At 46.6% G+C, this 71,347-nt stretch overlaps 2 protein-coding genes across 4 annotated transcripts; one reads left to right on the top strand and one right to left on the bottom strand.

Moving 5' to 3' along the window:
• Positions 1–1,109: 1,109 nt before the first annotated feature.
• GUCA2A (guanylate cyclase activator 2A) lies at positions 1,110–36,006 on the top strand. Of its 3 annotated transcripts, none has more exons than XM_084822264.1 (5): positions 1,110–1,213; positions 21,889–22,032; positions 26,347–26,455; positions 30,109–30,292; positions 33,727–36,006. In XM_084822264.1, exons 3-5 carry the CDS (start codon positions 26,384–26,386, stop codon positions 33,789–33,791), a joined length of 321 nt encoding a protein of 106 aa, XP_084678390.1. In that variant the 5' UTR covers positions 1,110–1,213; positions 21,889–22,032; positions 26,347–26,383; the 3' UTR covers positions 33,792–36,006. The 3 variants fall into 3 exon arrangements, with proteins under 3 accessions (XP_084678390.1, XP_084678391.1, XP_084678392.1); XM_084822265.1 differs by having other exon boundaries at positions 21,889–22,027; XM_084822266.1 differs by lacking the exon at positions 21,889–22,032.
• Positions 36,007–44,716: 8,710 nt separating this feature from the next.
• LOC146335393 (guanylate cyclase activator 2B-like) lies at positions 44,717–53,037 on the bottom strand. Its single transcript, XM_084822267.1, has 3 exons — positions 52,819–53,037; positions 51,203–51,395; positions 44,717–47,005 (listed from the first exon to the last, which is right to left on the bottom strand). The coding sequence occupies exons 1-3, from the start codon at positions 52,894–52,896 to the stop codon at positions 46,941–46,943; spliced, it is 336 nt and encodes a 111-aa protein (XP_084678393.1). The 5' UTR covers positions 52,897–53,037; the 3' UTR covers positions 44,717–46,940.
• Positions 53,038–71,347: the final 18,310 nt, after the last annotated feature.

Here is a 71,347-nt window from a genome sequence, read left to right on the forward strand (position 1 = left end):
CTGGGGGAGGAGCATTCAGTCCAGTGCCAGTGATATAACCCGCATTTTTCCAGTGATGTTTCAATCGGAATTGCTCTGTTCTCTGATGTGTGCATTGCCTCCTTGAGAACTGTGCTGCTTAACATTTCAGTTAGGGGCTGTTGGTGCAGGTGTCTGGACTGCACCAGAGTCCGATTGGATTAAGCTTTTGCAGAGGAGCTGAGCCATGGCATTGCTAACAAGCCAAGCTCAAGCACGGGATTAATTTTTCATGCCTCCATGTGGCTCTACATGTAACCTGCTGACTATGTTGTACAAGGCCTGATTAATTATGAAAGGGAAGCTTATTCGGCTGCCTTTCTCATTTGCATTTAACACTGCAGATTTCACTTAGGGATAGTGATGTACAAATCCCCCACTGTCAGGTCCGGGGAGGGGGGGGGCGTGTCTGTGGAGGGGCAATCCAGGCCGCTCAGTCAGGGCCCCGCAGAAACCTCCAGAGCCCAGCCATGTCTTCTGGAGTTGGTAGAGCAGCTCTCCGGCTACATATAAGACGTGATACGCTAATGGCGGTTGCCATTAGCCTACTGCGGGGGGAAATACAGCCGTAAATGGCATATTGTATGCCATTTGCAGCCGTAAAGCACTGACTTTGACCTAAACTGTAGCTGTTTAAGGCAATACCTCTAATATTGCGCTTATTTAGCTTCCCCAGCTCCAAACTACGCATATTTAAATATGCACATTTTTTTAACTTCCTGTTTTACGTAGAAATCAAAGGTGCAAAAATGGCGGGCACTCACCAAATGGCGTTGCAGTGAGCCCGGGGAACTCGCGAGCTTGTGAGCGGCCTGAGCACTGGTCCGGAGGGGGCGAGCAGGGCACTGCTTCGGCAAATGCCCAGAGAAACTGAGCTAGGGTGAGTTCTTACATCCCTAAATTCTCCTGGGTTGGGTTTGGGGCTCTTGTGCTTACCTTACTTATGAGGTAAGCGTCTTACCTCATGAGTGTCCTGTCTGTCATTGTACAGTAATCTCCGTGGCAGCCTGTAGCCACTCAGCTTCCCACACTTCAGTTCAAGCCATCATGAGGAAGACGTCATGAGGCAGTTCCTCCCATGGGGCTTTTTCAGTTCAGGAAGTGCCGGTGGCCTGGGAGGCTGCAGAGCCATGGAAAAGTGCGTAATGGAGAGAGAAAACACACGCAGCACCTTCGGCCGCCTCGCAGTGATTAGGTAAGCTCAGAAACCAAAAGAAATTCAAAATGCTGCCTCAGAAAAGCGAAAGCCTCAACACGTTTGATGTTGTTGCTACATGCAGGAGCAGTGCAGTAAACAAAAAACCCCGAGGGAAAAAGAAAGAAGCTGTGCTACAACCCTTGCCAGGAGTGAGCCCTGCCTGTGAGAAAGTGTTGGAGAATTTCCCCTTCCCTGGGAGAAATTTGCTGAAATTGTCCCCCCAGGTTCTCTGCCCACAAATAGGCTGGGGGATTTTGAAAGGCCCTTTGCACACACCTCTAATCAGGGAAGGAAACAGGGTGGAGGAAGGAGAAGCCGTGGGGTTCCTGTCTACTTCTCTAATGAAGGAAAAAACAAGACTCTGGCACTTCACCTTCCCCACTTTCCCCCATTGTGGGAAGGAGGCAGGGTGGGGCAGGCTAAGCAGAAGCGGAATCGCCTGTGCATGGGGACAGCAGCCATTTTTCTGGCTGGGACCTGTTCCCCTGCTGCTGTCTCCCATCTGAGTTTGGAAATATCTGCAGGGGTTCTGCTTCTGGGGCATGGCAGCAGGGGCATCACCACTGTTACCTCCGATCAGAGATGGCAGTGACAGGGTGCCCTCCAAGAAGGCGATTCCCGCTCCAAGAGGAAACCCCAAAGACTTCGTGGGCTGGACTGGGGACTGCTTTAAATCTATTCCAACACTCAGCAATGCCACCATTCCCCGTTTCAACACAGAACCCAAGGTCAGGCAGCACAAGAGAACTCTCGTTCAGCTTGCTGTGTCCCTTCCAGCTCAGGTGGGCCCCACTCTGGGTATCTTGCACAAGAGCCTCCCCCCCCCCGCATCAAACCCTGGATGATCCAGCCCTATCTAAATGATTTATTATGGGAATCGAGGTCATAGCCGTTCAAATCATGTGTCTTGGTTCATTTCATTTCCCGCTTGTGTCAATACAGAGGCCGTTAAAAGTGGTGCAATTTGACACGTGCCATATGTTTAGGAATGGACTTTGGTTTTGTGATTCAGTTACTCTTGGGTGTGTTGGGTGAATTGGACTGGAACTGCATTTCTTGATACCCAACCCATTGTTTGTTTTGCATCATCTATTCCTGGATGGTCCCCAGTGTGTGCTTGCTACTCAGGCATGGGAGGGCTCTGAGATGGGCAATGTTGCCGAGTAAGAATCTGGGGGCAAAACCAGCAATCGGTCTCTAAGGAAAGAAGGGATCAGGGCAAGGGAGCTGGAGTTTCCATTACCCCCTGACCAGCAAATTTAGCAGGGATTATATTAGTTAAAAATAAATGGTCTAGCCATTACCCTCCCGCCAAAAACCTACCAAATTCCCCCCCCCCGTCTTTTTAACACCTGCTAAATGTGAAGGGTAGGGAGTAGTGGCAAACTCCAGCTCCGTTCCCACCCACACCCATACCCAATAAGCCAGCTCCTCATCTCTCCTTCCCACTCACCTCTTTTGCTGGAGGGATTCAGGCAGGGATGGACAGCCAGAAGTTAGAGGTGCTGTAGTTGTATTCAGCATTGCAGATCCTGCATTGAGTAGAGAAAGAAACTAGATGAACTGGCAAACAAGGAACTCGGTCAAACTGCAGCTTGATCCGGGTCTGTTTTAACTGACTTCAGTTAGAAGAAACCATGGTTCCTGGGTCTAGACATAACAAGAAACTGTGGTTTACTCAAAAGTGAAAGCAGACCATTTCAATTGCTTCTTCTCACATATGCAGGAAGAGGAGGGGAAAGCAAGTAAAAGAGACCATGGCTTGTGGTAGAGCTGAGCTGAAATTTCTCATAAGACATTTTTCTGAGAAAATTTCTGAGATTTTTCTTTTTCTCATCTCCCTAAAAAATGAAGTCCACTTTATTTATTTATTTATTTATTTCTATACCACCCAATAGCTGAAGCACTCTGGGCTCCTTAGCAGAATTTCCCCTGCCATTTATTCTCTGTCATTTTTTCTGGTGAATACCATTCCCCCCACCTCAGAGAAACCACTGGAGAATTGCTCAGTGGATGGATAGCCATTTGTTGGGGATGCTATAGTTGAATTCAGTATTGCAGATCTTGCATTGAGGAGAGAAAGGCCTTGATGGTCTCCAAGGTCCATTCCAACTCTATGATTCGATTGATTGATTGATTGATTGATTGATTGAATAATATTTATGAATTGCTTACATTTAAAAAATAATGTAAGTGATATACAACAATACACAATAAAACCACAATAAAATGCCATACAAAAATTTTCAAAGAGACAAGTATCATAACAGGGCAAAAACAAAGTTGCCTTTATGGGAAAGCTTGTTGAAACAAATACATTTTCAACAGAGACCGAAACCTAAAAGGTTCCACACCTAATTTGTACAGGGAGGGAGTTCCAGAGAGTGGGTGCCATAACACTAAAGGCCTTATTCTGAACCACAATGGACTAGGCATCTAATATCTTAGTCACCATCAGGGGAGTGTTGTATCCACACAGGCAAATCAAAAGTCAGGCAGCCTCTTGGATATTCTGGTGCTGAGTTGTTTAGGGCTTTATAGACAAGTATCTAAACCTTCCCCTTCATGGATCACTGCCTTGTTGTGGCGAAGGGGCTTGCGTAACTCAGTGAAGCCATAAGCTATGCCGTGCAGGGCCACCCAAGATGGACAGGTCATGGTGGAGAGTTCTGACAAAATGTGGTCCACTGGAGAAGGAAATGGCAACCCACTCCAGTATTCTTGCCAAGAAAACCCCATGGAATGTATCACAAGGCTAAAAGATATGATGCCGGTAGATGAGCCCCTCAGATCGGAAGGTGTCCAATATACTACTGGGGAAGAGCAGAGGGAATTTCCAAGTAGCGCCAGAAAGAGTGAAGCGGCTGGGCCAAAGCCGAAAGGACACTCAGCTGTGGATGTGTCTGGTGGTGAAAAGAAAGTCCGATGCTGTAAAGAACAATATTGTTTAGGAACCTGGAATGTCAGATCAATGAATCAAGGTAAGCTGGAGGTGCTCAAACATGAGATGGCAAGATTGAACATCGACATCTTGGGAATCAGCGAACTCAACTGGACAGGCATGGGTGAATTTAATTCAGGTGACCATCATATCTACTACTGTGGGCAAGAATCCCGTAGAAGAAATGGAGTAGCACTCATAGTCAACAAAAGGGTGGGAAAAGCAGTACTGGGGTACAATCTCAAAAACGACAGAATGATCTCAGTACGAATCCAAGGCAAACCATTCAACATCACAGCAATTCAAGTCTATGCCCCAACCACTGAGGCCAAAGAAGTTGAGGTTGATCGGGTCTATGAAGACCTACAATACCTTCTAGAACTAACACCAAAAAAAGATGTCCTCTTCATCATAGGGGATTGGAATGCTAAAGTAGGAAGTCAAGAAATCACCAGGATAACAGGCAGGCATGGCCTTGGTGTACAAAATGAAGCAGGACAAAGGCTAATAGAGTTTTGCCAAGAGAACACACTGATCATAGGAAACACTCTTTTCCAACAGCACAAGAGGCAACTCTACACATGGACATCACCAGATGGTCAATATCAAAATCAGATTGATTATGTCCTTTGCAGCCAAAGATGGAGAAGCTCCATACAGTCAGTAAAAACAAGACCTGGAGTTGACTATGGCTCAGATCATGAGCTGCTTCTTGCAAAATTTCGGCTTAAATTGAAGAACGTAGGGAAAACCACTAAACCATTCAGGTATGACCTAAATCATATCCCTTATGAATATACAGTGGAGGTGAAGAATAGATTTAAGGGCTCTATCTAGTGTATATAGGTGTTTCAGAGTGCTTTTTGCATATAAGTCTATGTGCCCATAGATATAAGGAATTAGACCTGATAGACAGAGTGCCTGAGGAACTATGGAAGAACTATTCTTCAGCACTCAGCTTTCCTTATAGTCCAGCTCTCATAGCCATACGCTGCTACTGGGAAAACCATAGCTTTGATTATATGAATCTTTGTCGGCAAGGTGATGTCTCTGCTTCTTACTATGCTGTCCAGGTTTGCCATAGCTTTCCTCTCAAGGAGCAAGCATCTTTTAATTTCATGGCTACAGTCACTGTCTGCAGTGATCTTGGAGCCCAAGAAAATAAAATCTGTCACTGCTTCCATTTCTTCCTCTTCTATATGCCAGGAGGTGATGGGGCCAGATGCCATAATCTTTGTTTTGTTAATGTTGAGTTTCAAACCAGCTTTTGCACTCTCCACTTTCACCCTCAACAAGAGGCTCTTTAGATCCTCTTTGCTTTCTGCCATTAGGGTGGTATTGTCTGTGTATCTGAGGTTGTTGATAATTCTCCCGGCAATCTTAATTCCGACCTGTGATTCATCCAACCCAGCATTTCTCATGATGTACTCTGCATATAAATTAAATAAGCAGGGCGACAATATACAGCCTTGTCGTACTCCTTTCCCAATTTTGAACCACTCGGTTGTTCCATGTCTGGTTCTTACTGTTGCTTCTTTTCCCTCGTACAGGTTTCTCAGGAGACAGGTAAGGTGGTCTGGTACCCCCATCTCTTTCAGAATTTGCCACAGTTTGTTGTGATCCACACAATCAAAGGCTTTAGCGTAGTCAGTGAAGCAGAAATAGACGTTTTTCTGGAATTCTCTTGCTTTCTCCATGATCCAGCGAATGTTGGCGATTTGATCTCTAGTTCCTCTGCCTCTTCGAAACCCAGCTTGTACTTCTGGTAGTTCTCGGTTCACATGCTGCTGAAGCCTAGCTTGTAGGATTTTGAGCATAACCTTGCTGGCATGTGAAATGAGTGCAATTGTACGGTAGTTTGGACAGTCTTTGGCATTACCCTTCTTTGGAATTGGAATGTAAACTGACCTTTTCCAGTCTTGTGGCCGCTGTTGAGTGTTCCAAATGTGTTGGCATATTGAGTGCAGCACTTTAACAGCATCATCTTTTAGGATTTAAAATAGCTCAGCTGGAATACTGTCATCTCCGCTAGCTTTGTTGTTACTAATGCTTCCTAAGGCCCACTTGACTTCACTCTCTAGGATGTCCGGCTCAAGCTCAGTGACTGCACTATCATGGCTATTAGGGACATTCAGATCTTTCCTGTATAGTTCTTCTGTGTATTCTTTCCACCTCTTCTTATTCTCATCTGCTTCTGTTAGGTCCCTGCCTTCTTTGTCCTTTATCATGCCCGTCTTTGCACAAAACGTTCCCTTGAGATCTCCGATTTTCTTGAAAAGATCTCTAGTCTTTCCCATTCTATTATTTTCCTCGATTTCTTTGCATTGTTCATTTAAGAAGGCCTTCTTGTCTCTCCTTGCTATTCTCTGGAACTCTGCATTCAGTTGGATATATCTTTCCCTTTCTCCCTTGCTTTTCGCTTCCATTCTTTCCTCAGCTACTTGTAAAGCCTCATCAGACAGCCACTTTGCTTTCTTGCATTTCTTTTTCTTTTTCTTTGGGATGGATTGAGTTGCTGCCTCCTGAACAATGTTACGGACCTCCACCCATAGTTCCTCAGGCACTCTGTCTATAAGATCTAATCCCTTAAATCTATGGGCACATAGACGTATATGCAAAAAGCACTCTGAAACACCTATATACACTAGATTTACGGTGCTATTTTGCATATAAGTCTATGGGCACAGGCTGCTGATCGCCGTGTTTTTTACATGGCGATCGGGACAGAGGTGGACGGGTCTGGGCAAGTTGTGGGCCACTTACCAAGCACGGGGGGGGGCTAGAGTGCAGCCTGGGGGGCTAGCAAGTGGGGGCAGGGGCTATGCAGGCACCCAGAGTACCCAGATGGGGAGGCGCCCATCCATCTCTAGTCCCATTGAAAGCACATCACAGGTTCCACGACAATGGAACCCATTCCCTAGGGAGGGGGGGCTCTCCTACACTGGAGGCATTCAATCGGAAGCTGGACAGCCATCTGTCAGGGATGCTTTGACTTGGATTCCTGCACTGAGGAGGGGGTTGGACTCGATGGTCTCATAGGCCTCCTCCAACCCTACTATTCTATGATTCTGTGATCTGCTCTCAAGGTTAGCAATGCATAGACCACAGTGCTCAGTCTATTCTTCTCCAGGAAAGGACATAGCTGCCAAACCAGCTGAAGCTGGGGCAAGGTACTCCTATCCACCGAAGACACCTGCACCTGTGTTGACAAGGCTGGAGCAAGGAGCACGCAAAAACCTGCTCCTTCAAGGGGAGTGCAGCCTGTCCAGAGCAGGTGACTGACTGAATTCCCAGACAGGAGGACCACTCACCCACAGAACCTCCACTTTGCCAGGATTCAGACTCAGTTTTATTGGTCCTCATCCAGCCCATCACTGCAGACACTGGTGATTCTATGAACTTGTAGGCAGGGGCATTGCTAAACATGTCAAAGATTTGTAGCCCAGGCCTTTAGGGCACAAATCTGCATAAAATGTGTGTATGCTAATTTATATCTGTGCATGCAAATTTAGAAATAATTACTAGGATTCATTTAAATTTCACAGGGGGTAAAGGCAGCAAATGAATTTCTCGTCCAAATCACTTCTAATAAAATAGAGTTTTCAAATAATTTGCATCCTCCCCCAGATCATCCAAAACCAATGGGGAAAAAGGTTCCCTCCCCCCAAGCTTAATTGCCATGAAGGGGAAGATTGGGGGGGGGAGCGGCAGCATATGGGAAGGGGACAGTTAACCATTCCCTCCACAGCTACAGTCCCCCTTGAAAACTGGCCCTTGCATGGCAATTAAACGGAGAAGAAACCTTCTTTTGGAACCAATAGACACTCAGGGTTCTGTGAAATACATCCAGAGCCCTGGGAAATTGATTCAGTGCCAAGGCGCCATGGTGCTCAGGCCTAACAATGCCCTGCTTGTAGGTAAGATTCCCCAGCAAGCTCAGCCTGGCTGGAACCTCTTTCCTGGCTAGATGCCGGCAGGATTGGTGGATGCTGCGCACGGACCTGGCAGGACACATAAGTTAAATCTAGCCAGGACTAGAAACAGGATGAGAAGAGAATGAGGTGAGACAGCCCAGGCCTTATCCTGACTCACCTATGTCCCCCTGCATCTTCAGAGAACACAACTGAGGCCTGATCCTGCCCAGGCCTATGGGCTGTCAATTCCTGCATTCACTGCACATGGGGGTGGGGGGATCACACCTGAGAGCCACAGCATCAATACTGACATGGCCCCCAATCACAAGCACAGTGGCCGCATTTTCAGGGTTTGTGGGGAAACATCCTCATGGGGCCCCATTACACCAGCAAAGAATGTCCGGCTGTCAAAGGCCTGGGCAGCAGCAGTTAGTGGGCAAAATCCTTCAGGACTAAAAATGGATATTCAGTACCATTAATGAACTGCTGTAACTATTTTGGTCTATCAGTTTAAACATTAGAAATTCTTCCAGGATATGACATCTCATCACCAACACCACCTGTTTTCTGTTCTTTTCTTTTCAACAATCAACCAGCATCCCACGGCCGCTCAGTTGGGGGGGGGGGGTGTCCCATCTTTTTGTCCCATCTTATCTGTTTATTTTTTGCCTCACTTTACACTTTTGCTATCTGTTGCTTGTTCACACAGCTTGGAGAGATCTTTTTTTAGAGTCCTTCTCAGTTCCTTTCGGATTTCACCATCCGGAATAATTTAGTCTCCTTCCCAAAGAGGTTTTGGAAAGCGTTCAAGGAAAGATCAGATGGACATCTGTCAAGGGTGCTCCAGACAGAGAGAATATCTGGTCAGGAGAGAGGATGAAATATTAGCCCTCTTTTGCTTCTGTTATTTCATGATAAAAAAAAGAAGATCTCTCCCTCACCACTTTGATTTCTCTTCACTCCCCATCCTGTATAGCAGTGGAGGGGGCATTTTTTTTTCTTTTTCTGCTGAGGCCAATACTCCCTCAGGTAATTTGTCAGGGACTGCATGCAAAGAGTGGGTAGATATGCAGTCAGCAGTGGGTGGGGCCAAAGCCAAAATTGGGTGGGGACAACCCCCCCCGTCTGACTCCTGCCACTCTATGTATTTTTCTAGCAACCCCTCCTCTCTCTCTTCTCTCTCTTCTCTCTCTTCTCTCTCCCTCCCTCCCTCCCTCCCTCTTCCTCCCAGTCCAGCAGGCTACCATGGGAGGAACAGATGACTCTTACCAGAGGTCTGAACTGATTGCTTGCAGAGGGCTTTTAACGTTAGACCAAGGAGCACATGAAATAAGGCCCAAGGTCACATGTGCCCCAAAGTTGTTCACCCCTGCTCTGTAGGGTCTAATGCAGACCCCTCTCCCTTCATAGTGTTCCAGTGAGGGGTTCTAGGGACAGTGCTAATTTGGAGGCTGGCAAGATTTGCAGCATTTACTTCATTTACAAATACGGAAACAGAGTATACGTAGAGGCAAAGAGCCACGCCTCTCACTGGTCACAGGTCTCCCTCTCTCTAATACACCCTGCAGACCACTGGTCTGAGACCTTACCCCTGCAGGTGAATTGTCCACTTATTTATGTATTGATTATCACACTTATATCCCACCTTTTTTCCCCTCTTCCAGGGAACGCAAGGCAGCTTGCATAGTCTTCCTTCTCTCATAAGAACATCAGAAGAGCCCTGCTGGCTCAGACCAAGGGTCCATCTAGTCCAGCATTCTGTTCACACAGCGGCCAACCAGCTGTCGACCAGGAACCCACAAGCAGGACACAAGCGCAACAGCACTCTTCCACCCATGTTCCCCAGCAACTGGTGTATTGCCTCTGATACTAGAGGCAACATATAGCCAACAGGACTAGTAGCCATTGATAGCCTTCTCCATGGATTTGTCTAACCCCCTTTTAAAGCCATCCAAATTGGTGACCATCACTACACCCTGTGGTAGCGAATTCCAGAGTTGGACTCTGTGCTGTGTGGAGTAGCCCTTCCTTTTATCTGTCCTGAATCTCCCACCAATCAGCTTCATGGAATGACCCTACTGGGTTCTAGTATTTTGAGAGACGGATATTATCTTCACAACAACCCTGTGAGGAAGGTTAGGCTGAGATGCAGTGACTGGCCCAAAGGCACCCAGTGAGCTTCATGGCCAAGTGAGGACTAGAACCTGGATAGCCCGACCCCCTGCCTAACACTAACCACTACCCCACACTGGCTCTCTTTTAAGACACCATCCATAGCCATTAATAAATATTTAATTTTTATTAATATTTTGCCCAATGTAAAAATTAAAATATATAATATTTTTAAAAACTTTTAAAATATGAAAAACTTTTGCCCAAACCCTGACCATTCATTCATGGTGATCAAGCCAGCCAAACTCACAACAGTCAGTTGGGTGGCTCACGTAAGCTTCCGTAAGAGAGCACTATCTGTAGTATCATCTCTGCAGGAATGTTAATGGTTATTGTTTCCACCTTTTAGCTAGTTCTTGTTGCACAAGTTTCTCCTCCTTTCCCTTCATCCAGGGTGGTGAGACCACAGCTGTCTACAGAGACTCAAGGGACTGGACTTTGGCAAGCTGGAACTCTGATGTCACTTTTTGACTCTTAAAGACGCCTCCTTGCATTTCTGATTGGTGAGTGTGGAGGTCCAGGTTGCCAAAGCTTGCCAAAGCCTCCAGATACAGGAACAGGGCCCTATTCATGGGGGGGGGGGTGCAAAAAAGATGGAAACCTGAGTGGGGAGTGGAGTCACATGCCAATGGCAAAGGCAGAGGGTGCTATGGTTCCCTGGCCAGTCTCCAGGAGACAGAGAGAGGCCTGTAGTGCTTGACTTACAGGAGAAAGGATGTGGGCCCCCTCGATGAAATCCACAAAAAAAAAACCCCTCAACCTGTCCCTATGCCCCCCCAACATTAAAAAAACACACACAACCCAGCTATGAGAGTCATCACAAAAGCTATGAGGGCCTTCTCCCTCTGTTCCTATATAATTTGAGTAGTGGGGACCTCCTCTTGACTAATAGCCTACTCATGAGTAAGGGCACATTCATGAGCAAGGCAAAGGGAGGCAGGAAGCAGGCATGGTTGGAAAGCTGCATATAAAGGGCAGAGGAAGAGGGATGTGAAAGATATCTGTAGCTTTCAGTGCCTGGGAGAGAACCAGGGACTGAAAAGCAGGACAACATTGTGAATAATATTTTCCTCGGATGGATCCACCTCCTTTCCAAATTACTGGGGTAATTTTCTTTGGCAGCCATATTGGCTTAATTTTGTTCTTGGCATATGCAAAACACATGCAAATTTAGCATTGCCTGGGCACCCCTGCCATTCCTGGCCATGCATTTGATGACTTTGGGTCATCACTGTCAGCTGCAGAGTTTGATTTCAAGCTCTCTGAGGCAGTGACCTTGTTTTGTTTCTTGGCATGTTGCTCCATTTGCCCATGATGGTGTATAAATAAGCCATGTGCTTCACAGGAACAACAAAAGCTCAGACGGGCTTCATTGAGAGTACTGATGTGAACATGCCTGGAATAGCTAGGCAAATGCCAGGGCCCACTGTAACTTGGCCTTTAGGATATTGTTGTTGTTCAGTCATTCAGTCGTGTCCGACTCTTCGTGACCCCATGGACCAGAGCACGCCAGGCCTTCCTGTCCTGCACTCTCTCCCGGAGCGTGCTCAAGTCCATATTCATTGCATCAGTGATGCTATCTAGCCATCTCATCCTCTGCCGTCCCCTTCTCCTTTTGCCTTCAGTCTTTCCCAGCATCAGGGTCTTTTCCAGGGAGTTTTCTCTTCGCATTAGGTGGCCAAAATATTTGAGCTTCAGCTTCAGTATCTGTCCTTCCAATGAGCGCTCAGGGTTGATTTCCTTTAGGACTGACTGATTTGACCTCCTTGCAGTCCAGGGGACTCGTAAGAGTCTTCTCCAGCACCACAGTTCGAAAGCATCAGACTAATAAAGCTTTTGATAGTTTCTGAGAAAATAATGAAGGGATCATTCAATTTGATAGAAGAGAAATTGCTTTTGAGAAGAAATCCAATGGTGAAGACATTTCGGAGATATTCTCCTGGGTTGGGGTTGGGTTTCTTGGGCTTATCTTACTTAGGAGTGAGCACAAGTGTCCTGTCTTTCATTGTACAACCATCTCTCTGGTGGCCTGTGGCCTCCTCAGCTTCCCACACTTCAGTTAAAGGCCAGTTTGAGGCACCAGCTAACACCTCCCTTGGGGCTTTTTCAGATCACGATGTGCAAGCAGCCTGGGAGGCTCGCTGGGATTAGCTAAGTTCAAAAAAACAACAAAAATGAACTATAAAATTAATATGTGTGTGTATAAATATAAATTTTAAAATCTATAAATTGATAAACTAAATGTGCTTCATTTTGTTTTGGAGTGCATCATCTGCATTGCATTGCCTGCATAATGTTGATTTGATCCTTTCCTGTCGCATTTCTCAGAGTCCACCTGAACAATCAATGAAACAGGGAGTGAGTTTTGTGGAGGGGCAGAATTTATTATGAGATATGACCCCCTGCTTCCCCGCCCCCCGCCCCAGCCTTCCATTTTGGGCATCTCTACCGGGCAGTGGAGTCTGGTGGCTCTGATGTGAGTGGGGCTGTGAATCTGCTCTAGGTTTCAGTCAGAACCAGTTGGACCTCAAAAGGAGCTCTCCAAGGTGCAAAGCAGAGCTCCTTTCGAGTTCTGACTGGTTCTGACTGAAACCAAGAGTGGATTCACCACCCCACGGATTGGAGCCACCAGCCTCAACTGCTACCAGGAACACAGCTGGGAAACGTCTGTTTTCCAGCCATATTACGCTCTGGTAAACACTGCTCTCTAACCAGGCAGCTCAGTGTTGAAACAATGGGAAGCCTGTTGTCTTTCTGTCACAAACACATAATGTTTATGGCCTTTCTTTATGGCTTATAAATCAAGCCTTCCAATATTGTGACTTTCAGTGCCCTTTAAAATATTACTCTGATGGCCATTCCCTAATTGGGTTTCATGCCATCCATCTTGAGAACATTCCTATTTACAACCAGACTACTAATGGTGCTTGTAACAAGGCCCATTTTTCTTCCAGCCATACATTGACAGGGGAGGGCTTTTGGATTCCAGTAAGAGTGAGGTTGCAAGCCAGGATTCACAGGGACCCAGCACCAACAATTCTGGTTAGCTGGGATGCTGGCAACTTCTTCCTCCCCCTCCTCAGAATTCTCTGTTCCTTCTGAGCTAGCTGTAATATATATTCACATCCTTCTGTGGGCCGATGATGGGGGGAAATTGCTTTTCTCAGCAACTATATATTGTTGTGAGTGAGCTATCCCTTTTGCAGTGCAAAGTATTTTTGGGTGGCCTGCTCTTGAATGGGCAGTTAAGGCCAAATAGTTTTACAAAAGACCTGCTTCTGGTTGAGATGAAAACTGCACAGCGGCCTGCATCTTTGGACTCTCCTCGGGGATGTGGCTATGGGGAATAGGGACGCTGGAGACATTTGAGATGGACTAAACTGAGCCTGGATTTCTAACAATCCATCCTGCGAAATCCACTGCAGAGTGACCCCCTCAGGCCACGCAGAATCTGTGGCCTTTCGGATGATTCATTTAGTTTACGCATATAAATTCGTACGAAAATATGTAAGTTTCTGCGGAGGAAACGTTGAATGGAATGGGGGACAATATGCTAAATGTTACATGCTGAGGTTAAGTATGGAAATACTTACATAGATACTTAAGGAATTATTTGCGTATTTTTCTGCATGCCGAAAAAAAATCGTATCCGTCTGTGGGCAAACAATGAAACAAAATGCGCCTGACAATCCACGAAACACAGATGGAGAGGATTTTACACAGTCTGTACATCCCTAATGGGGAATGTCATGATGGGTGCCTGCACTTTAAAATTTCCCACTACACTGGTTGCAAAATATAATATCTCAATAAAAAGGTACAACAGAAGGCATCCTTTCCACTGGCACCATCCTAAGGGTTTATGCATGTGAGTTATGCCACACTATGACTCGACTGCACACAACCTGCACAGCTATTAGTGATGGACAAACTCGATTTGGAATGAGCTTTTCCAGAGAAAAACAAAGGATTGCACAGCTCCATTGTCCCTAGCAAGCTTGCCCACAGTACACTGGAGTACCTAAAGGATGTATGCACAGTTCTAACTGAGCTGAGATTCTTGCTCATGACTACAACAACAACTGAAACCAAAAGGGAGATCTGCTCAATTTGTGTGCAATTTGCTTAGCTGCTCAGTAAAAGGTGCTCCAGAATCTCGTTTTGCATTCCAGGCTAGAGACGAAATTCTCAGGGAAATGATGGTCCACTCAGAGGTATTATGAGCTGGACCACTGCACTGCTAGCACTGATGAGCATTAGAGTCAAAGGATCAATGAGCGACTGTGGCTCAGTGGTGGAGCGCATGTCTTCCCTGCAGAAGGCGCTAGGCAGGTTCAGTCCCTGGCATCTCCAGTTAAAAGGATTAGTAAGTATCCGATGACGGCAAAGGCCTGTGCCTGACACCTTGGAGAGTCCGAGGATGCAAGTCTAGGCTAGAAGGACAAACGTCTGCCCTGGTGTATGAGGCAGCTTCCTGTGCTTCTAGAAAGAGAGCAAACAGACATGAACACAATAACTGCTCTCCTGGGAAGCCTATGGAACTCTACTTGTCATAAGAACTGGGGCTGCACACTGGTTTGGCCCAACCCCGACCTCTGAGTTGAAGTGGGGCACTTTGGGCCACTTCAGGCCATCTCCGAGGTGAAGCAGAGGGGGCCCAAAGAGGTCACTCTGAAGTGCATCAGAGTGCTTCCAAGCAATCCAGAAGCCCAGCTGCCACATCGCTGCCACTGCCCAGCCCCCAGCTCCTTACCTGAGTGCCCTGGACACGTGCCAGCAGCTGTCTTGTTGTTCTATTGTATTGCCCTTATTTCGCCGTAGTCTATGTAAATCTTTATGTAGAGTACCCATGCCCAAATAAGGAACGCAAATGGCGGCGCCCATGGGCACCGCCATTTGCATACGTGCTTTCCCCCCCCCAAAGTCAGCGGTGATAGGCTACGTAAAGATTTAAGTAGCCTATCACGGCTGACTTTGAAAATCTAGCCGTGATAGGCTATGTAAATCGTTACGTAGCCTATCACTTTTTTTTTTTTTTTACGGGGAAATGGCGGCGGTGGCAGCCGGTAGGAAGACCGGCCGCCGCCCCCGCCGAAACGCTGCTGAAAAGCTGCCGGGACCCGCCGCTGAGAGGGACATTCGACAGAGGTAAGTCCCATCCCGGTGGGGGGCGGGGGGGCGAAGAATTTCCCCACCAATTTTGGGGGGCCGAATGCATTGGCATTCGGCCTCCTGGAGATTCGTGGAGAAATTCTCCACCATCCCTAGTCTTGTGGTAGCAAATTCCATAGTTTAACTATGCACTGGGTGAAGAATCATAGAATCATAGAATAGTAGGGTTGGAAGGGGCCTACAAGGCCATTGAGTCTAACCCCTGCTCAATGCAGGAATCCAAGTCAGAGCATCCCCGACAGATGGCTGTCCAGTCTTATCTTGAATGCCTCCAGTGTGGGAGAGCCCAACACCTCCCTAGGGGATTGGTTCCATTGTCGTATTGCTCTAACAGTCAGGATGTTTTCCCTGATGTTCAGCCAGAATTTGGCTTCCTGTCACTTGAGCCCATTATTCTGTGTCCTGCACTCTGGGAAAGAAGCCTTTCTTTTATATGTCCTTGATCTCCCACTAATCAGCATCATGGGATGATCCTATTGGGTTCCAGCATTATGAGAGAGAGAGAAAAATGTCTCCCTTTCCACTTTCTCCACACCATGTATAATTTTGTCCTGAATAATAGTCCACTGTGTACTTCTCTCTTTCCCAAAGCCTGCACAAGTCCTGCAGTGTCTGCTTGAGAAGGTGACATAATAGACCCATCATTACCATCATGTTTTTTATTAATTTTATTTATTTATTATTTAATTTATTAATCGCCAATCTGGCTGGTCACCCAGCCACTCTGGGCAATGTACAATAAAACAATAAAATTCTACAATAAAAACATTTTCTAAAATACCCTAACCCACCCCAAATGCCTGCCTGAACAGCCACGTTTTTAATGCATGACGGAAGCTCATTAAAGAGGGGGCATGACGGAGTTCCCTAGGGAGGGAGTTCCACAGAGTGGGGGCCACTACAGAAAAGGCTCTCTCCCTTGTCCCCACCAGTCTAGCTGTCCTGGCTGTTGGGACAGAGAGAAGGCCATCCGAGGCTGATCTTGTTAAGCGGCCTGTCTGGTGCTGCTGGAGGTGCTCCTTAAGATAGGCTGGGCCGGAACCATATAGGGTTTTAAAGGTCAAAACCAACACCTTGAATTTGGCCCGGAAAACAACTGGTAACCAGTGCAACTCCTTCAGCACTGGAGTGATGTGATCTCGCCGGCGGCTGCCTTAATCAGGCGAGCCACCGCATTCTGTACCAGCTGCAGCTTCCGAACCGTCTTCAAGGGTAACCCCATGTAGAGCGCATTACAGTAGTCTAAACGAGAGGAGACCAGAGCATGTACTACCGATGGGAGCAGATGGTCGGGAAGGAAGGGGTGCAGCCGCCGTATCAGATGGAGTTGATACAGCGCTGTCCGGCTCACAGCTGACACCTGAGCCTCCATGGACAGCTGGGAGTCCAAAATGACCCCCAGGCTGCGGACCTGGTCTTTCAAGGGTAGCCATACCCCATTCAACACCAGGTCAACATCCCCCAGCCTCCTCTTGTCTCCCACCAAAAGTACCTCAGTCTTGTCAGGGTTCAGCTTATTCCTCCCCATCCAGCCACTCACCATCTCCAGACATTTGGACAGGGATTCTATGGCCAACCTTGGTGAAGATTTGAACGAGAGGTAGAGCTGCGTGTCATCCGCATATTGATGACAATGCACCCCAAACCTCCTGATGATAGCCCCCAGCGGCTTCACATAGATGTTAAATAGCATCGGGGAGAGGATGGAACCCTGTGGCACCCCACAAGTAAGTGGCCACGGGTCCAAAACCTCCTCTCCCAGTGCTACCCTCTGGTACCTGCCAGAGAGGAAGGACCGGAACCACCGCAATACGGTGTCTCCAATGCCCAACCCCTCCAGGCGGTCCAGGAGGATACCGTGGTCAATGGTATCAAAAGCCGCTGAGAGGTCGAGGAGAACAAGGAAGGAGCATTCACCCCTATCCAGAGCCCTCCTCATATCATCTACCAAGGCGACCAAGGCCGTTTCTGTCCCATGCCCAAGCCTGAAGCCCGACTGAAATGGGTCTAGATAATCAGTTTCTTCCAAGTGTGCCTTCAACTGCATCGCCACCACCCGCTCAATCACCTTGCCCAAAAATGACAGATTTGAGACTGGGCGAAAGTTGTTCAGAACTTGAGGATCCAAGGAGGGCTTCTTTAAGAGCAGTCTTATCACTGCCTCCTTGAGGGCTGATGGCATCACTCCCTCCTCAAGGGAGGCGTTCACCACCGCCCTGATCCCCTCACCCAGTCTCTCTCTGCAGCCCATAATGAGCCACGATGGGCAAGGATCAAGTAAGCAGGTGGTCAGCCTTACAGATGAAAGCACCTTGTCCACTTCATCAGGAGGAAGAAGCTGGAACCAATCCCACAAAACCGGTTTGCCACAGGCCGCCTCTTGCTCACTAACTGTATCCACAGCGTGCAGAGTAACACACACCTAATCTGATCAATTTTATCTGCAAAGTGCCTTGCCAAGGCCTCACAGGAGGCCTTAGAATGCTCCAGTGGTTCCGGAGCCACAGGACCGACCAGGCTCCGGACCACTTGGAACAGCCTCCTGGGACAGCACTCTGCAGACGCGATGGATGTTTTTTACCCACTATGGTCACTGGTCAACAGGTTTTGTAGCCTACCAAAAAACAACAAACTGCTTAATTAAAGAATAATAGAAACTTAGAATCAGAAGTGACCTGGATGGTCATATAGTCCAACCTTCTGCCGATGCAGGAAAACTGTAAACCACCTTGGTTTCATTGCAAGAGGGGAAAAGGTGGGATATAAATGTAATACATTTTTTTTTTTAAACTTGACCAAACTTAGGTACTGTGCATCTTGATTTAGGGTGGGGAGCCATTTGCTGGCTCACCTCAGTCAGCAAAATATCTGTGACTTCCCTTACCATCAAGACTTTCAAAACCCTAAACCAGGATTGGGAAACCTGCAGCCTTCCAGATGTTGTTGGACTACAACTCCCATGAATGCTGACCATTGGCCATGCTGGCTGGCACAGATGGGAATTGGTGTACAAAACTCCATAAACAGCTCAGGATACCACAAGGACTGCCTCTTTCAATAGGAAACTACCTAGGTATTAAGAACCTCATCTGAAGCCCTTGTGTGGGTTCATGTGTCATGTGTGGTGAGAAAGGGTGTGATCCAGAATGAGGCCTTTTCTGTTATGGTGCCCTGCCTCTGGAACTCACTCCCCAAGAAAACTCACCCAGTGCCATCTCTGTCTTCTTTTTAGCATTAGGTGAAGACTTCCTCTTTTTTTAATCTGGCCATAATTTTTTTTTTTTAGGATGCTTAGATTTTGAGTGGTGGGTCTCTCTTGCTTTTCAAGGTCTGTCTGCTGCAATTTCATTCTGTTGTATAACTTAAACCAATTGAAGTTTCATGAGTCGGCATGTACAGGACTGTGCTGTCACCGTGATCATTCATGACAGCACAGCAGCCATTGGTTATAATGCATCATCCTGGGGTGCAAGCCTATTCAGGTAGGCGGCCGCCTCCAAACTCAGAGGTGACTGACTGCCTATCCAATGCAGGGCAAGAGAAGCACAGAAGGGATCTGTGCTTCTCCTGCCCTGCATTTTCGGCTAGAGAGCCGATTGCGGCTGTCTGGCTGCAGGAGGGCGGAGAGGGAGAGGAGGCTGCTGTACGACACATTGGATGTGTTGTATAGGCATTTCCGCCCTCCCTGCCCCAGAATGCCTCCAGACACACCCCTCCTCGCCACTCCGTGTGCCTCTTGTGAGTGCGGAGCATGAGGTGTTCCGTGCTGCCTCAGAGGCAGTGTGGAAGCAGGGGGCGGTCGGTTCTCCGGGAACTGACCTTGAAGCGCGGGCTCTAATGTCGGTTCCCAGAAAACCAGATATCCTATGGCTGTCTAGCTGCTGTCTAGCAGCCATAGGACTGCTCCCCTAACGTTGCTAAGTTAATTAACACTATGACTGGAACAGGTAATCTTTGCCTTTTGTTCATACCCAAACAGAGAGAATGAAATTTCTTGATCGGCTACTCTGTTTACTCTTTATTACAGTCGTTTAGACCCATTCAAGTTAAAATACACAGACAGATATACAGTTATCAGGACACAGGCTACAAATTCTTCAGTTTAACTAATACAGTCAAACAAGTTGGCTCTTGTTCTCATGGAGATTACAAAGAAAGTAGCCACCTGTTCGGTGACATCTGGGATTTTATCCGAGAGCCAGTTGATTACCAGTCTTTCATCTGGATGGCTGGGAAGCTGGTCAGAAGAGGGTCAGTTACGTGGCAGCTCAAATCAGAGTAAAAATTACAATATAAATACATGTGTCAAAGTTTCAGGGACTCCTGCTTTGCATGGACACCATCTGTTTTGAAGTGGAATTCTCAGAAATCTGCCCTGGTGGTAGAACATTTCGTCTTGCGAGTATACATGCTCCACAAGATGTCTATTCCTAACAGATGTCAAATAAGAAAGTGAGGACAGAATCCCATGGGCCCTTGGAGAACAAGTTCTGTTAGCCAGAGAGTACAGATCCTGTAGATCAACTGATTCTTGATCTGTTCTAATTCATCAGATTCACATTCGAGTAGACTTGTCATTTTCAGGTCAGCAGAGTAGTGCTCCGAGAGAGTGAATTGTTCTCCTACTGGTTTTGAGTGTTGCTATTTCTGTGGTCAAATCAAAGAAATCTAGTAACTAGCAGTACAGTCCTATATGGGTATGCCCTGAATTAAGCTCCCCTGAATTAGAGCAATACAACAGTGGAACCAATGACCAAGGAGGTGGTGGGCTCCCCCACACTGGAGGCATTCAAGAATCAAGATGAAGCTGGACAGCCATCAGTCAGGGATGCTCTGACTTGGATTCCTGCACTGAGCAGGGGGTTGGACTCAATGGTCTTGTAGCCCCCTTCCAACCCTACTGTTCTATGATTCTATGAAGCTATGAATTAGTGCATGATCCTTCCCCAACCTTGTGCAGTCCAGATGTGTTAACTCCTATAATTCCCAGTCACACATCTGGATGGCACCTGGCTGGGGAATGCTAAAATAGCATATGGGCACAGTAAAGCCAAACTGAAATGTCTTTCAGTCCCACTGATTTCAACAGGTGAGATGTAAGCATGTTGTCGTTGTTATTTACGTTTCTATACTGCCCCATAGTCGAAGCTCTCTGGGCAGTTTACAGAAGCTGAAACATTAAAATACAACATGCGAAGTGTAAAAGCCATTTACATCAAAACACACAGACAATATACACAAAAACATACAACTGAAAACAGCTTTGACCCGTCAGTCATAACATAGGACACATCCAGGGCCGATTAAAACTCACCACCTGCTGCCAAACGCCTGGGAAAAGAGATAGGTCTTAACCTGGCACCAAAAAGATAACAACATTGGTGCCAGGTGGACCTCATCAGGGAGCTCCTTCTACAGATGGGGGGCCACCACCGAGAAGACCCACTCCCTCACTGCTGCCTTCTCAGCCTCCCTCAGAGGAGGCACCCAGAGGAGGACCTTAGATGCTGAATGTAGAGTATGCGTAGGTTCATTTTGGGAGAGGCATGTTGAGGTCCCAAGCTCTGCCGAGCTTGCTTGCTTGCTTTATTACATTTCTATATCACCCAATAGCCACAGCTCTCTTCTGTTGCAATCAATGAGATGCAAAAGCACTGCACTTTGGCTGAATTATGCCCTGTGTCAGACAATGATGACACAACATGCTAAATGACCATAAGAATGTAACAAGAGTCCTGCTGGATCAGACCAAAGTCCTATCCAGCCCAGCATCCTGTTTCCTACAGTGGCCAAACAGATGCCTCTGGGAAGCCCGGAAGGAGGACATGAGCACAATAGCCCTTGCCTGCTATTGTTCGCTAGTGGCTGGTATTAAGCATGTGCCATTGCGTTTAACGGAGTGGGGATGGATGGGTTGGTCAGTCTTGGTCTCACTGGGAATGTCGATCTTTTTAGGTCAAGCTTGTCCCGTCCCATTTCCACACAAGCTTGTAATTTTAAAAAAGAAAGAAATCCACACAGAAACTCAGAATTCGTTTGTGCATGTTTAAAATGCAGTTCACATCACTGAAATGCAGTGTTGTGCGCTCTTTTCCCTATGAGTTGCCTTTTTGTGTGCCTTTTTCTCCAACATGACCTGCCTTGGAAACCTTGCCAAAATGCAGATTTCAGAATGCAACTCTGAGCATCTCTACACCAGCCTAAAATCCCACATTTAAAACGGGGCTTTCTGCTTCTGTTTTAAATGCAGGATCACAACAGACTCCCTTTACACTCACTCCCCCCCACTTTTCCTCCTCCTTTCCCCACTTATCTGAGCCTTCCATATGTTTCATTATGCAGCCGCTAGATGGCGCTGTGGTCTAGTTCCTCTTATTGTGGGTTTTCCTTTTTCATGAGGGATCTCAAGCACTTTAATTTGATAGCTCATTATCTTCAATCTTTTTTTCTTTTTCTTTTTAAATGGAATAAAGGTCATTCCGTGCTGGAGATGCCCTGGAGGTTGACAACATCATCTAAAAGACCCGCAAACTTCCTTGAGTAACCAATCTCAACAGCAGGATAAAAGCCCTCTGTCTTGCCTTGCTGAAAGGCTCTGGAAGTGCACATTTGGTAAAGTGAGTTCTTAATGATATAGGGTGGGATACAAATGTAATAAATAAATAAATAAATAAATAAATAAATAAATAAGATCAGTTAAAAAATAAATAAAGACCTTCAACAGACTGGATTTCTCACCCATCCCTACAGACCTGGTGTACAACCACTTAGCAATGGGTCCACACCACACCAATGAAATGCCTGGGGTGGGATGGGGTGGGGGATGCAGCCACAGAAGTCTACCGTCTCGAACGTTTTCTTACATAGCACCTTCTGCGATGGCAGCCTTTTCCAACCAAAGTCCCTCCAGATGTTTTGGCCTACAACTTTCATCAGCCCTGACCAGCATGACCAATGGTCAGGGATGCTGGAATTTGTAGACCAGAACATCTGGAAGGGCCCAGGGTGGGGAAGTCTGTGTTAAGGTCTGGGGATACACTGCATTATTTTGTACTAGTCCCCACTTGTATATACTATAGTATATACCTGCTTGAGGAAGCCTGCTGTAATAGCCTTACCTTGCTTCCTATAGTGTGTACACAAGCAAGGGTGCAGGACTATAGTTTCCAAGAGCCAAGGTTTGTGGCAGTTAGGGGCTGGGACACAAGAAGGTTCCTCTTTCTGCTGATATATGCACCAGTCAGGCCTTGTTCCACATGATAAATGAGAACTATAAATTTGTTTTTAAACAGTTACTGTGTGAGTCAAAGTGACAACCAGACCTGTAAACAGGTGTGTCTGGAGCTCAGAAGAGAGAAAAGTTATCAGGCTCTCAGCACTTCTTATCTAAAGATCATTGTGTGTAAGAGGAATTCACTTCAGCTTTTGGGCAGAGGGACGGTGTCATTTCATATTGTTTGTAGAGTTTTTTTGTATTCTGTTTTTGTTCTATAGCTTTTAGAGTCACTAGGTACTATTCTATGGTGCCCATGTACTTGTGGGAGCTGCTGCGGGCACAATAGGGCTTTCACACTTCTAAAAATAACCTGAAACAAGTGGAAATGCTTCTTTCAGGAATGGGGCACATCAGAGGAGCTCACAGAATGGAGATCCACTGACTTGCCTTGCTCCAGAAATGGGGCCCTTATCCGGGAGCCCCCGCCAAAGGACGTGAGCCTTTTTCATAGGAAACCCACAGAAGTGCAAATAGTAATACAGTGTGAAATAGTAGATCTTGGGGCTATCCGATGAAATTGATTGGCAGGAGATTCAATTCTAGGAATCAAAATTGAGACTCTTAATATCATACTGTCCCTATATAAATCTATGGTGTGACCACACTTGGAATACTGTGTAGAGTTCTGGTCATCACTGCTCAAAAAGGATATTGTAGAGCTGGAAAAGGTGCAGAAAGGGCTAGCAAAATGATCAAGGGGCAACCCCACTATGAGAAAAGATCTTAACATCTGGGACTGCTTAGCATAGAAAAATGGTGAGTAAAGGCAGACATGATAGAAGTGTTTAAAGTGAAGCATCATGTGTATAAAGTGGATAGGGAGACGCTTTTTTTTCCCTAATACCAGAAGCTGATTGGTGAGAAATTCAGGACAGATCAAAGGAAGGGCTTCTTCACACAGCACATAGTTAAGCTATGGAATTTGCTACCACAAGACATAGTGATGGCCACCAATTTGGATGGCTTTAAAAGGGGATTGGGAAAATTCATGAAGGATAAGGCTATTGATGGCTACTAGTCTGATGGCTATATGCTACCTCCAGGATCAGAGGGTGCTGGATCAGACCTAAGAGGATGCTGTTGTTGTGCTATTGTGGGAACAGGATGCTGGATTAGATAGGCATTTGATGTTGATCAGGGGAGGGGGTCGGGGATGACCTGAGACCCTTCAGATGGTGTTGCACTCGATGAGCCCCATCCAGCATGGCCAATGGTCAGAGGTGATAGAGGCTGGAGTCCAACAACATCCAGAGGGCCACAGGTTTCCCACCCAGTCTTGATCCAGCAGGGCTCTTCTTATGTTCTTATATTCACACTCCAAAATACTTCACCACCTTGTGTAATGTTTTCCCCAAAGAATACTAGAGAAAAGCACACACAAATTTGCTACCATGAGACATTGTGATGGCCACCAACATGGAAGGCTTTAAAATGGGTTGGATACATTTGTGGAGGAGGAGAAGGCTATTGATGGCTCCTAATCATGGTGGTTATATAGAACTTCTATGTTCAGAGACCCTGAATAAGAGTAAGGGGTAGGATGGGCAGGGACAACAGCATGGAAGATCTGCTGGCCTTCTTGCCCTGCTTGTGGGCTTCCAAGAGGCATCTATGGTCATCTAATCTAGGAAACATTAGGTGGACCTTTGGTTTGACCCAGCAGGGATCTTCTTCTATTAATTAATTGCCCTGATAGAATAGAAACATTTGAAAGCAGTCCATGTAGCTAGAGAAGATCAGTAGGAGGATGCTGTTGTGTTCATCTCCTGCTTGTGGGCTTCCCAGAGGCATCTGGCTGGCCAGTGTGGGAAACATGGCAATGGACTAAATTGACCTTTGGCTTGTTCCAGCAGTGGTATTTCTATTGTATTGGGAATGCCTAAAGGATAGTTCTTTCTGAACTCACAGGAGACCATGTGACCTCACCCTCTCCAATAGGCATTTAGGAAGATCTCCCAGCTGGAGAAGAGTCCTGGGCAAGTGCATGGTTTAAAAAAGAAGATGAAGAAGAAGGCTCCCCCAAGAATTGCTTACACTTAGAAAAGATATGTGGAAACTGCCCCACCCAAAGGAGAAAATTCTCTGAAATTCTCTCCCCTCCCTGAGAAAGAGGCAGAAAAAAACTATGCCTCTTTCTCAGGAAGAGAAAAAGTTCCCGAAAATAGGGGGCAGGATTCAGCACAGCACTAAAATAAAGGCTCTTGTGACTGGTAAGGTGGCTGTTGGACTTCACCCAGATTCCAAAGGACAACAGGTTCAAAGGTGGGCTATTGTGTTGCACCATAAAAAATACAATTTAGGTTCCTTTCATAAGAAGCTGGTGTCTGCGCTACAGTGGAAGCTGGAAAACATCTCTGAAATTCTGTTACAAGAAGTGTGAGCAGTGTTTGTGCAGTAATTCTCAACAACCCAATGTGGAGTCAGTACACACCAGCTTCCCTGGCGTGAAATGACAGAGGTTTGAAATGGACCAACATGATGGGGGTAGGCTCGCCTGTTTTCATTTTCCTTGGCAGGTCAGTCCATGTAGTCCTGCAACCCTGCTTAATTATAGGGCTGTGTACCACTTCGGCCTGAATCCTGAGCTCCAAGTTGAAGCAGGGCACTTCGGGCCTCTTCGGGCCGCCTCCGAGGCAAGGCAGAGGGGACCTGAAGTGGCCCGGAGCAAAGCGGGTCACTCCGAAGCACTTCAGTGTGCTTTGGCGTGATCTGGAAGCCCAGCCACCATGCTGCTGCCACTGCTGCCGCAGCCCTCAGCTCCTTTCCTGGGTCCTAGGGATGCATGCCAGCAGCCGTCTTGATGTTCTGGAGGTGGGGCGAACCATTTTTTAAAATGGCAGCTCCCTGTATTTCTGGAAATACAGGAAATCACCATTTTAAGAAATGGCTCTCCCCATCCCTCAGAACAACATGACAGCTGCTGGCACGCATCCAGAGGGCCCAGGAGCTGATAGCGGTAGCAGCTCCCCTGGTGGCACCGGCAGTGGTGACTCCCTTGGTGGCCACCAGTGGTAGCAGCAAATCCCGCCAGCAGTGGTTCCCCTGGCAGCAGCAGCAGCTCCTGCAGCAGCGGCTCCTGCAGCGGCACCCCCCCCCCCGGAATAAGGGCCCAGATAAGGATCTGGGAGCTGGGTGGCATGTTGGGGGGGCCGAAGCGGGATTTGGATGTCCAAATCCGGTTTCAGCTTCATAGGCCAAAGTGAGTTGGGGGGCCCCCAAATCAGCCCGAGCCAGATCAGGCCTGACTCAGAATCCCCGAAGCGGCCTCCGAGTTGGATTGGGGGGTCCATGCACAGCCCTACTTAATTAAGCAGGAGTTGGTCAGCAGCCAGCAGGGTTAGGCCTTGAGTGATTTCTCTGCCCTTGGGGTGTTGGACTCGTCTATCAACCACCTGCCATCTGTCTCATCCCAGCTGGGATATAGCGAGTGACAGCCATAAACTGAAGCAGCCTTCTGCCAAGCCATTGTAAAATTACAAGGACGTCGTTATCTTCTTGGTGGAGTCATTTTCCCGTGGGTTGACACTTAGTCATCTGGGTTATCACTTTACAATTTGACAAAGGGGCTGTAAATCGTCCCAGCCAGTGCCATGATACCCTAGTTACACAATAACTAGAAGGTGTCCTTTAAAAATCCGCTGTTGTTGCTCTCTAGCCAAAGATCCCAGTGAGACCCAGAGTCTTCGCTCACCATGAACGCTTTCCTGACAGTGACAATCTGCTTGTGTGCACTGGCCTCGCTCTCCAGTGGGATCACAGTCAAGGTAAGCTTCCCAGCATCCTCCCAGGAGGGTTATGCTGTCTTATGCCATCACCTTTGCAGCGGTGGGGAGGTGGGGATGTTAGGAGCACCTGCTTTGCATGCAGAAGCTCCCAGGTTCAAACCTTGGCAACTCCAACTTGGGAACGACCCCTGCCGGAAACCCTGGAGAGCAACTGGGTGTCAGTGTAAACCAAGGGTGGACAACCTAGTGTTCTTTAGATGTTTTGGACTACCAAGTACCAGCCAGCATGGCCAGTGACTTCTCGCTGGTGCAGACAATACTGTGGTAGAGGGACCAGTGGTCTCCCACAGGATAAAGCAGCTTTGGATGTTCCTACGTTTTCAGGTACATCTGGGCAATCCACAAGCCACATCTGGCCTTGGGGGCAAAAAGGTTGTTCACCCCTGTCTTTAGGGGAGGGCTCTAGTTCAGTGGCAGAGGACACACTTTGCATACAAAAGGTCCCAGGTTCAATCCCTAGCATCTCAAGGCAGGGTTGGGAAAGACCCCTGGCCCAAATCCTGGAGATCCTCTGTCACTCAGCTTGGGCCAGTGGAGCCTGGTGGCCCAATGTCAGTGGGACAATGAATCTGCTCTGAGTTTCAGTCAGAACTAGTCAGAACTCTAAAGAAGCTATCCAAGGTGTAAAATATGTCTGCAGTAGTCCGCGGAAACATTCTACTCTAGAAGCTCACCTGACCTCAATGGGAAGTTCATTCTATGTGGAGACAGCCCTCCACACCACAACCAAGTGAACATCCGTAGGCTGTTGTATGGTAAGCAAGGCTCCCCCTCAGAACATAAAGACTGGGGCAATCTATACAAGAGATGACAGTCTCTTAAATAACCTGGAAGAAATATCTTAAATAACCTCTTAAATAATGTTAGGGCCTTATAAACCAGCAATAACATCTCAAACATTGGAAAGGGCTTTGGATTTACTTGCCAAAAGGCACGGAATGTAAAAAAAAACCTTTGTGAATATCCTTGTGAAGAGCCAGTGTGGTGTCGTGGCGAGAGTGTTGGACTGGGAGTCAGGAGATCCAGGTTTTAGTCCCAACTCGGCCATGGAAGCTCACTGCGTGACTTCGGGCCAGTCACAGACTCTCAGCCCAAGCTACCTCACAGGGTTGTTGTTGCGAGGATAAAATGGAGGAGGAGAAAGATTATGTATGCTGCCTTGGGTTCCTTAAGGAGGAAAAAAGGCAGAATATAAATGTAATAAATAAATAAATAAATATCCTATCAAGACTAGGAATGTGCAATACCATGCCATCTGGGTTCTCCAGGCACCCACCCAGCCCCTGCCCCCGCTCGCTGGTACCCAGACTGCACTTGAGCCCCTCCCACGCTTGCCGAGTGGCCCACACTCACCCTGGCAGCCTCATTGAGCTCCGCGGTTGCCATTTTTAAAAAAATAACATGCCAATTGTAAAAATGCAGATTCGCAAAAATTAGCATTTCGCGCATACATGAATATGTTCCTTTGTAAAATGCGCATTTTTTGCACATACACAAATAGGTGCATTTTTGCGATTGACACTTTATTTTGCAAAAAAATGGTGACCGCAGAGTTGGGTGAGGCCACCGGGGTGAGTGCAGGCCGCTTGCCGAGTGCGGGCAGGGGCTCGCCAAGTGGGGCTCAGGGGTGTGGACAGGGGGAGGGACTGCCATATTTCCAGATGAAATTGGGCACCCACACCATCCCTAATTAAGACCGCTTGGCAACAATTGCATACACAGAATTCTAGAAAGAAATCAGTAAAGTCAACCCAACTTAGCGAGTTACATGTTAGGAAGAAACTTAAGGAAAACGTCTCCAATTTATCACTTTTTGTTTTCATCACTTGCAAAGCACCTTGGAGAGTTCCTTTAGGGTTCTGACTGGCTCTAGCTGAAACCCAGAGCGGATTTGCCACCCCACTGATGTCAGAGCCACCAGTTTCGACTGGCTCAGACAGTACTGAGCAAGACGGACCAATGATCTCATTCCTGTGTTCCCCCTGAGGGTTTGAAAGCAGATCGTTGGAGCCTGTGCATAGGAGGAGAACTCTTCAGCTCAAATCACACATTGTGGGAAAGATGTAGCCTGCAATTCCCTGTTCGTTTTTTCTTTACTCAAAAGGAAGTGTGGGACCCTAAGCTCTCGGGGGGGAAGGGGGTGCTACATTCCACTGGAAGGTGGGGTCAAAGGCAAAGGGACCTAAATATCCCTCCCAACCTCCTCCCCCAGCATATTTTAGCTCAAAGTTCTTACTAGCAATTAAGCCTTAGGAGAGGCATTGCAACCTTTTCGAATGTACAACAGCCAGGAAGTCACCCAATGATGAGCAGCTGGGAGGAACAGGGTGGCACCAGGGCAAGAGAGACCTCAGAGGGCTGGATTGGGACCCTACGTGGGCCAGATTTGGCCCCCAGGCCTGAGGTTCCCCAGCCCAACATGATCTACTCTGACAGCAGCTGTCCAGAGGCTCCTGCAAGCCCAGGTCTCTCTCAGCCCTGTTGCTTGAGCCCCTTTTAAATGCAAAATGCAAGAGGTTGAACCCAGGACCTTCCGTCTGCCATCCATGCCGTTTCCCACCCGGCGATGGTGAAAAGTGAACATATGAAGCTTCCCTTGAAATAAGTCAGACCCACAATGGTCCATTTAGCCCAGGACTCTGTGCTTTGGCTGGGTCTTCAGGGTCTCATGTAGCGCTCTGCTGAAAATTCCTCCCACATGTTTTTCGACCATTCTCCTTCCACTTGATAGAAGAGACATTGCTTTCTCTTCTATCAAATTGTAAATTCAGCAACAACAAAAAACACCCCCCCCAAAGGTACAAAAAGGGGGAAAGGGGAGTATTTTTTTTTTTAAAAAAAGGAAATATACAGTATAACTACAGGCTTTAGAAGTCTCAATTTCAGTTATTACCACATTCTAGAAAAAGTAGATTATACATAAACATCAATAAAAGCAGACCAGACGTACATATCTAGATCCATTCATGAGAGGTGCCTATATACTAGCCTTTCAAATGTTGCTAGTGTTATTAGGTCTTCAGTCCATCACATTATCCGAGGTGAGCATATCCTTCTGGAGTATCAGTCTTTTGTGGGTCATGGAAAACCATTTATGCTGGCCATGTGCTAACTTCCAGGAAGCAGGTAAATAGTTTAAAAGGACATGCACATCAGTAAATATTTAAGTGTGTTCCAAGCCTAAATTTATCCATGTGTTAATGTCCTCCCTAAAAGAGGCAACTGTTGGGCATTTCAAAAACATGTGATTAAATCCATTCATTTATGTATTGCATTTATATCCCGCCTTTTTTCCTCTTGCGAGGAACCCAAGGCGGCTTACATTATCCTCCTCCTCTTCTTTTTAGCCTCACAACAACAACCCTGTGAGGTAGGTTGGGCTGAGAGTCTGTGCCTGGCCCAAAGTCACCCAGTGAGCTTCCGTGTCCGAGTGGGGACCAGAACCCAGATCTCCCGGCTCCCAGTCCAACACCCTCGCCACTGCATTAAATGCATTACACCAGTTCTTGGAGGGCCGCTCCACCATCCCATTGCTCACCCAGGCTGTGCTCCTGTATCTCTGATTGCCCATAATATATCATGTGAACTGCTGCTGGCATGAGGGAGCCAACCCTGCTTTTGTTCCTGTACAGGTGGGGGAGTTCTCAGTCTCTTGGGAGTCAGTGAAGCAACTGAAGAGCCTCCTGGATGTGACACCCAAGAACCCAAACATGCATAGAAGCATCTCATTGTCTGTGTGTGACAACCCACAGCTTCCTGTAGAGTTCAGACCGCTTTGTGCCACCCCCAAAGCAGCCACCCTGCTCCGAGAACTAGGTAAGTGTCCATAGTCTGGTTGTGTCATGGCCAAGAGAAGACAGCAGAATTCCTCTGAATGGCTAAGCCGGCCCCAAGCCTCTTTTCTGGGGCCTTGCCTCTATTCCACAATGCCCTGAGTATCCACTGATGTCAATGGAAGAATTCTTTCTTAGCTTAATTGCCATGCAGGATGTGATTTTCAAGGGGGATTGCTTTTCCTCCCCGTATGCTAGAACACCCCCCCCCTCCAAAAAAAATCCCATTCCCTGCATGGCAATTAAGATTAGGGAAACAAAGAAAAACTTTACATTGGTATTAATGGAAGCTTTTGGTCTGAGCTTTATTGCATGAGGAGGGGGCAATTTTCTTCCAGTGGGGGAAAAGACAGAAGACAGATAAGACAGAAGTAGAATCATAGAATCATAGAATAGTAGGGTTGGAAGGGGCATATTAGACCATCAAGTCCAACCCCCTGCTCAGTGCAGGAATCTAACTCAAAGCATCCCTGACAGATGGATGTCCAGCCTTGTCTTGAATGCCTCCAGTGTGGGAGCGCCCACCACCTACCTAGGGAATGGGTTCCATTGTCATGTTGCCCTAACAGTCAGGAAGTTTTTTCCTGATGTTCAGCCGGAACCTGGCGTCCTGTCACTTGAGCCCATGATTCCTTGTCCTGCACCCTGGGATGATCGAGAAGAGATCCTGGCCTTCCTCTCTGTGACAACCTTTCAAGGACTTGAAGAGTGCTATCCTATCTCCCCTCAGTCTTCTCTTCTCAAGGATCAACATGCCCAGTTCTTTCCATCTCTCCTCATAGGGCTTTGTTTCCAGTCCCCCAATTATCTTTGCTGTCCTCCTCTGAACCCTCTCCATTTTGTCTGCATCCTTCTTAAAGTGTGGTGCCCAGAACTGGACACAGTACTCCAGATGAGGCCTAACCAGTGCTGAGTAGAGGGGAACTAAGACTTCATGTGATTTGGAAGCTATACTTCTATTAATGCAGCCCAAAAGAGCATTTGCCTTTTTTGTAGCCACATCACATGGTTGGCTCATATTCAGCTTGTGATCTCCCACAATTCCAAGATCCTTTTCACTTGTAGTAGGGAGAGGAATGGCAAGAGATTTCAAATTAATTGTTATTAAAGAGATATTACTGATTTGGGATGATCTAGCATGGGATGCCAATTAATGAAAGAATGCATTTTATCTGAGGTGATTTCGATGTGAAATTCATTGGCTGTCTTTGCCACCTGTGAAACTGAAAGAAATCCTAGTAATTATTTCTAAATCTGCATAGGTAGATATAAACTAGCACACACACATATTATGCAGATTGTGCCCCATGGGCATGACCCCGAATCTTTTCACTGTCCAGCAAACACCGTTGCCCCCCTACCTTTAATAGTTGGAGCACAGAGGCAAATTCCAGATGGGTGGCTGAACTAGTCTGTAGTAGGGAAAACAATTCGAGCTATGCCAGAAATTTCTACCTGCCAATGGGAGCCTTTCCTGTAAGAAATGGTTGAGAATTTCTCCTTCCCTTGGAGAAATCCGGTGAAAATTATCTCCCAGATTTCTCTGCCCACAAATAAGGTGGAGAATTTTGAGAGGTCATCTGCGCACAGCTCTAAAAACAACAGAATCCTTCAGTACCTTAATACAGCCTTTCCCAGCCTGGTACCCTCCAGATGTTTAGGACTATAACTTCCAGCATTCCTGACTGTTGGCTGTGCTGGCTGGGGCTGAGTTGAAGTCCGAAACATCTGGAGGACACAAGGTTGGACAAGACCCCCTTAGCATTTAGCAAATGTATTATAGCATAAGCTGGTTGCCCAAGCTAAAGCCTGCTTTGTCAGATGCAAGAAACGATGATCCGGATGCAGGATCCTTTCATCCACAGCTCTTTCAGGAATAGCAGCCCCTTTCTCCTCCTTTGCATCTGGTCACTGCATGTTTATCAGCTTCTCCAGTGGATGGCCTGCAGTGGCAAGCCATCTGCTCTAATGCAAAACATCAGGGGAATGTAATGTTTTGCAATCAATTATCAAACACTAGGTGTCCATTGGGAGCAAGGAACTGTAGGTCACCCAGGCAAGCAGGGCATTCTGGGGGAAGAGGAAAGGTGAACCATTTACTTTCTATTCCTGTCCCCAAAATGCCTAGGGCTTTTTACCTTCCACATTTTAAACCATGCTGTTCTTCTTTGAAGCTTTACCTTTTAATACATATGCTAAAGATCAGCTTTGATGTTACACACAAGTGATTAATTACGGCATACATTTTAATCTATTAGCATATATGAATATGTAGTGGCACGGTATAGTTTCTCGCTGGAAAGAGCAGTTGCTCCACACTCCGTTGGCACATCCTTTGATATTCCTTCTAATTCTTTTGCCATCTTTCCTTCCCAGTTTGGATCTATGGGATGTGGAGGAATTTCTACTCCAAGGGGCAGATTCCAACACCTTGAGCAGTCTCTGAAATCCTATCTTCTAGATCTCAGTAGGAATGTGGCACATCTCCAGGGGCAAACAGTTTGGCACAAAAAGGGGGCTTTGGGAGGCCAGAGTCTCAAGACTCTTCATTTGCTTATTTTTTATGCACTCTGTCAATCCTCCATTTTTTAAAAAAGTGCACCCATAAAGTAAATCCCCAAAGAGTAAAGTGTGAAACATTTTCAACTGCAAAGGCAGGTTCAGGAATGTGTGAACATTGTTGGGGAACGTGCTCTCCTGCTGGTTTTGCAAACAGGACATGTTCACATGATTTGCGAACGTAAATGAAATTGTTGTACATCCCTACACAAGACTCCCATTTTCATCTTCTTGCTAAGAATGGGCTATATGATATGGTCAGGTAGCCTATCAAACATGTGGCCCTGTTTCTGTGCAGCCCTTTTTCTTAGAAACAAACAGTAGAAATTGCAATACATTTTCTGAGCTGTGCCATGTCAGACTATAAATAGGGGAGGGGGGTTCACATGATCAAATGGCCTGCCATACCAATCAATCAATCAATCAATCAATAAAATCCCCACATTATACAAAACCAGTGTGTCAAGAAACAGGCTGGGCTAGAACTAGGGAGATTGCAGAAATCTATAATGGATTCGAATGAGTTCAGATTTCTATGAATCCAACCTGCAGATTCCACAGCAGACCCTGGCTTTTTCTGAGTCACCTGACAATCCATGAAACACAGGCAGAATGCATTTAACACAATCCATGCATCCTTAGCTAGAACCCTCCTCCCTGACATGCTAGATTTCTTTGTGCAAGGATTTGGTTTGGGGGTATGGTGGAGTATTACATCTTGTGAGCGCATCCCTACAGCCTGAAGTGCCCAAACTGAGTTCAGAGTCAAGTATCCCACCTCATCTGTGGGGCCTCCCTGAGCCACTCTTGACTCACCACAGGAGTCACCTAAGGATTCTTTGTCTTCCTTGCCTTCAGAAACCATCGCCAGTGATCCAGAGACCTGTGAGATCTGCGCGAACATCGCCTGCTCTGGATGCTAATGGAAGAGCCCTCTGCCATTTCTGCTGGCTTCTTAAGGAGATTCTGCTGGCTGGCCCTTCCTGTTCCCACTGCCGTTACTCCATCTGACCTAACGGAGGACACCTCTGCTTGCTTGCACAGATGGAAGGAGTGTGGCATGGCATCCCTGCTCCTGCTGCTCAGCTCTGGCCATCAGTCTTAAAAATGCACAGAAACGGAGGGTGCAATGGACAGGAAGCTAGGATGGGAATGGAAGGAGAATGGCGGGAAGGAAAGGAACTGGCCAGCCAGGAAATGTCCTCCTCCTGCCTACCATGCTTATGCAGCAGCAGCACCCCCGCCCCCATAGATCAGGAGCAGAGGGCCGAACTGTGGATTACACCAGCACTGTCACGCTCCTCTGATGGTTCTATTTTTAAAAAATGAAAACACGCTGTGAGAGTCCACAATCATATAAAAAAGGAGGGTGGAGAGAAAAGGGCTGGGATTCCACTAAAGTCCTATGTAGAGTAGACCCACTGAAATGAATGGGATTTAACTGAAGTCCCATTCATTTCAACGGGTTTACTCAAATTAGGGCTTTAGTTGGATCCTACCCAAGGAATTCCTTGCAATTCTCTCTCCCTCTCTCTCTCTCTCTCTCTCTGTCTCTCATTCAAACATACACACGCACACTGCTTCTCCCTCCCCCCTCAAACACACCCTGCTTCCCTCCACACACACACACACACACACACACGCAGGGGCTGAACCATTTCCCCTTTAGTGCGAACAGCAGCTGGGGACAGGAACAAGGATTAAATAGCTTCTCCCTTCTGCTTCTTCTGTACTCAAGGTTACACCCTCCTACAGGTGCTTTTCGCTGTTAATAAAAATCACCAGAGGAAAGTTGGATGCCACTGTGTGTAATAGAGGTGTGCAAAAAAAGACTTCCCCTCCCTGTTTGTAGACAGAGAAACTCTCCCTCTGTGTGTGTGAGTAGGGATGTACGAAAGTCACTTACCTTTTAGCAGATTATGTTGATGGGGGGGGGAGGCATTCCGTCCCTTCCCCCAGAATCCTCGATATTTACGCAGACTAAAACGGCAAATCAAAAAGGGACGCAAATAGCGCCCGCTACACTATTTGCGTTCCCCTTTATTTTTGCCGTCATAGTCTATGTAAATATTTATGTAGACTAAGACGGCCAAAAATAAGGAACGCAAATGGCGGCGGCCGTAGCCGCCACCATTTGCGTATGTGGGTTTGTTTGTTTTTTTACCCAGCCTTGACAGGCTACGTAAATTTTTACGTAGCCTATCACGTCTTGTAAAAAAAAAAAAAAAACAACAAGACTGCAAATGGCAGTGGCAGCAGCCGGTCGGAAGACCAGCCGCCGCCGCCGGAGCCGCCGCCACCCGGAACATCCGCCCCAAGTAAGTATCGTCCTGGGGGGGATCCGCGGGGGGGCGGGGGGGCAGGCCGTTCCGCCAGATTTCGGGGGACCGAATGCACTGGCATTCAGCCTCACCGAGATCCGTGGCGGAATTCTATGACATGAATTCTATGACATCCCTATGTGTGAGTGTGAGTGCAGGGAGACCAATTTCACTGATTTTTTCCAGTGGGAGAAGAAATTATCTGACAATTTCTCAGGGGTGGGTCTCACTATTGGCACTTACAGTAGCACAGCTTCTTTCTTCCTACGCCTTTGTTGTGTTGGCAGCCTGATGACCCGTTTGCATCCTCCATAGTGCCTTGGTCTGAGGCTTTGTGTGTGTGTGTGGGAGGGTGGATGGCAGCGTGCTCCCTCTATCTCTCGCACTCTCTCTCTCACATACACACATACACACACACACACACACACATAGTGGAAAATATTCAGAGAAAATTCTGCAGAGTCTCCTTTTTCTCAGAGGGGCGAGGACAAGAAAAATCTCAAAAATTTCCTCTCAAAAATGTCTTCGGGGAAATTTTGGCTCAGCTCTAGATTGTGTAACATGTAGTTTGGCCCAAAAGAGAGTTGCATGACCATGATCTTTGGAATTAATGACCAGAGTAGTGACAAAGAGGAGCTAGAAATCATTTTTCTTTCTGGTCTTATGTCCCCATCCTCACATAAACCTTTTGCTCTCAGCTTCCTGTCTCCCACATGAGTGGCTCCATGCTTTCCTTGAGGATGGGTGATCCATGCCTTTGATTTGTAATATTCACTAATTTTGAAATAAACAGTTTTAAACTCAGTCAGAGCTGAGTATTTATAGTGTAGTTTTTCATGATGACAAAACAATACAGTGTTCTCCTGATGTACATGCACATACACAAGCACGCTCATGTGTGCATACTTAACTGCCTAGACGTAAATGAGTTGAGCTAAGAACTTAAGCAGAGTCCTTCTGGCCCAAACAAAAGACGTCTCTAGTCCAGCATTCGGTTCCCACAGTAGCCAACCAGATGCCTCCCAGAAGCTCACAAGAAGGACATGAGCACAACAGCATCTCCTGCTCATATGCAAAAAAGGCAAACACAATTTTAGGTTGCATCAATAGAAGTATAGTTTGAAAATCATGGGAAGTATTCTACTGTGCAATGGTCAGATCTCACCTTGAATACAGTGTCCAGTTCTGGAAACCACAATTTAAGAATGATTTAGATGAACTGGAATGAGTTCAGAGAAGGACAACAAAGTTGAACAGGGGACTAGAAACTCAGTCCTACGAGGAAAGATTGAAGGATCTGAGTATGTTTAGCCTTGAGAGGAGAAAACCGAGGGGGGATACAATAGCACTTTTCAAGTACCTAAAGGGTTGTCAAACAGAAGAGGGCCATAACCTGTTCTCTATCATCCAAGACTGTAGGACACAAAATAATGGCTTAAGTTACAGAAAGGCAGATTTTGGTTGACCACCAGGAAAAACTTCCTAATGGTCAGTCAGACAATGGAGCCAACTGCCTAGGAATATGGTGGCCTCTCTGTTGCTGGAGGTATCCAAGCAGGGACTGGGCAGCCATCTGTCAGGGATGCTTTAAACTGGATTCCTGGCCTAAGCAGGAGGTTGGACGCAGTGGCCTAGATGGCCCCTTCCAGCTCTATGATTCCAATTTTCAACTCTGATCTGTCTCTTCAGCCCCAAACTCTCAGGCTCCATTCAGACCAGAGACAAATTTCACAGATGAGTCTATGATTCCCCAGCAACTGCTACTGAGGCAATATATAGCCATTATGACTAGTAGCCTTATCCTACATGAATTGGTCTGACCTTGAAGTCATCCAAGTTGGAGGCCTTCACCAGATTTTGTGGGAGCAAATCCCACCATTGGGCTGTGTGCTTTATGAAGAACTATTTCCTTCTGTCTGGTCTGAATTTCCAACCTTTCAGCTTCATTGGATACACCCAGGTTCTAGTAATATGAAAGATGAAGAAAAAATATCTTCCTACCCACTTGCTCTGCAGATGTACACTTCTTTCACATCCCCCCTGCCCACTTGACTTTTTTCAAAGCTAAAAGTCCCCGAACTTTGTAACCCTTGCTCATAGGGGAGCTGCCCCTGCTAGATCAAATGAAGTAAATGCAACTTAAACACCACTTAAATAAAGTAAACACAGAGAGTGGCTTAGCCAAGAATGTCTTGATTCAGCTCAGATTGTGATATGCAAACACTGGACCAGAGGTAGGAGGGGTGATATTGGGCAAAGGCCATTGTGGGGAGAGGATCCAAACATTCAAGTGCAAACCCTGAAGAAGACTTTGGAATTGCAAAAGGGGCTTATATAAAACATGCTGGGGGGCAGCAAATGAACTTGCAAATCTAAGAATACAACATCAGACACAATAAAATGCAGGTATCCAGCCCAAATAGCATCTGCAAGTAAGCTGGAACCTGGGAACTCTAACAGGCCAGTTCCCCTTGGTAGAAAATTCAGAAATGGAACCCCAGAGAACTGGTAAAGCAGGGCTTGGAAACCTCCAGATGCTGTTGGACCAGAACTTCCATCAGCACCAGCCAGCAAGGCCAATGGTCCAGGATGATGGGACATGTTATCCAATGGCATCTGGAGGGCCATGGATTCCCCATATTGTGAATCTGGAACTCACATCAGCTTGTACCTGATCAAATAGTTTGGGAATGAGGGGCTACTCCTCTGTGGAAGTGTGCCTTGATGGTTGCCTCCCAGTCCAGTTCAGGAGCCCACTCGTCTCCATCATACTCCCCTTATACAGATCTATGGTACAACCACACTTGGAATACTGTGTACAGTTCTGGTTACCACACCTAATAAAAGGGCATTGTAGAGTTGGAAAAGGGGCAGGGGATGGGCAACTAAAATGCTCAAGAGGCTGGAGCAACTCCCTGATTCGGAAAGGTCAAAACATCTAGAACTATAGCTTAGAAAAAAGTAAGGATGTCAGAAAATTCCGCGACAGATCTCGGTGAGGCTGAATGCCAGTGCATTCGGCCCCCCGAAATCCATCGCGGAACGAAGCCCCCGCCCCCCCAACCCACAAAAGGCATGCGGGACAAAGTCCCCATCGCCCCCAACCCACAAAAGGCGCATGAAATGGAGCACTTACTTGCTCCCGTCCATGCTGCTTTGCAAATGGCGGCCATCCTGCGGCCACCATTCGCTTCCTCCTCTTCATAGCTGTGATAGGCTATGTAAATACTTACATAGCCTATCACGGCTAACACAGGGATGCCATTTGCATCCCTGCGGAGGCCGTGATAGGCTACGTAAGTATTTACGTAGCCTATCACGGCAGGGAGAAAAAACCCAGCGTACGCAAATGGTGGTGGCTACCGCCATTTGCGTACACTGGGTTTTTTCCCCCCTGCCGTGATAGGCTACGTAAATGTTTACGTAGCCTATCATGGCTAAAAATAGGGATGCAAATGGCGGCGGCTACGACAGCCGCCATTTGCATCCCTGCAGGGCTGCCCAGCAGCCGGATGTCCGGCTGGGGCAGCTGGAGCCGGCCAGCGGCTCCGTGGCTTGGCCGCGGAGTGGAGCCGGCCGGGCAGGATTCCGAGGGGGAGGACCGGATCGCCTCCCCCCCTTCAAGGATTCCAGGGGGAGGGACGGAGCGCCTTCCCCCCCCCCACCGCGGAAACAGAACGGAACGGAAGGTAAGTGTTCCATCCATCCCTACAAAAAAGGTGAGTGAGGAGAGACATGATAGACATGTACAAAATTATGCATGGTGTGGAGAATGTGGATAGGGAGATATTTCTCTCCCTCTCTCAAAGTACTAGAACCCAAAGGGGTCCTCCCATGAAACTGATTGGTGGGAGACTCAGGACAGATAAAAGGAAGTCCTTCACACAGCACAAAAACTATGGAATTCACTACCACAGGATGTAGTAATAGCCACCAATTTGGATGGCTTTAAAAGGGGACTGGACAAATTCCTGGAGGAGTAGGCTATCAACGGCTACTAGTCCTGATGGCTATGTGCTACCTCCAGTATCAAAGGCAGTAAGCCTATGTACACCAGTTGCTGGGGGACATGGGCAGGAGGGTGCTCTTCCACGTGTGTCCTGACTGTGGTTTTTCTGTCAACAGCTGGATGGCCACTGAGTGAACAGAATGCTGGTCTAGATGGACCCTTGGTCTGATCCAGCATGGCTCTTCTTATGTTCTTATGTTCTTATCTTCCATTTCTCTGAAACCTTCCTCTATAGGGTGGTGGGTGCTGATACACTGACCAGCGAAGGAGCAACCTGGACAGTCCAGAGCACCAGCAGAGAACAGTTGTGCTGCTGTAAATGGGATTATAGAGCAAATAATGAGAATATCTTTCTTACTGAATACCTTTTCAAATTATAACCAAAAGGCCTGCTGCTCTTCGTGGTGTCCTCCCTCTTCTCCGGGTCTTGAATGGCAGAACTGCACACTCTTATCCAGAATGAAATTACTAAGAATGGAAACAACTTTAAAGGTGTGCTAATCCAACAGCAAAACCTGAATATTAAAGGGAGCTGGATAAGGAAGGATTTGGGTATCCCAAACAGGTGACGTTTGAGCCCTCCAAGATGCTCGGAAAATCAGCTCACTGCTCAGTAGTCCTCGATTTTTGCCCATGTTTGTGACTGCTGTTCAAATGGGGAAATTGTGTAGAACCAACAGCGATCCAATGAGAACGCTGTGCAAGCAATTCCAAAATTTGCACAAATTTCCAAAACTGTGCAAATTTCCCCACAGGCTAAAGCGTTGGTGATTTAAAATGTGTGTATTTTGAGAAAACTATACGTTTTGAGAAAGTTGTGCATTTTGAGGAAATCGTGCATTTTTCAAGTATACATTTTGCCAACATGAAGGCAAGTTCAGGAATTGGCAAATGTTTCAGAGAAAATGTGCACCCGTTCACATTTGGGATTGCGAACAGGGCATTTGCGAACTGAAACAAAATTCTCATGCCTCTTCCAAACCTTCCCAGACCACAACATGGATACCGTGTCACACTGTTGCCTTCTGCTGGACATTCATGAAAATTAAAAATCACATGTTGTTTATTGTTTATAAACAGCACAAATTTGCCTTGCAGATGCATGGGAACTGAGCATACAGGGCCTACCATTGTCTTCCTGGGCCTCCACACTGGAATATTATCGGTACAAGGAGGAATTTGGCTATGGATAGGAGCTTATCTGAAAGAGACTGTAGCTGCCACACTCCATGTTTATGCCTCTGGGCCCTTTCCGGCCTCTTGATCTGTCTCTGTGTCTCTGTGTCTCCTTCTTGCAGCAGTGGACACAGCTGGATTACTGTCAGTTGGAGACATCTGATGAGGCGGTGAGTCCTTGTAATGGAGAGAGGCAAAAGTGGAGTGGGAAAGAGAGAGCGAAAAATAAAAGAAAGAGAATGAAGGTGTGGCGGGGGGAGAAGGGTGAAGAGAGGGAGAATGTAATGGATGGATATGTATGTATGAGAAGATGTGTGCTTCTGTGTGTTAGATAAAAAGTTCTTGCTTCTGGTTGAAAGAAAGGATGCCAGGCAGGCAGCAGTGGATCCAGCACTATTTTATTAGTCGTTTTGCAAAACGGGTGCAGAGCAGTCTGGACCCCGACCTAAGCATGCACAAATCTTTTATACCCCCCTTTACAATTTTCTGTTAGCCACAAGTCATGTCAACTGACTGAGCCGTTAGCTGAGTCATTAGAGCACGACTGTGTCAACATGTTTATTTCTGATTATGCTTATGTGACTGTCTCGCTAGACTTCCCCTTTTTCTAACAATTCCCTCCTTTAAGTCTTTACTCATGTCTTAAAGCGGTGTTTCTTTCTCTGTGCAGTAAAGCAAAAGCATTTGTTTTGACAGGGCAGTTTCAATTAACTGCTGGGATTTATAAACAAGAGGCGATTGTGGCTCCTGGATAGGGGTGGACGAAAGTCCCTTACCTGTCCTCCAAGGGTGTTCGCGGTGGGGGGAGGCGCTTCGCTGCTCCCCCCGCGAAGTTCAGGCCGGGGGGGGGAGGCTTCCCGCCTCGTCCCGGCCGAAATTCAGGCCGGGGGGGAGGCTTCCCGCCTCGCCCGGCCGCGAACTCGAAAGTTTTTTTTTTTTTTTAAATGCCCCCTGATAGGCTACGTGACGATTAACGTAGCCTATCACGGCTAGATCTGCAAAGTCAGCCGTGATAGGCTACGTCAATCGTCACGTAGCCTATCACGGGTGACTTTAAAAAAAAAAAAGCACGTATGCTAATGGCGGCCCCCATAGGGAGCCGCCATTCGCATTCCTTATTTGGTCGCTGTAGTCTACGTAAAGATTTATGTAGACTACGGCGAAAATAAGGGCAACGCAAATAGCATTGCCCTTATTTTCGCCGTAGTCTACGTAAATCTTTATGTAGACTACAGTGACCAAATAAGGAACGGGAATGGGGGCCGCCATTATCCGTACGTGCTTTTTTTTTTTTTTTTTAAGTCACCCGTGATAGGCTACGTGACGATTGACGTAGCCTATCACGGCTGACTTTGCAAATCTAGCCATGATAGGCTACGTTAATCGTCACGTAGCCTATCAGGGGGCAGGTTTTTTTTTTCTTTTATTGCAATGGCGGCGGCGGCAGCCGGTTAAAAGACCGTCTGCCGCTCCCGCCCCGCTCGAACACCCACCGAACCACCGGCCGGACCCGCCGCCGGAAGGGACATTCGGCGAAGGTAAGTCCCGTCCCGGGGGGGGGCGGGGGGCGGGGGGCGGAGGATTTCTCCCCGAAACTTGTTCGGGGGGCCGAACACGTTGGCGCTCAGCCCCCCGAAGTTTCGGGGAGAAATTCTCCGCCATCCCTACTCCTGGATGGCTTCTTCGCCTATGTCCCTGGCAGCTTCCGGGGGGGTGCCAGGGAGCAGAGGACTGTTGCCCATGTCCTCCTGTTCTTTCCAGGTGACAGGAGGAGGCAGGGGTTATCTAAATGGCTTTAACCGGCTGCAATGTGTCCATTTGCTAGAACCTACAAGTTTCACACATGAATGGCTGGTTGGTCCCACCAGGTAGGCCCTTCTCACCCTTCTTTTAGAGCTTCTTTATTCTATTTTTTCAACAACACTTTGTCTCTCGGCTGGAAGAGATGGATGGGAGCATCTAGCGGCAACCTCTGGAATGGGATGGAGTAAGCTCGTAGCTGTGAAAGAACAGACTATAGAGAAGTCAACTGGCCCCTCAACATCTGATCCCCCATTTCCCACTTGACTTCTTCCCTCCTTCCACAGTGTACCCGGGGCTGGAATCTAAACATTAGCTCAAAGGGGGACAACTTTATGTCTTTTCTTGGCATTCTTTGAAGCTTTGTTAGAGCTATTGGCAAAGCCTCAATCTAAGTAAGCTTTACCCCTTGCTGGAGCTTGGTTAGGGTCTCCTTGAGACTCTGATTAGTTCTTTTAACCTGTCCACTCACCTGGGGTTTCCAGGGGCAATGTAAGTGCCACTTTACCCCCAGAGCTCGTGCCAGTCCTTGCGTAACAGCTGAGGTGAAATGTGAGCCCTGGTCGGACTCTACAACCTCAGGCAGGGAGAACCAGGGCATCACCTCCTGTAACAACTTAGCAACTACAGTTTTTGCTTGACATTTTCTGCATGGGAATGCTTCTACCCACCCCATCATTTGACACACTATTACAAGCAGATATCTGTAACCCGTACACAGTGGCATTTCAGCAAAATCAATCTGCACCCTCTGGAAGGGATAATACGCCCATGGTCACCCTCCCCTTGGTGGAGGGGGTGCCCTGGGGAATTAATTTTCTGGCAAACCTCACATGTTGCTGCTAATCGATGGGTGCATACAGTTAGGCCAGGAGAGACGAACAGCCTCTTGCAATAGTCAATCATGGCTGATGCCCCAGGGTGTCCAAGAGAATGATGCACTTGCTCTAAGATAGCTGCCTGCAGGGTCTGTGGTAGGAGCAGCCTCCCATCTGTCATCTGGATCCATCTGTCGCCATGGGGACTTACTCTGTGTTCTTGTGCCATCTGTAACTTGGAAGGGGAGTATGTGGGGGCTCCTCTCTTCTGGGTAAGACGAGAAATGTCCCTTGGATTCTTTCCTTGGCTGCCCTCTTTGCAGCCTTATTTGCCCTTAAGCAACTCGGCCAGCCTCTTGCCACGACATCAAGGACCTTGGAGTAATATCCCACCGGCCTCCAGGAGGGGCCCTTTCGCTGGCAAAGTACGCCCGAGGCTACGCCTTTATTCTCATGCACATAGAGTCTAAATGGTCGACTGGGATTTGGTATGGCTAGGGCAGGTGGCGACACAAGGGCAGCTTTGAGACTGAGGAAAGACTTATTCATTTTTTTAGTCCATTTCCATTTATCTAATTTATCTTTTTGCAGCGCCTCATACAGCGGTCGCGCCGTTTCCCCATCCATGTAGACAAGAGGGTGGGCAGCTGGCTGGGGTTGAGGCACATGGAGATCCACCCAGGAGGCGATTTTACATCCCACAGAGTTGCGTCAGGGCAGGGCCCCTAGAGGTCTTCATCACCAATGCCCTCAAAGGCGTAGTTGCCATGGAAGTTGTTGGCCCCAATGTCAGCAGAAGAGCTGGAATGGCTGATGGCACGCAGACTGACGGAGCCCAGTTTGCTCGAGACCTTTGCAATAGACTCCCTGCTTGCATCAGGAGAATCCAAAAGAGGGGAAGCCGTACTTCTATCCTTCCGTCAGAAGTGAAAGCAATCTCAATTTGGAGCTTAGTCAATAAGTCCCTTCTTAACAATGTCACCGGACAGGAGGGGTTACAGACAAAGGCATGTTCTAGGTGTGTTTTCCCAACCCTGGTGAGCAAGGGACAAGAAAGGGGCACTTGGGTTGCCCTTCCCTCAACCCCCATTATGGTGGTAGATCCCCCACTTCCCGTTGGTGGTTGGCTAAGGGGGGAGGATGGACAGGGCGGCCCCTGTATCTACAAGGGCATTGTAGGAGCGGCCCCCAACTTTAATTTTGACTATGGGGTCCCGTCTTGCCTCAGAGACGGCTAAGAGGGGGCCGGGCCCCGGTCTGTCTTAGTCTCTTTCTTGTTCATGTAAAATCCTTTCTGCCACCCCCCCCCCCCGCACCCTCCTCTCTCTCTTTTTGCTTCAAGGCTTCATAGTCACGCTTCTAGTGCCTAATTTTCTTACAGAAGGCACTCTGGTCTCTTCTCAGGGAGGACCCCTTCCTCCCTCCTTTTCTTTTCTTTTTAGCTCCTCCTTTGTCAGGTCTGAGAACCACAGCGAGGAGCTTTGCTTGCCTCTTGTCTTTCATAAACTTTCTGAGCTACCTCTACTAAAACACCTAGGTCAGCCGCCAATCCTCTCTCAACTTTCTGCAACTTCTTTCTGATGTCTTGGCAACTATTTCCCATGAACTGAGTCATGAGAATCTTTAAATTATTTGGGTCATTCAAGTCAATATCAGTATACTTGGCGAAGGCTTCCCTTACCCTTTGGAGGAACAAGGCAGGAGGTTTGTTTTTGTCTTGTTTTAAAGTCAGGACTTTTTGCAAATTGTAGCTAGGCCCTCTTTTGTCTCTCCGCCCTTTTCGGGGGCCCTTTCCTGTGACGAGGGTCCCCATGTGTCCTCTAGTATTTCTAACTTTTTTCAAGGGAATTTAGACGATCTTGCAAAGTGTCCTGGAACTCAACTAGAGGGACGGGGTCCTCTGGCACCACTTCATGAGAGGTGTCCTCCTCGGGGGCATGTGGCCGCCGAGTGGGCTCCTCAGGAGATGGTGGTGCATGTAATGGGCACGGTCGTCTGGTGACGGCTGTCCCATAGGGAGGAGGAAGCAGTGGGTCCTCCGGTGCCATGGCCATGACCCTAGGTGGCCCTTTCTTTGTTGGTTTCTTATTGACCACCACGGGAAGGGCTAGAGACATGCATTTGACAACTCACAGAGCGGGCTTGCCACCAAGGGGTACGCAGGTCGCCCATGAATCAATATAGGAGAACTGGTCTCAACTTCCCCTTTGTGTTACTATTATATGTACAACAGATACCAGGGTTGGGTCAAAAGACCCCTCGGGTGGCCATTTGGGTTCTAATACCAGCCATTCCCAGGCACAAAGAAGGACAAGGCGATCCTTTGTCATCTTAGTTCCATAATCTTGCTTAAAATGTGACCAATTGTGCAAACAACACTCTAAGGGCATAGGGGTCTCTTCTTCAGGCTTGGATTGGGACCCGCCCATGATGGTGGTAATTTCAATCAACAAGTCTCATGCTTCGCCCTCCTCTGACCCAGCCCGTCGCCGGGGTAGGGAAATGCAGATCGGGGCTCCTCACTCGCTTCGCCCGTAGGCATCTCACCCAAGCACAAACACACCACCGTCCCGCGTTTATCCCCTAATGTAAACTGTTTCACTTACCCCAAAGGCCTCCTCTGTCCCGCCCACAGCTGCATCCAGCTGCTTTATTGATCCACTGCCGGTGCCTAAAAGGAGTGATCACGTCTCCCTCTTCCTCTGGCGTTGGTCCCCAAGCGCCTTCACCGCCACCGATGTGAGGAGAAGGCAGTGTAAAACAACCGCCTGTGGACACTTCTCCTCCGCGGCCCCTCAGTTCAGCGCAAAGGGGATGCGCCCCGAAGCAGGATCCGAGTCACAGCACCAAATTGTTAGATAAAAAGTTCTTGCTTCTGGTTGAAAGAAAGGATGCCAGGCAGGCAGCAGTGGATCCAACACTATTTTATTAGTCATTTTGCAAAACGGGTGCAGAGCAGTCTGGACCCCGAGCTAAGCATGCACAAATCTTTTATACCCCCCTTTACAATTTTCTGTTAGCCACAAGTCATGTCAACTGACTGAGCCGTTAGCTGACTCATTAGAGCACGACTGTGTCAACATGTTTATTTCTGATTATGCTTATGTGACTGTCTCGCTAGACTTCCCCTTTTTCTAACATGTACAAATGGATGAGGTATGAGAAAGTCTGAGGAAGAGAGAGAAAGAGTGTGGGTGGTGAGCGCCTGGGCATAACATACAAAACTGCATGATGGGAGACTATTATTTCTCTCTCTCTTGGAGTAGGCAAACAGTATCATGGGGAGGGGTTTGGGTTTTTCACTCTAACTTTTCAGGAATTTAGAAGCAGTTGTAAAGCATTGAACAACGGTGGGGGCAGAGAAGTATTAGCTCTATGCTTCACAACTGAAATGTTAGGCTACATATGGCCTATAGAGGCCCCAAAAGACATTAGTTCCAGAGCCTAAAATCACATAGCTGACAGTATTGAATAGTGCTGTGCTGAAAATTTCTCCCTCAACACAGTTGATGTTGTTGCCACTTGCAGGAGCAGTGCAATAAATCAAAAACTTTTAGGGAAAAAGATGCTACAACCCCTGCCAATAGTGAGCCCTCTCTGTGAGAAACTGCTGGAGAATTTCTCCTCCCCTGGGAGAAATTCGGTGCAATTGTCCCCTCAATTTCTCTGCCCACAAATAGGTTGGGGAATTTTGAGAGGCCATTTGTACACCGCACTAGTACGGAACCCAATCTACCAGCTGTTTCTTCTCCGGAGTAGCGCTGTGGAGTTTGTCTTGAATTGCTGTGTCTCAGGAATTGACCTGAAGTTTCAGGGCCGCACAATGGAAAATGAAGATTCCTAGACCAAATAATAGTAAGAGAACAAGACATAGAGACAGTCAGCAATCTGAGCTTTCGTTGGCTTGTGCCAAGGGATCCATCCATGAAGAGCACCTTCCATTGCCCACTAACAGCCAGTACAGGCAATATTGGCACACAATTCACACAGATCGATGTCTCGCACAGCAAGATCTATTGAAGAAACAAAAGACACCAGGTTGGCTACTTTTCAAAATTATTTCAGTGGCCAAAATGGGACCACTGAGAAACAAGAGGGAGGTATCACCATGGCCAGACCCACCACTCATGTCATGTTGATACGATCCCATCATGGTGATGCTATATCCCTCTTGTGCATTTATAACTCACAGTGTACAATGTAGGGATGGCGGAGAATTCTGCCATGGATTTCAGTGAGGCCAAATGCACTGGCATTCGGCCCTCTGAAACCCGTGGCGGAACAACCTCCCACCCCCTGCCACCCCGCGGAATCCCCCCAGGACAAAGCTTAACTGAGGCATATGCGGGGGCGGCGGCGGCTGGTCTCTCGGCTGGCTGCTGCAGCTGCAAATGGCGGCCATCATAGCGGATGCCATTTGCGTCCTGCCAGGCTGCCATGATAGGCTATGTAAGTATTTACTACACCATTTGCGTGGCTGCCTTTACCGTGATAGGCTACGTAAATACTTACGTAGCCTATCACGGAAAGAGCAGGGGCGAAAACGGCGTAGCGGCCGCCGTTTGCATCCCTGCTCTTTGCTGTGATAGGCTACGTAAATACTTATGTAGCCTATCATGGCAGCCTGGCAGGATGCAAATGGTGGCCACTACGATGGCTGCCTTTGCGGCCACAGCAGCCCAGCCATGGCCAGAATTCCGGCTGCGGACAGCCCTGGCCGGCAGCTCTGCGGAGCTGCCGTGGAGCGGAACCAGCCAGGTAGGATTCCGGGGGGAGGGACAGAGCGCCTCCCCCCCACTGCAGATGCCCCTGCACAGAGCCTGGTAAAGGATTCATACATCCCTAGCACAATGACATCTGTCGCAGTACTTTGGATAATACAGAATCAAAAGCAGGAAATAATGCTAGAAAAGCAGCATATGGAATGTGTAATGTGCCCCAACAGTTATCAGCATACTTCAGTATCAATAAAAACCACTAATGTAGATCATGATGATGAACATTTCTATACCATCCCATAGCCAAGGTTCTCTGGGCAGTTAGCTCATGTGTGGACTACGGGGTTTGCAGAAATGTGTATATATTACAAAAGACAGCCCAGTGGGGACTGAATAAGCTCAGTAGCCATGGAAAGTCTCATGTCAGTTGGAAATGGACAATGGGGAGGGCGCGGGGAAGTGGAATGTTCTGTTTGGAGGCGACGGCTGGCTGAAACCCTGAAGCACTCCGGTTAGGAGGGCGGGTACATTGCAACACTTCGTTGCAGTTCCCACTTGTATGAATACATCGAAGTTGGGTGTGCATAAAGTCAGGCCTAGCAGCTGGACTTGCCAAAAATGCGGTCCCAGATCACCAGGTGAGGGTTTGCACAGGGCACCTGCTTTGCTTGCAGAAGGGCTTAGGTTTGATCCCCGGCATCTCCAGGTAGGGCTGGAAAAATTCCAGCCTGAAACCCTGGAGAGCCATTGCTGCCAGTCAGGGTTGATAATACTGGGCCAAATGGACCAAGGGTCTGACTTGGTATGAGGCAGCTTCCGATGTTCCGACGTCCCCATTGGAATTGCTAGTTAATTAATAGCTGAACTGCTAAAGCCAGTGTCTGCCACCAATTGCATTGTTCACTGTGTCCTATATATGAGTTATCTGTCATGTTCTCTTGCTCTGAGCAGTTGTCTGGGTTGATGTTTCACAGCATGCTCTCTTTTATGGCACCAAGCATTTGTGAACACCCAGCCACACTGTTCTCCTCATCCCCAGGAAAAAAGAAATAAGTATGTGCCTAGGATTAAAAGAGGTAAGATAGGTGGGTTAAAGTAAATAAAGCAAATAAAACAAAGGGTTATTGAACAGTCTCCATAAAAATCTTGCCTGGACTTAACAAACACTGGAGCTGTGTGGGGAGACAGGGATGGATGATACTGGGCCATGACGATAGGAGGGATATTGGGCAAGGGCAAACATTCAAAGGGAAACGTTAGGGACAGCCTTTGGAACTGCAGCAACAGGATTGTACATGAAGCATGGTGGAGGGCAGCAAATGAACTTGAGCATTTCAGAACAAAAACTCTTGTCCTGGGAATTCCAGCTGGCAAGATCCCCTGCAAACTCCACAAAGGGCACTTTCTCCAGTTTTCTTCCCACATGGGTGAGCAAGCCAATCCCTTGAGCTTCTTAAGAGCTGCCTTCATCCATTTTCCAGCTTTTTCACTGACAATGACCTGGTTTGCATGATCACCACGACACCCCACCGAAGTTTGTTTAAGCCATGGTGGGCTGTGGCGGGTGCCGATTTATCCCAGGTGGGTTTTGAATATTCAAGCCGCGGTTGCAGCTTGTGATGTCATCCAGACTCAGGCAGCATTCAGATGACATGCCTGGGTTTGGATGACATGACATGTCAGGGCTGCGGCTTGAATATTCAAAACAGCCACCCGCATACGTTGGCTTATTTGATCGGGTGAATTGGCCCAATGAAATGATCTCAGGGAACAAAGGATGGCAAAGACCATAGTCTTTGGGAAGTCAAAGTTGACAGTTCTGGACTAGATAAGCCAATGATCGGTGGACCAAATTAAGGGGGGGGTCACCGAGCCGAGCTGAGGGGGCAAGCTGAGCTCAGTGGCTGGGTTTTTTTTTTTAATGTACTGCCTGCAATGAGCTAGGGTGGCAAAAAGCAAGTATGTGTAACCTTTCTTTCAAGGTTCTACAGGTTGTCTGGCTGCTGACTACAAAAATCATCTGCCTTCCATTAGCTGTAAAGTATGTGTCTTTTTCAGTTTCCACTTCGATGTCATTTGCACTAGGTAAAAATCAGGGGGACACAGCTTTACTCTGAGGCAACGTTACCACGCGCTTAGCACTCCAAATGCTGTAAACACTATAAGCACTATATAAATAATAATAAAATAAAGCCGTGATCTGTAAGAGCTCAGCTGGATCCCTTTTCTTCTTTCTAATTTTTTGTTATCATTTTTAAAGATAAAAATAGTGGATATTGTAAAATGAAGACTGCTTACCAAAAGATGGGAACTGCCACAAAACAAAACACGAATGTTAATAAGTAAAACCTGTGGTAGTTCTGCTGCGTTGCACAGCGCACTGCCACTGGTCAGAATGTGGCGTTTTGAACTGCGGCTTGTGCAAACTGTAGCTCAGTGGCTGAGAGATCAAGGTTCTGAGCAACGTCGTTCTTGATGGACATCACACCTGCACCAGGCCCCATAAATCCTCTAAGTGGCCCTACCAAATTGAGTATGAGGGGCCACCAAAGGCACTCCTCACCCAGGGCATTATTTATCCTCGGGTCAGCCCTGCATCCACCCACCATCCCCTTGGACTGTGGTCCCAATGGATATCAGGCCTCCATGCATCTACTATGAACAGTAACACACACATGACGGAAGGTCATTAGTTTGGCATCACAGCTAGCTTGGCCTTCAGACCATGGATCCTGGTAGCTTAGTACAGCCCACTTCAACTGCTCCAGGATTAAGGCTGATGTCCTTCCCAGTCCTGCCATGTGTGTGAGATCCTTTAAAGGGCTCTCTGCTCCAGCTGCCTAATGTGAGATTGGCAGCCACACGCAAGAGGACCTTTTCCTTTGCCGCCCCTCAGTTGTGGAACGACCTGATGGTTGAAATGCGCCCGCTGACCTCATTGAAGGGTTTTAAGCAGGCATTAAAGACGCTGTTCTTCCGGCAGGTCTTCTTCCCTTCTTTTTGCTGACTTTTGCATATTATTTTTTAAGCTTTTAAGCTGTGTTTTATTGTTCGATTTTTTTAAACAAATCGTTTTTAGTTCAAAGTTGTTTTCCGTCGTATGTTGTTTGTCCGTATGTTTTGTGTAAACAGTTTTTAAACTTTGTATATTGTATTTTAATGTTTTAACTTCGGTAAACCACCCAGAGAGCTTCAGCTATGGGGCAGTATAGAAATAAAATAAAATAAAAAAGAAAGATTTAAAGTAGAATTGTGGGGGAACTAACAAAGGCACCTGCATATGACATCCTTAATCAATAATATAACTGTGAATTCATAAAGTTGCTGGGTCTGGTAGGATCCCAGACCTTTTCAGGCCAAAAGCCATCTCAGAAATAACCCTATATATCAATAAACAAACAAACAAACCCACCCCAATCCCTCCTTACTAAAAGAGATATTCTGCAGTGAGGATAAGCCAATGCAAGGAGGTCAGGCACCCTCACAACTCACCGAGCTTCTTGAAAATGAGAGGGGCATCTTCCCTTTCGCAGACATGCTGGAATTCCTCTGGCAGATCCGGGTTTGCACAGACAGTAAAGAAGGCAAGCTGGCTTCTCATGCGGGGCTGAGCTGATCCTGCATCCATTCCTAAGAGCTCCTGCAGCTTCTTCACAGACGTCAGTGGGAATGCAATTTCTCCAACCTGCTCCAAGGCAACCACGGAGCAAGTCAAGTAAAGAAGGGGATCAGGTCAGGCTGGCTAGCCCCCGAGCTGGGCTCTGCCTCTCACCTGGATTGCCTTGGGAGGTGGTGGGTTCTCCTTCACTGGAGGTGTTTAAACAGAGGCTGGAGGGCCATCGGGGATGCTATAATTGAGCCCTGCACTTTAGATCCTGCTTTGAGCAGGGGGTTGGACTAGATCAGTTCAAAAATGGCTTGGATGTATAAATGACCACTACAGAGCCTCTTATTCAGTTAGACATACTTTTCCTAAGGTCAGGCAAGCCTCTCCCAGCTCTTTGATTCTACGCAGCAGGCAATTTCTATGATTCACTTGACCCTGAATTCCACTCTTCCTGAATCCCATAAGAAGAGCCATGCTGGATCAAACCAAGGATCCATCTAGTCCAGCAGTTTCTTCACACAGTGGCCAACCAGCTGCCCAAAGGAAGCCCCAAGCAGGACTTGAGTGCAATGGCATCCTCCTGCCCATATGCCCCAGCAAATGGTGTACAGAGGCATACTGCCTCTGATACTGGAGGTGGCATAGAGCCACCAGGACTAGTAGCTATTGTTAGCACTCTCCTCCAGGAAGTTGTCTAACCCCCCTTTAAAGCCATCCAATTTGGTGGCCATCACTATGCCTTGTGGTAGCGAATTCCACAGTTTGACTATGTGCTGTGGGAAAACGTCCTTCCTTTTATCTGTCCTGAATCTCCCACCAATCGGCTGCATGGGATGACCCCACTGGCTTCTAGTATTATGAGGAAGTGAGAAAAATGCCTCCCTACCCACATTCTCCACACCATGCAGTTTAACTAGGAGAATGTCTAAAAGCAGTTCTGGAATTGGGCCATGCAGAGGCGGCTACAGCTTTCCTTCATTCACATCTCCTAGACACATGTATTCATGAAACACTGCAATAAAGCCATTTTGATGTGGTTTGTACATATGATTACACAGAAATCTGCTTTGTGTGGTGTTTTACTGATGTGTCACATACACTCCTGCATAGTGCTAAAACACCACATGAAAAAGAACCTTGATACAGCTGTATGTACATTCATATCAAGTTTGCTTTTAGGGGTGGTGTTTTATTGATGCACACAAGTGTACATGAGCATCCTTAAAACACCACACAAGAAAAAATATTGATACGATCATGCACAAGATCACATCAAGATGGCCTTTTTCTTTGTCTTTTCTTGCAGCGTTTTATCAATGCATACATGTGTAATTACATCAGGAATGGAGGAGGATGGGAAGACACCAGCAAACTGGAAGTTACATCAGAAAAATAAGACCAGGTGAGTGGGAACCTGAAGATCTTGGGAGGAAGATATCCTGATAAAGAACACTTTAGAAGCATCCCTAAAATAAGTGTTGTGGAAGGTCAAGGGCCTCACCTGGACCTGGACAGCAGCTTGGCCGCTCTGGACCACCATCAGGAGCATGAAGATCACTGGGACAATGATGGCTACCATGCTTCTTCTCTCTTAGTCCTTCTGGAGCAGCTGTGTATTCTGTTTTCCGTATCTGTCCTCTCACTTCTTCCAATGGAGATATGTCTGTGTGCCCTCTTTTGCTGTCTCTGGTGCTGAACGCTGATTTGATTCTGCGTCTGTGTTTTCCCGACAGACGGGCACTGCCTTATAAAGCCTTTACGCAGAAGAATGGACTTGGTAATTCATTAATCAGGCCATGTTTAATCGAGCAAACTTACTGGCATCCAATAATACCAGGGTGAAGGGTGGGGGGGGGGACTAGCTGTGGGGAGAGTTCTGCCCCACCTCTGTTCATGACCCTGAGAAAATACATATAAGGCAAGAAGTGATTAAATGATGAACATTGGCCAGTGATGGAGGCACAGCCTAGCTCTCATGGACATGCTTCTAAGATAAGAACAGGGGCTCACCACTTGCGGTCTTCCAGACAATGTTGGACTTAATTCCCATCAGCACTCGATAGCATAGCCATGGGATGGGACCTGCAGTCCAGCAACATATGGAGGGCCATAAGATGTCCAACCCTGTCTTAGGGACAATGAATGGAAGTGGGTGATACTTCTAGGGCAGTGTTGGGGGACATTTCTTTCTTCCAAGGGTTATCTGTTGGGGGCTGCATGCTGGAAGTGAGTGGGACCAGAGCAAAAAGTGGGCAGGGCTGTCCCTTTCTATGTCACATTCCTTCATCCTCCCCCTTCGTAGTCAACACACTCCAGGAAACAAGGCATCAGGCTCATTACTTTATGAGTCAACAACTAGCTTCTTTACAAATGCAGATTCTAGGAAACTCTCAGGCTATAATGGGAACAGCTACTCCATGCAATTATGAATAGCAACAGAGGAGCCGAAGTGGAAGGTAGACAAGTTGCCAGCAGTCTGGGCAAGAACTTCTCAGGGAGACTAGTATCGCAGGTATGCCCCTCCCTTAGGGTGGCTCCCTCCTACGTTGGCTTCCACGAGTGGCCAACCTGATGGAGCATCTGAGTCCTCCCCTTAACTTCTCCTGCTTCACTCTGCAATGGACCCTAGCATCCCTCAAGTCACGCCCCTCACCTTCTTCCTCCTCCAAAACATCAGTGCTCATGGTGGAGGAAGGGGGGAGCTGTTCAGGATGGGACATCTGTGTGTCAAGGTCTTGGGAAGAAAGTCTTGCCATATCTGAGCTCACTAGGGAGGATGCCTCCCCCTGTTCTGGCTGTTCCCATTCTGAATCTGAGCTATTAGACATCTCCACATGCTCAAATTCATTCCTGGCATTCTCTCTTTCTTACACACCTTTTCTCCCCCTCTTTCTTCTCCTTCTCCCTCCCACCCCCACCCCACAGTGGGCTACCAGGGGAGAAATAGCACACTTTTGGCAAAGGTCAGAGCGGATTGCTTGCAGAACCTCTGGACATTAGGCTGCAGGCTTCAGGTTGTCCTCTCCTGTTTAAGGGAAAAGCTCAGTCTGTGCTGCTGCAGGTGAAGTCACGAATCCTGGTTCCAAACAAGATTTGCAAGTTAGGGAAGTAGCTTGGCAGAGGGAGCTGCAGTTAAGGATGTATGGTTTTGGTAAAATCTGTTCCATCTGCATTTCGTGGAGTGTCAGGTGCCTTTCGTTCCATCGTCTGCTCATTGACAGAATCAGATTTTTGTTCCAATTTCCCAGATTTGCACGAATTTGCATTTGCACAAATTTGCATTTGCCGATCACTGCCTTGTTGTGGCGAAGGGGCTTGCGTAACTCAGTGAAGCCATAAGCTATGCCGTGCAGGGCCACCCAAGATGGACAGGACATGGCGGAGAGTTCTGACAAAATGTGGTCCACTGGAGAAGGAAATGGCAACCCACTCCAGTATTCTTGCCAAGAAAACCCCATGGAACGTATCACAAGGCTAAAAGAGATGATGCCGGAAGATGAGCCCCTCAAGTCGGAAGGTGTCCAATATACTACTGGGGAAGAGCAGAGGGTATTTCCAAGTAGCGCCAGAAAGAGTGAAGCGGCTGGGCCAAAGCCGAAAGGACACTCAGTTGTGGATGTGTCTGGTGGTGAAAAGGAAATCCGATGCTGTAAAGAACAATATTGTTTAGGAACCTGGAATGTCAGATCAATGAATCAAGGTAAGCTGGAGGTGCTCAAACATGAGATGGCAAGATTGAACATTGACATCTTGGGAATCAGCGAACTAAAATGGACAAGCATGGGCGAATTTAATTCAGGTGACCATCATATCTACTACTGTGGGCAAGAATCCCTTAGAAGAAATGGAGTAGCACTCATAGTCAACAAAAGGGTGGGAAAAGCAGTACTGGGGTACAATCTTAAAAATGTTAGAATGATCTCAGTACGAATCCAAGGCAAACCATTCAACATCACAGTAATTCAAGTCTATGCCCCAACCACTGATGCCGAAGAAGCTGAGGTTGATCGCTTCTATGAAGACCTACAACACCTTCTAGAACTAACACCAAAAAAAGATGTCCCCTTCATCATAGGGGATTGGAATGCTAAAGTAGGAAGTCAAGAAATCACCGGGATAACAGGCAGGCATGGCCTTGGTGTACAAAATGAAGCAGGACAAAAGCTAATAGAGTTTTGCCAAGAGAACACGCTGATCATAGCAAACACTCTTTTCCAACAGCACAAGAGGCGACTCTACACATGGACATCACCAGATGGTCAATATCAAAATCAGATTGATTATGTCCTTTGCAGCCAAAGATGGAGAAGCTCTATACAGTCAGTAAAAACAAGACCTGGAGCTGACTGTGGCTCAGATCATGAGCTTCTTGTTGCAAAATTTCAGCTTAAATTGAAGAAAGTAGGGAAAACCACTAAACCATTCAGGTATGACCTAAATCATATTCCTTATGAATATACAGTGGAGGTGATGAATAGATTTAAGGGATTAGACCTGATAAACAGAGTGCCTGAGGAACTATGGACGGAGGTCTGTGCCATTGTTCAGGAGGCAGCAACGAAATCCATCCCAAAGAAAAAGAAATGCAAGAAAGCAAAGTGGCTGTCTGATGAGGCTTTACAAGTAGCTGAGGAAAGAAGGGAAGCAAAAAGCAAGGGAGAAAGGGGAAGATATATCCAACTGAATGCAGAGTTCCAGAGAATAGCAAGGAGAGAGAAGAAGGCCTTCTGAAATGAACAATGCAAAGAAATCGAGGAAAACAATAGAATGGGAAAGACTAGAGATCTCTTCAAGAAAATCGGAGATCTCAAGGGAACGTTTTGTGCAAAGATGGGCATGATAAAGGACGAAGAAGGCAGGGACCTAAGAGGAGCAGATGAGATTAAGAAGAGGTGGAAAGAATACACAGAGGAACTATACAGGAAAGATCTTAATGTCCCTGATACCCATGATAGTGCAGTCACTGAACTTGAGCCGGACATCCTAGAGAGTGAAGTCAAGTGGGCCTTAGGAAGCATTACTAACAACAAAGCTAGCGGTGATGACAGTATTCCAGCTGAGCTATTTAAAATCCTAAAAGATGATGCTGTTAAAGTGCTGCATTCAATATGCCAACAAATTTGGAACACTCAACAATGGCCGCAAGACTGGAAAAGGTCAGTTTACATTCCAATTCCAAAGAAGGGCAACGCCAAAGAGTGTTCAAACTACCGCACAATTGCGCTCATTTCACATGCCAGCAAGGTGATGTTCAAAATCCTACAAGCTAGGCTTCAGCAGTATGTGAACTGAGAACTATGGAAGTACAAGCTGGGTTTCGAAGAGGCAGAGGAACTAGAGATCAAATCGCCAACATTCGCTGCATCATGGAGAAAGCAAGAGAATTCCAGAAAAATGTCTATTTCTGCTTCATTGACTATGCTGAAGCCTTTGATTGTGTGGATCACAACAAACTGTGGCAAATTCTTAAAGTGATGGGAGTACCAGACCACCTTACCTGTCTCCTGAGAAACCTGTATAAGGGTCAAGAAGCAACAGTAAGAACCAGACATGGAACAACTGAGTGGTTCAAAATTGGGAAAGGAGTATGACAAGGCTGCATATTGTCACCCTGCTTATTTAACTTATATGCAGAGTACATCATGAGAAACGCCAGGTTGGATGAATCAGAGGTCGGAATTAAGATTGCTGGGAGAATTATTAACAACCTCCGATATGCAGACAATACCACCCTAATGGCAGAAAGCGAAGAGGATCCAAAGAGCCTCTTGTTGAAGGTGAAAGAGGAGAGTGCAAAAGCTGATTTGAAACTCAACATTACAAAAACTAAGATCATGGCATCTGGCCCCATCACTTCCTGGCATATAGAGGGGGGAGAAATGGAAGCAGTGACAGATTTTATTTTCTTGGGTTCCAAGATCACCGCAGACGGTGACTGTAGCCATGAAATTAAAAGACGCTTGCTCCTTGGGAGGAAAGCTATGGCCAACCTAGACAGCATAGTAAGAAGCAGAGACATCACCTTGCCGACAAAGGTCCGTCTAATCAAAGCTATGGTTTTCCCAGTAGTAATGTATGGCTGTGAGAGCTGGATTATAAGGAAGGCTGAGCGCCGAAGAATTGATGCTTTCGAACTGTGGTGCTGGAGAAGACTCTTACGAGTCCCCTGGACTGCAAGGAGGTCAAATCAGTTAATCCTAAAGGAAATCCACCCTGACTGCTCATTGGAAGGACAGATACTGAAGCTGAAGCTCAAATATTTTGGCCACCTAATGCGAAGAGAAAACTCTCTGGTAAAGACCCTGATGCTGGGAAAGATTGAAGGCAAAAGGAGAAGGGGACGGCAGAGGATGAGATGGCTAGATGCATCACCGATGCAATGAATATGAACTTGAGCACGCTCCGGGAGAGAGCGCAGGACAGGGAGGCCTGGCGTGCTATGGTCCATGGGGTCACAAAGAGTCGGACACGACTGAACGACTGAACAACAACAACAATGCACATTTTCATGCTTTAGCCTATGGGGGATATGCATAGGTTCATCCTGTGTGTTTTTTAATGTATTTTTCCACAATTAAATTTGCATAAAACTCCAGAAAGTAAAAAAAAAAGCTCAGCAAGTCCGCTGAATCTCCTTGTCTCAAGAAATGCACTGTGGAGTCTGTGGGTCAGACTCATAGAAATCAGAACTCATTTGATTCCACTGCAGATTTCTCTGACATACTGAGCTGCAGTGAAGGGGCAGCAGATGGGAGAAAATATAAGCACTCCCCCTGCCTGTTATTTATGGGGGAATTAATGATGGCTGCCCAGTTTAAGAAGGATTTCAACAAACTGGAATGCATTCCAAGGCAGGTGACAAGTATGGTGAGAACCTAGAGACCAAGTCCTGTGAAGGAAACAGTGAAAGAGTTGGGAATGCCTGGAGAAGAGACAATAAGAAATGATATATGATAGCCATCTTCAAATATCAGAAAGTCTGTCAGATAGATGATGGAAGCAAATTTGTTTTGTGTTGCTCCAGAGATATCCAAACTGATGTAACCATGTGGACAGACCTAATTAATGCTCCCTAACTAAATCTAGGGTGGTAGACCTTCAACAGGAAGTTTAGCCGTACAAGTTTTATATATCTGCATCACTATATGCAGGTCATTGTCAGTAGGTTATTTCTTGCTTGTTGTCAGTTGTGTTTTCATGTTGTATTGTTCATTGAGGAAATCATTTTTTTAAAAGATTTTAAAATAAAATAAAATTAAATTAAATAAAGGGGATTGCAATGAAACTTAAGTAAGAACTTCTGGATGATATGAGCTGTTCGATAGTGGAGCAGGGTGACTTAAGTAAGAACATCTGGATCATAGAATCATAGAATAGTAGGGTTGGAACTTGTAAGACCATTGAGTCCCACCCCCTGCTCAATGCATCCCTGACAGATGGCTGTCTAGCCTCATCATGAATGCCTCCAGTGTGGGAGAGCTCACCATCTCCCTAGCGAATGGGTTCCATTGTCATCTTGCTCTAACAGTCAGGAAGTTTTTCCTGATGTTCAGCCGGAATCTGGCTTCCTGTCACTTGAGCCCATTCTTCCGTGTCCTGCATTCTCGGATGATTTAGAAGAGATCCTGGCCTTCCTGTCTGTGACAACCTTTCAAGTACTTGCAGAGTGCTACCGTATCTCCCCCAGTTCTTTCAGTCCCTCCTCATAGGGCTTTGTTTCCAGTCCCCTGATCATCTTCGTTGCCCTCCTCTGAACCCTCTCCAGTTTGTCTGCATCCTTCTTAAAGTGAGGTGCCCAGAACCGGACACGGTACTCAAGATGAGGTCTAGCAGTGCTGAGTAGAGGGGAACTAGTACTTCACATGATTTGGATGCTTTACTTGTATTAATGCAGCCCAAAATGTCATGGATGGTACGAGCTGTTCGAAAGTGGAGCAGCGTGACTCTCCTTTGTCAAAGGTTTTCAACCAGAGTGTCATGACCCCCAGCCCTTGGGCCTTCCAATGGGCAGCAGAGGATTTTGATGAGGCCAAGACACAGGATGCTTCTCCAGGGATAGCAAAGTCTTTGTCATATTCAAGACCCTCCTGACTAGGGGACACAGCCCTGCCATCTTCCCCTGGCTCAGAAGATGAGATGGCAGAATCACCATCTCCCCAACCTCACAGAAATCTCAGACTACGAAATCAGGAGACACACACACACTCCACCACCACCACCACCATATAAAAGAAAAAATAAATTTTATTCTGTGTTCACCTGTGCTTGGATTTCTAATTGCAACTGACTTTAGTGCCTTATGTTATGCTAAACCTTACCTTCTGCGATGTCATCTAGCACTGTATCAGCCAGATTTCATCAATTGTGCTGGAAACACACTTCCTCTCCATCATGCTTTCAATAGGTGTGTGTTGCTGCAGTGCCCTGCCACCAGTATTTCTTCACCAGAGCTAACGATGACTGAAATCAGAAATTTAAATTTCTACCCGCCCTAGCTAAAGTGGGAGACAACTTGTGGTGAGGTTTCCTCATGGAAACAGACCTCATGGAAATGAATGGAATCACAGAGCTGGAAAGGACTTCAAGGGTCATCTGCTGATGCAGGAAATGGACCACTACAGCGCCAGCCAGTCATGCAGCTCGGGTTGGAACTCAGGGCCAAAGTCCAGGGCCCTACAGCCTTGGAGGATAGCACATGGCTGCCCAGAGGATGGGGGCAGTGGCAAACAGGCCCAGCATCAGCACCTGGGCCATCAGTCACAGTACCAATAGGGACCAGAAAGCAAGAAAAAAACAGCTGTAAGGCTGGAAACCAAAATCAGAAAAGGAACAGCTGCACCAAGTGAATTCCCAACACATTTCAACACAGGTCTTTATCAAGGGAATTGCAAACTCTTAGAGACTTTTTTGAAGGATTCCCTCTCCCTTACTTCTTCCAAAGAGTATAAGTTATACTCATATATAAAAATATGACCAAAGAGTATAAGTTAAGATTCGAGTCTTTTCCAGTCGCCAGTAGATTGACACAGGAGACAAACTTTTGCTGTGAAAAAAACTCTGCAGACTTTTTGCGCTAGTAAGTATGCACTTTTATATTATTTATGGCAATAAAGCAGGTTTTATATGTGTGTGTTTTTTTTAAAAAAGAAATAATGTTATATATGTATAAACCCTTGTGGCAATTTGTATTTCAGCAATGTTTTAAATATGTGTGTTCTCCTATTTGTAATTTTTATTAGCATTAATGTTACAACCCCCAGAAGAAGGCCTAAAAACAAGAAAAAGTCCAAAATGCATTGGGCTTCCTACAATACATTTATTTTTGCATCTCGAGAACCCATTTCTCTTATTTGTGACAGACTTAATAATGGTGGCCAACATTTGGTACCTGATGGCCAAGCTTGTTGATATCTCTGCACTCTGATGGGTCACGCTCCCGCCATTTCCTGAGATAATGGTGGATGCGAGAGCATTTATAGGGGTGGTTGGTGGACATGAGGGAGAGGTGCTCAACCCTGCCTATGCTTTCCAATGCAGTTTCTCCACTGCAGAAGCTCCCCTGATGTACCACACGAGTGACATGGGGCAGGGGAAGCAACCCACACTGCATTGTTTCCCCCACTGATCATGTGAACCTGGCCAGTGTCACTTGGCAATTGTAGCAAGGGGCAAGGGAAAAGTACTATATTGACAGGCCAGGAGAGGGCAGACCTCAGGCTTGTGGGAAACATTCTGTTCTTACTAGAACACCAAGGTCCACCACTGAAGCCAGACACAAAATGGTGACTCAGGGGGCAGAACCAATTAACCTAATAAGCCTCACAAGGCATACACAGGGATGACCTGCATGCACAAACACAAATCCGCATCTGAGTTACTACCAATCAGGGATCCTAACAGCCTCATTTAGACCTAAAAAGTATTATTGTTAAACAACTGGAAGTCAGCAAGGTGGTCAATTTTACCACATAAAACCATAAGTTCTTAAAAAATTTTCCAGAAAAAGACTGAACAAGCCAATCAAATCAATTCGTCTTGTGCACAGCTTATTGCAGCCATTTTTAGGACTTTTGCTCTGCTCTTTTTCAGCAGTCAGAGCAAATAAAGCTACTTGATTGGTTACATAAGGATCCATATCTACAAGTAGTTTACATGTTTGCTCAGCCAAAGTTCTATCAGGCATTGCTCCCAACAAAGCTGTTCCTGGAACTGGCATACAATTCACGGAAGAACACATAATGAATAATGTCCTGTCTTTGTAGTTCCCCGCATAAGTAAAGATGATGAAAAATGGGAACATTTGCATACTTCCCATCCAAACATGAGGAAAACATAGCCTGGAAGTGTAATTCCATTAATGCCTTCCTTAGCTTGAGTCAAATAATTAAAATAATTAGAGAAACATTGCTTACCCTTATAAAGATGGTACTACCTACTAAATCCTGTTTATTGGATGGTTTCCACATATATATTTTTTATTTTTTTAATAATGAAAAAGAACAATGGGGCAGTCTTTAAAAACAGCATAAAGGCCAACCACCCCTATTCTTCTGTTCTAATTAGTGAAGTTTAGCCAAATGGTGGTCAGTCATATCGATCAATCTTTTCCGATAAAAGAAATTCACCTTGTCCATTCTGATAGGAATGGATGGTGGCCTTACCTCAGCATGAAGAAGGGCAGTTGAGAAAGGGCTAGAATGAATTATAATGAGAAAGAATGAGAAAGGGCTAGAATGAATTATAAGCATTTCTTCTGTATAACCTCCAGATAATCTCTTTTTCCCAACCCACAAATCTCTGCACCATAAATAGAATCATAGAATAGTATAGTAGGGTTGGAAGGGGCCTACAAGGCCATCGAGTCCAACCCCAAATACATTGTGCTAAGATCGTCCCCTCAAATATTTTCAGTGCGGGCTCCACCAACTCATGTCTCCCATACCCTGGCTCTGACTCCCTTGAGTCAGCAACCCTTGTTGATCTACTACAAACTACCCAGAGATCTCCCAGAGATCCCAAACTACCTTCTATCTAGGCAAGGCAAATCTGCAATGTCCTCTTTCCTTCTGCTTATGTCATATGTGATGAAGCCTCATCCTAAGTTTCTGTCAGTATGGTAGACTCTGGGGTTTCCCCCACAATTGCCAGACTCATTATTTGCTTTTTTCAAAGGTTACATTTACATTATGCATGCCCTGTCCTTGGGCCATGTGTGACCCGGGCAAATGTATTGCTCCAGAGAGTCAGGAGACAAGAGCCATCGCCATTTGAAACATCGCCATTTGAAACAGTTCTAGTCAATTTCAGCAATCCAGGAAAGTTTCACCAAAAATGAGTGAGGTGTTAAAATCAGGGGTCCCCGCATTCTTGGGTCAGTGGACGCATTTGGAATTTCGAGCGTGTCTTTCCCAAAATGTCTGCTGTGGGAAGGCTTGCCCATTCATAAACTGGTTACCATGGTGGGCATGGCCAGTCACAAAGCACTCATTTCCAAGAATGAGAAGTGGTAAGACAAAAAGAAAAGGAACTTGCCCAAGGACCCAAGTACAAGACAGAGGTGGCATTTGAGCTCCAAGACACAAAAACACTCTTTTGAACCCAAATAAAGATGGTGCTCAGGGGCAGTCTTTTGCTTTGCATCATGCCAGCCTCCCGGTTATTATTTCTAATAAATACACTCGGGTCTTTCTATGCTTGGGTCTTTCTGGGAAACTAATGTTGCATAGATTGCAGCTGTTAGGGGCCATCTACATAACATTACGGGTGGAAATGCCCCATTTACGCCTGGAATGTCACATAGGTGGCCCCTTTACAGCCACAATCTATGCAACATTGTTGTTGTTCAGTTGTTCAGTCATGTCCGACTCTTCGTGACCTCATGGACCATAGCACGCCAGGCCTTCCTGTCCTGCGCTCTCTCCTGGAGTGTGCTCAAGTTATATTCATTGCATCGGTGATGCTATCTAGCCATCTCATCCTCTGCCGTCCCCTTCTCCTTTTGCCTTCAATCTTTCCCAGCATCAGGATCTTTTCCAGGGAGTTTTCTCTTCGCATTAGGTGGCCAAAATATTTTACTATGCAACATTTGTTTTCTGGAAAGACCTTTTGCATAACAATGGCAGTTTAGGGAAGGAGCAGGTGGCTTTGCAGCCTTTGCCAGTTGCTTGCCGAGCCATCTAAGGGCTCGTGAGATGCAACAAGCAGGTGTAGGCAGCAGCTTGGTGAGCAACCAGCTCACCTGGATGGAGGTGAGTCCATCCATCCCTATATATTACTTTCAGTAGCAGAGACAGCGTGCCTCTCAGTACCATTTGCTGGGGAACATGGGCAGGATAGTGCTGTTGCCCCCATGTCCTGCTTGTATGCTTCCCAGAAGCATCCACTTGGCCACTGTGGGAACAGAATTATGGACTGGATAAGTCTTTGGTCTGGTGCAGCATGGCTCTTTCACTGTTCTTCTGCTCTTACAAGTTGTCTCATGAGATCACCTGGATCCAGCATCCAAGAATGGAATGGGAAGTCTCACTTATGCCTTAGGACAGCCAGAGCCACAGATAGATGTAGATCCGCTGTGCATTAATAATGGCGAAGTTTGCCGAAACTCTTCTTTCAGGCACGTGATGCAACAGTCACTGTGGCCACTGGAGAGGTAAAAACAGCCAAGGCTGGTGTGCCCAGGGGCAGCTGCCAAACCAGTTCAGCTTGCAAAGCCTGTGAGAGCATTTCTCTTTTGCTCATAATGGGCAAATGTTCCAATGCTCTATGGGAAACACACCTCTCACTGATGATGTTTCTGGGAGAAAAAAAAAATCTCATATGGGTTTCTCCCTGAGTGTTGGAATTTCGAATTACCTAGCTTAGTTTCTGAGAAGCATGGCCAACACATTGAAAATTCTCAGTTATTCCATTCACCTCCCCCTGAATTGTATACTGACCACAGTGATGTGCATAATGATGTGCATTTGTGTGCATTGATAATTAACACAGAGATGCACGCACAACTGTTGATAGTATTGTACATACTTTTGTATCAAAATGCTGTTGTGTGATTCTTATCATGTATGGCATCAGCAAAAGCGATGCACAAAAATACTGATGAAGTCATACATTCAGTCATGTCAAGATGGATTTTACAGATTTTCATCAATGTGTACAGACACATGAGAAAGGGGGTGGGGTAGGGAGGTGAGAGATTGAAATTAGAGCTGAACAAAAATTTCTCAGAAGATATTTTCTGTGAACATTTCTGAGATGTTTCTTTTTCTCCCACCCCACCCTCAGAAAGAAGCCACCTTGCACAATTTTTACTTGAATATTCTCCACCTTTTGTGTGTGTCATTCCCCACTCCCCAATCCCCCAGAGCAATGTTAGCCTTGGGGTATTTTGGAGGATGCAAAACGGTGGCCAGACCAAAATGGTGGCCATAGTTGCTGCTGCTTCAAAAAGGAAACAAAGATCTTCTTAGGAAATAAAGAAGACGTGCTTCTGCCACTGCTTACTGCTAACGATGGTGAAACTAGCGATGGGTGAATGAGCGATGTTCAAGATTGGCAGGATGCTCTGAACATCAATTTCCTGTTTGGCTTGTGCCCAGTTCCCATTCATGTTTGTGATCGCTGCTTGCCCTGCACGAATGGGAAAATTGTGCAAATCAAGCAGCGATCAACTGTGATATTTGTGTAAATTTCCCCTAATTTGCGCAGATTTCGTTGATAGATTTAAGTGCGGCTGATTCAGTCTATGGTGGAAATTTGTGCACATTAGGAAATTTGCCCTAATCGAACAGGGAAAGTTGTGCAAATTGAACACAGGCACATGTTCAGCAATTTAGGGACATTTTTCGCAAACACGTGCTCTTGCTTGTGTTTATGTTCAGAGCTGCAACCATGGCATGCGCGTATGTTTTGCAAGCAAAAAACTAAATTCTTATATATCCTTAGTTGAGCCCCACCTGCAAGAAACGTTTGGGGCTATTTCCCCTCCCCCTGGAGAAATTCAGTAAAATGGCCCTCCCGATTTCTCTGCCCACACATAGGGTGGAGAATTTCAAGAGGCCATTTGTCCATAGCTCTAACTTAAAATGAACTGAAAGGAACTGAAAGCTGAGGCAAACTGTGCACACTCCAATTCTGGAATTTATTTGAGAAAGAAATTGTCCTGGTTAAACTGGGATGCCGGATGTGGGAAGGATGGAATGCAGAAGAGAGTTAACCAGAGCAATGGAATAAGGTCACCTGGTCGCCTGGTGTATTATCTTTTGGTCCCAGAAAATAAAACACACTGGATAAGTATTGTGTGTGGCTAAGAACACACACAAAACCAGTGTAGATGAAAGAAATGGAGATTTATTTCATAAAAGAAATAAGCAAAAGTAGAACCTTCCCAGGGAGTTGCACGCTCTCTGAGGCTTAAGAGATTACACGCCTCTTAGGCACAAACTTAATTACAAAGAAATCTCAAAGAATTTCAGGCTCTCTGAAGCTTAAGAGGTTGCATGCCTCTTAGGTTAACACAGACAATTCTCAAGATGCTGCGCCCTTCTTGGTCAAAACTTAGTTACCCAAATGTGGTGCATTAAATTACTAAATATACAGTTAGTCCCTGTTTGTCGCTCAGCTCCAGATCGGTCCATGCCACAAATGGCCCACTGAGGCAATGGTGATGCAGTGTCAACCATTAGGAAAACAGCCCCTATTTGTGGGCCCACATTCTCACTGGTCTTCAAGAAAAAATAAGATGTTATACAGGTGCTTCCCCCCTCCTCCCCCCAATATTATACAAATTTCTCATTAGGTTTGGGAATTCTAAATTACCTCATCTTGTTTCCAAAGTGGAGATGATTCTTCAGGAATCCTTCACTGTTCAATTTTCCACCCACTTCCAATTTTTGTACAAAGTATTTGTACGTGGCAGAGTGGGCATCTGGTTAGCCATTGTGGGGACAGAATGTTGGACTAGACGGGGTTTTGGTCTGACTCTTCTGTTCTTATGTGTGTGCAGAGTTTACCACACCTTTAAGTTCCTTCACAGCATGCATGCATGCATGCATGCATACATGCATGCATTTGTTTGTTTGTTTGTTTGTTTATTGTTTATACCACCCAATAGCCAAAGCTCTCTGGGCAGTTCACAAAATTAAAACCACAAAAATACAACCGATATAAAATAAAATAGATTAAAACTACAAAATAAAAAAATACAACCAGACTAAAACCTAGCAGCAGTGCAGATATTTAAAATGCAATAGCAGCTTTAAGACAGCAGAGCTAAAAAAAACACAAACACACCTGGAATTCTAAAATGCTAAAAATGCCTGGGAATATCAAAAAGGTCTTCACCTGGCACCAGAAAGAGTGCAACGTAGGCACCAGGGGAACCTCTCTAGGGAGCGCGTACCACATTTTTGTCTTTGCCCCCCCTCCCACATTACCTACATGGATGTGCGCATTAATACAACACCACAAAGAGGTGATCTTGATGCTGTTGTGCACAGAGTTGCAGGCCTATGCTCTAGCTACTTTGAGGAGATTCAACTATCACAACCACAAAAGAACAATAAAAAAGAAAACATACATATGAAAAGAAAGAAAGAAAATTATCATTAACACTTTAGAGCAAGAAATGCTGGAAGATGTAGGAACAGCCCTGCTGAATCAGTCCTTTTTTTCTGACAAAAGCCAGTCAGACCCTTCCAGGAAGGCCAGAAGCCAGGCAACAAACCTCCCCTGTTCTTTTCCTTCCCCCACACCCATGCAGCGTTCAGTAATCTAGTAAATCAATATGCAGATGACACCCAGCTCTCCTTTTCAATAAACCCAGGTGAGATAGTGGGAGTTCTGAATCGATGCCCAGGTGCAGTAATGGACTGGATGAGGGCCAGAAAACAACAACACTCATTCCAGACAAGACAGAAGTACTGTTAATAGGTGGTTCATCTGCTTGGCTGACTGGTGTTGAACCTGTTTTGGAGGAAGTTGCATTCCCCCTAAAGGATCAGGTTCTTAGTTTGGGGATGGTCTTGGATCCAGCATTGTAAATGAAGGCACAAGTAGACTCAGTGACATGGAGCACCTTTTATCAGCTTAGGCTAACATACTAAGTATAATAATCTTATCTGGACAGAGATACCTGGCTACAGTTATCAATGCTCTAGTAACCATGGCTGGTTGTCCCATGAAGCAGGGTGAGGCAGAGAGCAGCAGCAAATTGTGCCACTCCCCACCACCACCAGGAGAGCCTGCCACCTCCAGTGGGTGCTCTGGAGAACCCCACCAGCCGCTCTCCTACCATCACATTTGCCGGAGCAAGACAGCAGCTGGTGGGGCTCTCTGGAGCAGCCACCCACTATCTGTTTTCCTCATCGCACACCCTCGTTACTTTTGCCATCACTATGTCGGCTCTCTGGAGAGCTGCACAGCCCGAAGAAATGGTTACAGGGCTCTCACAAGAGCTCACCAAAGTCTCGTGACAGCACTTCTTCCAGCTGCATTCCTCTCCATAAAGCCATAGCCACAGCAGCAAAGGGGAGGGGGAAAGGGGTGCACAACAGGAGAAGGCACACACCATGCATCAGCGGGGCATGTTCTCTCCCAACTCAGGCTGCAAGAGAGTTTGCACTGGGACTGCTGGTAACCTCTTGTTAGGATTACTGCAATGCATTATACATGGGGCTGCCTTTGAAAATGGTCTGGAAACTTCCGCTGGTCCAAAATAAGCCAGTGAGACTGTTAATGGGGACTGGTCAATAGGATCATATTATGCCAGTTCTTTATGATCTGCATGGCCTTCCAGACCATTTCTGGCCCAGTTTAAAGAGAGTGCTGGTATTAACTTCTAAAGCCCTAAACGGTTTGGGGCCAGGTTACCTGAAGGATCATCTCCTCCCATATATACCCGAAGATCATCTTCAGAGCCACCCCTCAGGGTGCCCCCTCCAAATGAGGGTTTTGCTGCTCTTTAATTTGCTTATGTTTTTAGGTTGCGTCATTTTCCTTTCCATTTTTTTAAAAAATAAAAAACAGTCACCTTGAAGGCCCTATTGGTGGAAAGTCAGGGAAGAACGTTGAAAATGAAATAGATGCATTATTTTCAAAGGTGCAGTAGACATATGGGAGGGAGTCTCGACTAAGCGCATGTGTGAGCATGTTCAGAAGCGTGCGTCATACCTTTCACATTTTACGTGATCCCCCTTTAGTACACTAGCGTAAAGGCAGCAGATGTGCTTGCTATCCTGTGGGTGGATGTTTCCCCTTAAGGCAGTGAGTGGTTCTTACTCACAGAAGATTGCAGGTTATTATTATATTGCAGGAGGAAAGGCCCCAGGAATAATGACATCCTGCTTCTTGCCCCTTTATGTAAACTAGAAGCACACTCTGGACTTCCATAATGGATAGGCGGTGTGTGCATGTGTGTGTGTGAGAGAGAGAGTATTCTGCATGCAACACATTTTGTGACTGACTGAAACACACAAGTCCTTGTCCTTGTGGACAAGCCCACTCTATGGTGGGTCATGGGAGAGGGCCTTCTCTGCTGTGGCACCCTAGTTGTGGAATGCCCTCCCCTTGGAGGCCCGATTGGTGCAGACATTGGTTTCATTTCGGCGCCAAGTTAAAACATGGCTTTTTATCGAAGCATTTGAGGGCTAAATGCACCAAGGTAGCACACTGTGTTAAGTGTTGTATTATTTTAGATTTTAAATTGGTATTAGCTTGCTTAATGGTTTAATATGTTTTTAGCTGTTTAAATTATTTATTGTTTTATAATGTCTAAATTGATTTTATCTGTATGCCTCCCTGAGACCCTAATGATATAAGGTGGGATAGAAAAGTTTTAAATAAATGAATAAAGTAAATAAACAAATAAAATGTCCATGGGGTCCAACCCATGGTTCCATCCACGTATTTTGAGGCATATATCTCCCCTTCATATTTTAATTGACATATTCCCCGCAGAATGTACTGGTGTGAAGGAAGACAGCGGAAGCAATAACCTCAATTAATAAAGGTTAATCCATTTATTTCATACTAACCAAGCTTTATCTAAACCACCTGAAGCCCAGTCTCTTTCTGTCCATGTCCTTTCATAAGAAAGGAACCCTGGGGCCTAAAAGTAAAGGAGCCAGAAAACCCTGGACTCTCTCTGTGTACCTGCCTCTCTCTTTCAATGGAGCCATGAAACAACATTGCAACAGGTGACACACTGTATTTGTATGTCGACCTTCATCCAGAGATTAGTGTCAGAAATGGCTCTGAGCTTACCAGGAAGGCAGTTACCAGGAAGAGAGAGTCACAGGAAGGAAACGTCATCTGCCATTCTCCATCTATTTTGATCTATTGCTCTGAAATCCAAGACGAAGAACCAATTAGGTTGCAATTGCAAAACAAGCAACACACCATGAAGCCAGAGCATTAGCTTGACCAGCCATTCAGCTTTCCAGTACAAGAGAGGGAAAGGGAGAAATGGCTTGCTAAATCTGCCTGCTCAGTCCCCATCAACCTCCATTGAATTGGGGGCAAGCTTCTGCAGTGGGGAGCCTTTTCTATCCATGTAGGTTCCCCTTGTGATTGTCAGGGTTGTCTCTGAGCCCATAGATTCCCAAAGCAGCTCTGATTCTGAGGAGGAGAGAAAATTCGTGAGGGAGGAACTCTCTCAGACTTCAGAGGTGCCGCTGGAGGGGGAGCCCCCCCTCCTCACATCCTTGGGAGCAACAATGAACCAGGCGTGGAAAGGGAGGGACAACCTGAACTTTTAGATGCGAGGCACAGATGCAGGCACAAGTGAGAGATTGCAGGGGCCGAGCTTTGGTGCTCAGCCCGATTGGCTCGATGTCAACAGCTGCACCGAGAAGCATCGCGGGAGAGGGGGAGATCTTCCCCTCCCACCCCTTAAGTTCAGAGAATTGCTGTGTTTTTCCCAAATGGAGATCAACTGATGTCCTAACCCTTAGAAACCAAGATGGCTGTTCCTTTGTAGTTTTTCTGAGTCTCAGGCAATTAGCATCTGAATGCCTCATTGGGATAAATGGAATTAAAGCCTTGAAAAGCAGCCCTTTTGTCTGAGTGTTGATTTTGGCTATTGGAGAATTCAGCAGGCAACAGGGGCATCCTGACAATGATTTAGGACCCTGAGTCTACCACAGAAGTTCACCCTCAATATGTGGAGAGCAACAGAGGAGGGCAGAGCCAGTGTGCTCCTCTTTGCTCCCCCCCCCCACATGTTCATTGTACTTTAAAGCTGTATGCCAGAATAGGGCTGTCAGGGTTCTCCTTATGGCCTGGACCCCCTGAGAGACTCCTTAACGATCTCTTGCCCCCTTAAGCATCCCACCTTCCTTCTTTTACATTTCCCCTTCCCAGTAATGTGGGGTTTAGGCTGTGGATGTGGGGTGACTGACATTCTAGACACAGGGTTTAACCACAACAGTTTACTGGTAACTTAATGCTAGCAAATCACAACTAAAGGTATATATAGAAAAGAGCTGAGTGATACAAAAGGCATTAAAGGAAAATTAAAGTTGCAAAATGCAAGGGTCTTTACCCTAGCTGTCCTTAGACTTTTCCAGGCTGCTTCTTCCTACTCATTCTTCAGACTCTGCTCTCTCTTCAGGCTCTGGCTGTCTCTGCTCTTCCTGGCTCTCTCGCTCTCTTTATATACCCTCCTCCCTCAAAACTGAAAGTACTGCTTCAAACCTGAAGAAATGAAACTTAAGTGGATAAATGAAATGGACACTTAAACAGAGAAATGGAACTCCTTCTCTCAGGATCACCCCCTCCCAACAGAAATCTCCAGGCCTCCAAGCCTGACCTTCCCCTCCCCCTTTGCCTCTGTAGGCCTCAAACCTTCATGCCATGTCAGATAATTTGTCCATACAGCCCAGTACTGGGTACTATTTTGAGAATGGGGCTCCTGCAGAGGCCATTCATGTCACCAGCTCCCTGATCTTTTTAGATGGAGTTGCTGGGATTGAACATGATGCCTTCGGCATGCAAAGCACACACTCAACCACTGACCTGCTGTCTCTACCCATCAG

Source organism: Heloderma suspectum, chromosome 15, assembly GCF_057233095.1.
Source record: "Heloderma suspectum isolate Gila_16-S chromosome 15, 16-S_ref, whole genome shotgun sequence".
Classification (NCBI taxonomy): Eukaryota; Metazoa; Chordata; class Lepidosauria; order Squamata; family Helodermatidae; genus Heloderma; species Heloderma suspectum.

What these genes read in the sequence shown, in the direction of transcription:
- GUCA2A (XM_084822264.1), top strand. Translation starts at nt 26,384, where the DNA reads ATGAACGCTTTCCTGACAGTGACAATCTGCTTGTGTGCACTGGCCTCG. An exon ending in CCAGTGGGATCACAGTCAAG is followed by an intron (nt 26,456 to 30,108) that starts GTAAGCTTCCCA and finishes GTTCCTGTACAG; the next exon opens with GTGGGGGAGTTCTCAGTCTC. An exon ending in CACCCTGCTCCGAGAACTAG is followed by an intron (nt 30,293 to 33,726) that starts GTAAGTGTCCAT and finishes CCTTGCCTTCAG; the next exon opens with AAACCATCGCCAGTGATCCA.
- LOC146335393 (XM_084822267.1), bottom strand. Translation starts at nt 52,896, where the DNA reads ATGGTAGCCATCATTGTCCCAGTGATCTTCATGCTCCTGATGGTGGTC. An exon ending in AAGCTGCTGTCCAGGTCCAG is followed by an intron (nt 51,396 to 52,818) that starts GTGAGGCCCTTG and finishes GCCTTGGAGCAG; the next exon opens with GTTGGAGAAATTGCATTCCC. An exon ending in TCTCATTTTCAAGAAGCTCG is followed by an intron (nt 47,006 to 51,202) that starts GTGAGTTGTGAG and finishes TTTCTTCAATAG; the next exon opens with ATCTTGCTGTGCGAGACATC.